Source organism: Pollicipes pollicipes, unplaced genomic scaffold (assembly GCF_011947565.3).
Source record: "Pollicipes pollicipes isolate AB1234 unplaced genomic scaffold, Ppol_2.1 Scaffold_5724;HRSCAF=6776_pilon_pilon_pilon, whole genome shotgun sequence".
In the NCBI taxonomy this organism is placed as follows: domain Eukaryota; kingdom Metazoa; phylum Arthropoda; class Thecostraca; order Pollicipedomorpha; family Pollicipedidae; genus Pollicipes; species Pollicipes pollicipes.
Window position 1 is genome coordinate 29699105 of NW_023596746.1, and position 71095 is coordinate 29770199.

At 57.4% G+C, this 71095-nt stretch overlaps 2 protein-coding genes across 3 annotated transcripts in view; one reads left to right on the top strand and one right to left on the bottom strand.

Moving 5' to 3' along the window:
• LOC119103383 (semaphorin-1A) overlaps positions 1-50 on the top strand; it is a 39955-nt gene extending 39905 nt beyond the window's left edge. Inside the window, exon 15 of the mRNA XM_037226903.1 lies at positions 1-50. This exon is cut by the window's left edge and continues 1254 nt beyond it. The gene's annotated coding sequence lies outside the window, so the exon portion shown is untranslated.
• A 3637-nt stretch (positions 51-3687) lies between these two features.
• On the bottom strand, positions 3688-39319 carry LOC119103323 (semaphorin-1A). Of its 2 annotated transcripts, XM_037226814.1 has the most exons (17): positions 39253-39319; positions 31226-31378; positions 17182-17278; positions 15606-15720; positions 14552-14662; positions 14154-14244; positions 12564-12674; positions 8562-8650; positions 7882-8023; positions 7424-7626; positions 7007-7235; positions 6401-6769; positions 6087-6128; positions 5795-5908; positions 5422-5523; positions 4715-4949; positions 3688-4535 (listed from the first exon to the last, which is right to left on the bottom strand). In XM_037226814.1, exons 2-17 carry the CDS (start codon positions 31332-31334, stop codon positions 4376-4378), a joined length of 2319 nt encoding a protein of 772 aa, XP_037082709.1. In that variant the 5' UTR covers positions 31335-31378; positions 39253-39319; the 3' UTR covers positions 3688-4375. The 2 variants fall into 2 exon arrangements, with proteins under 2 accessions (XP_037082709.1, XP_037082710.1); XM_037226815.1 differs by lacking the exons at positions 5422-5523; positions 5795-5908.
• Between the last annotated feature and the right edge of the window lie 31776 nt (positions 39320-71095).

Below are 71095 nucleotides of genomic sequence, written 5' to 3' on the forward strand. Positions count from 1 at the left end.
TACGGATTGCTGCCGAAGTGCGGCTCAGAAACTTTCCGATTCGGCACCTTTTGGTTTTTTCTTCGGTTCTTTCGTTTCCTCGGTTTTCTGGTACCTGCCAGCGGTTGGCGTCCAGTTTCTGATTTCACGCGCCGTGTGACGTCACCGTTACTGGCGGAAGCGGTGCGGACGTCTGCTGAAACCAACTCGGCCCCTGACGCTGTCACCCCGTCAGTGAACCGACTCGGCCCCTGGCGCTGTGACCCCGTCAGTCAACTGACTCGGCCCCTGGCGCTGTGACCCCGTCAGTCAACCGACTCGGCCCCTGGCGCTGTGACCCCGTCAGTCAACCGATGCTGACGACCCATCGTGGCGGCTCCACTGAGAAGGCGTCAGCGCATAGCTGGCATAGAACGATTTGTGCCTGAAGCTCGTCTTGGCTGCGCCACAGCTGTCAAGTTGGGTCAGTACGCCACAACTGTTAAGTTGAGGTCAAGTCACTGGCACGACTACTTGGGAGCAGCTGCTTTCAAGATAATGGATCTCCAGCATTTCAGAGCATTAATTTTTGCTCCCGTTTTCAACCTTCAACCGTCCCCGGGTCTCAGAGAGTGATATTTGGGGAGTGGGGAGTGGAGGGGGGGGGGGGGGCGGGGGCGATCGATCCAGGCCATCGGTGCTCAGTCAGGAAAGCGATTGTTCACCGATGGTCCGCGTGAGGCAAGCTGCCCGATTCAGGTTAGTTGTGAACTAATCTGAATCCGGCGACCCAGCCGTGTGTTATTGATGGAAACCATGTGCTACACTGTAGCACGAGGTTTCCGCATTTATAGATTGGGATGCAGTTAACACATTCGTTCTCAAATGGTTATGAATAACCCCGTCCCAAGGTTTGTGTGAAAGGATGTTCCACATTGGTATAGGGTTTCGAACTGAAAGTCATTTCGAAGGTCATGCGGTGCAGTTCACAGTCATGCCCTTCGTATGACCTGAAAACCTTCGAATTTCTGAGCTTCACGCTCGCGAAGGTGTGCAGAATGTTTTGTGCAGAATGTTATTTCAAGCCCATTCAGGCATGCACGACGCCATGGCAACGCCATTCAGATTTTGCCACCCCAGGGGCCATGCGGCGTTCAAGGTCAAGAATAACATTATCGTTGAGCCGTTTAAGACTGGTGTCTGTGAACACGATCTTCAAACATCGTGGACGTCAGTTGGCTCTCAGCCAATAATGAGTATTCCGTACAAGTCTCGGTCACGATTTGGTTAGTTTGGTTACTTGGATTAGAGCCCTTTTAAACAGTATTGATCATGCAGGGTCATGGGATGAGGGTGGATGGATAACGGTGGGATAGGACTGCATGCGCCTGGGGGCAATCGCCGAGCTTAGCCCGCGCAAGGACCTTCTGCGGGGTATGCTCTGGGCGCCCGGTCGGGGTCCCTCTCCAGGGTGCCTCTGGGCCCACTTGTAGCTGACGCATGCAGCCTGCCTGCCCCGGACAAGCGGGGCGTAGCGGCCGCGGGCGTTGGGGTGGGGGGTGGGGCTGAATGGGGCTCGTGAAGTACCTGCTTCCGGAGCTCTTTCAAAATAAATTCGTGCCGTTCAAAAATTGGGCTGGGGTATGTTTTTTTTTACAATGGCGAGGCTGTCCTCTGCGCAGATTAAAGGTTACCGCATCACGGAAGTACCGATTCTTCCTCTGCTCCTCCAGCTCCACCACCATGTTCCAGCTCCACTTCACGGTGCTGTATAGGCTGGTTCGTTCTTATCATTGATCTAAAACTCCTTGCGGATGAAAGATATGTCACCCGGACAGCCTTTTGAACGCACGAATTTACGCTCCAGGATGCTTCTTTCAGATGCGTCATCATATTCGTCCGCCTAGTTGATCGCTGCCGAGTGTAAGGCCGGGGATCGGGCGGGCCGACGCGGCGCGGCCTTTGGGACTGCAGCGCCGGGTGTGGGGATTTGTGTTGCTCAGATTTGATAGTGCTTATGCTGAAATCTAACTGGCATAATTTTTTCTCACGTAACAATTCTGAATGGATGTTGCATATTTCCAGACAAATGCGGGTTGGCTATGTAACCACAAATTTTTTACCTGTTTGGGTGTTCTTCGCTACCAGGGAGCCCTTTGCCAATCCTCTCCCCCCCCCCCCTCACCCGCTGCCAAAGCTCTGGGTGAGCCCCTGGAGCATTTACCTAAAGTGTAATACTTCATTGTCAAATGCCAGCTCTGTCCTTCTGTCCGAGCTCTGTCTGTCCTTCTGTCCAACTGTCCAGCTCCGAGAAGAGACCCAAACCCCCAAACCCGGACAGTAACCTCGTTGCTTGGTGCGTTATCGAGGAACGTCGAGCCCCCTTCGCACCTCCTCCCGCTCCTCTCGCGTAACTACGCCCCTGTACTTGGTTACTTTCCACTTTGAGAGCCAGCGATTACATTGCGCTTGCTGGACCAATCGGACCTGCTGTTGACTTCGCGCCTGCGCATTGTCCACAATTCACTCGTAGCGTGGCGGGCAGTAGTTTAAGATTGTTTACCCCACGCCCGTGGTGTATTTTCAGGTGGTCATGCTTACTTAAACCAGTGTTTCAAAATAAGCAAGGTGGCAATTTCGCACGGCTAATTAGACAGCACCCTAACATCATAACAACGTTCCATGACGCATTGAAACAATGGCGCATTGAGCAGCACATTTACTTAATAAATTGGTGTCCTGAGAAATCTTTTCCACTTAAAATACACCAGCAGATAGAAGCGACCTCATTTCATATCTGATGTCTTCTTCAATATCTGCGAATGTGGAACATCCCCCTCAAGACGGACATGTTTTTTATATCAACACCTCTCATACAATCGTGCTCGAAAAGAAAAAAATAATGTACCATTTTCCCTGCCGACCACCCCGTGTGGGCAACCTATTTAGTCGTTTGCTCAAACTGGTGAAAATGTCCGGGCACGCGCGTTTCCGTGCGCATCATCTTGAAATCGTCAGCTTCTTCCCATCTCCAGCTCCTGCAGCACCATTCGTCGCTCCGCAGGAACACTGCGCGTCCATCCTTCCCATTTATCCGACATTTTCAATAACCTATGTACACACATCAATGCCTCACGAACATGACAGAGCGCCACTCTTTGATCCCAATCGAGCTCGAGGTTCACTCGAATGTGGTGAGCGCCGCTTCAGCAAGGCACAGGTTGGCTCCAGCCGTCGGCCGCCACGCGCGGAGACCAGCTCTCGGACGAGCGGGCGCGGCCTAATATCGGCACCGGCCGTCGGTGGTGCTGGCGACGCCAGCGCCATCTGAGCGCGACCTTACCACTCACCACGGGTCAGGTCACTCAGGTCAAAATGTCACCCAGTCAAAACGTCAAGTGGTCAAGTCGAAATAGGTGTGGTGGGACGATAAAACCAATAAATAGTCAATTTCGCGTAAAAGTCTGGTCGCGTACGGTTGAGTATCCAATCCATGCGCAGCAAGGTATCACTCTGGGAACGAGGGCGTATTGGACAATGCATGCATAATACAACACATCGCGGAGCACTTAAGCAACAGTCGTATTGATTATTTGGACTTCCAACGCTGGGAATGCATTCATAAACAACAGACCGGTCGCATGAGATGACAACTGGTGACGAAGGACGGGGCGAGAGAGGACAGGTGCAACGTTTCAAGACAAACTGAGAACATATATCGTAGGGCACACCGCCGGACAATGACTGGTACGGGTGGGATTACGTGGATCATGATGGAGATTCGAGATGGGTGTGATGATCATGATGGGGGACGTGATGAGCCATGATGGGGGACGTGATGAGTATGGGTGAAACGCAATTAAGCGCGTCAGATGGCACCTCAACGCACTATCGCACTATCGCACACTATTGGCACTTGGCACTCTCGACAAGCAATCCAAACACGCACACATATCCATATAAAGATCTTCCCAACGGGCAGCAACAGCGCTTCAACAATTAACAAAATCTGTTGCGTACGCATTTGTACAGGGCACAGTTCCAGCCTCCTGCGCGCAACACATCACAAACGAGCACCAGCTGGCCAGCAGTCGTCCAGCGCAGCGAACAAGTGGCAGCGGGCAGGCCGCACGGCAGGGTGGTTTGGCCGCCAGCCGCACTGGCTCCACTGGCCAGTGCTCCTTCCCAGGTGATGCCGGCTCCGGGCGTGATCTGTAGGACATGCCGGCAAACCTCGAATGCTCTGGGGCGATGCCCATGTGGTCTCGGTGCCTCGCTGTACGCCTTCTCGCTGGTCACGGCAGAGGAAGCTCGGGTGGCGACTATCACGCACGGCCCGCGTGCGGCGATCGACCGCACTGCAGCTTTTGTCGTCCGCCACTAGGGCCGCGGCACTCGTTCTCGTCCGCGCCGCGCACTACAAGTACATTTTGCGCACTTTTTGCAACGGCTTATTGTCTGCCGCCGAATTGGCGTTCTTGCCGTTGCTGTTTTTCGTTTGGTTCACGACCAAGTTTATTTGTTTGCCATTGTTCACGAGAAACGCCGGCTCAGAGTTCAGGAAGTTCTGGTCGCACCTGGAACGCCAGAAAGAGTCCGTTGTAACAACTGTCACCAAACGATATCACCACAACCTCGCGCATCCAGGGTACATCACCTCAAATCCGCTTAGAGTTCCTGTATGTTTTGAACGCTAATGACTTGGCCCGTTTCGTTCCGTGGGCTGCCTGGCGCCCGCGGGCAGTGCGTGTCTTACCTGTTGTCTGGCTTCACCGGCGGCGCCGTTTCCATCTGGTTCATCTTCGACTGGTGGTCCAGGTGGGGCGTCTCGTAGTAGGCCTCGCTGCGCGTGCGCGAGTAGCGCCGCGAGATGAGCCAGCCGGCCAGGAAGCCGATCACCACGGCCAGAAGGCACGTGGTCACCACGGCTACGGCTAGCGTCTCGGCCGTGTACATGCCGCCCGTCGCCGCCGCCGTCGAGTACTGCGACTCTGCGAACAAGTACAAGGACGTTAGGTGACGCCAGCGGGCTGCCGACGGGTTGGGAGGCGGCGGTGGAAGGCGGCGGGGAGCAAGACTCAGGCGATGTCGGAGGCACCTGCGGCCGAACGTCCGGAATCACCTGTATCACGTGCAGCTTGTCGGCGGTGAAGACCGCTAGACGGGGAGTCGCGCGCTCCTGCATACCACAGCAATCGCGAGACTCAAGGTCTCGCCGGTCAGCCTTCCTCATGCCATCAGCGCCAGGCACTTCGCACTTGCAGTTAAACCATTGCCAGACATTTCGGACCATGTATTGAGTGCACAAACCGGACGAAGGCCAGTGTTCGAACTGCAAGGCAAACACGACACGAGCCGGTCGAAGGAGCCTGCAGACCAGCGACATCCAGACCATGCAGTGCTCATAACCGCCCAGGGAGACGGCAGTCCGCGGAGCTGGGCTGGGGTCTTGACCTGGCTTACCTAGGGACTGACCCGCGTGGTGTGGCTTGGTCTGCTCCACGATGTCAAGAACCTTTTGACCGCGCTCGCCGGCACTATACCGGACTCTGTCAACTGTCTTCTCTGCAATAAGACGAGTTTGCGCCCTTTAGATTACAGCCTGCCAACTTCGTGTGGCGAATTTAGAAAACCTTGACTTCCATGCGTTACTTTCCTCACTTCTGCTTAGCATTCCTTTTTTGACCAAACCGGATGCCCGTCAGCGTCTTTACACATAGTACCAGACAATTGTCATTTACCACATCAAAAAGACAAGATCGTGAGTGAGTCCATAACCGAAAAGAGCCGGCTGTGCCGGGCGGCAGTGGAGGTCCTGGACATCGCCAGCACTGACCTAGTGTGTGCGCCGCGCGCGGCGTGTTGGGGGTGCGAGTCGCCGCGCCGGCCGGGTCGGCCCCACAGTCACAGGGCGCCGATGCTGTCGTGGTGGCCGCCGTGGTGCGGGGCGCTACAAACAAGCAGACAGAGGATGCAGGGACCGCCGTGCAGTGCCGCAGGCAACACGCAGGCGCGCAGCACAGGCCGCGTGCTGGCCGGTGCACACACAAAGGCAGTGCGGTGAACAAAAAACATGTACAGCAAATACAAAACTTGTGCGTAGCTGTGAGAATCGCTGTCATACTTACTGGTTGCTTCCTGGTAGAGAATCTTCGGCTCTCGATCTCCAACTGTGGACAAAGAAGAACACGTTATGGTCTAACTGCGCCACCAAACAATCCACACACGCAAGTCTGCAATGCCTACAGGGAAAACTATATTCCACGCGATGGAAATCAAATATACTAAAATTTACGCGAAAGGCAGCCCACGACTCAAAAATCGTACCTAATCTCAAACGAGCAAAACCCCACGGCTAAAAATACTGATCCGTTCACGGACTAACGACACGATAACGACACGATACTTGCGCGGTGCAATAGCCAACGGACGTGACGCTCACCGGGCGGGCAGTGCGGGTGCGCGCCGTGGCTGACGTTCTGCACCACGGCGATGCCCTCGGGCCAGGAGGGCGAGTCGATCGGGGCGCAGCGCTGGCCGGCCGCCTCCCAGCCGCAGTACGGGTCCTGCAGGCGCACGCAGTCGGCGCAGCGCACCGCCTTGTCGCCGCACCGGTACAGCGGCAGCGCGCGCACCTCACTGTCCGTCACGGCCACCAGCCGGGCCGGGCCGGCCGGCTGGCGCGACACCAGCAGGTTGGTGATGGCCGCGCCGCTCGGGAACACCTCCAGCTCCTCCACCAGCACCGGCTCGGCGCGTACCGACGCCGAGCCAGACGCCGCGTTCACCGCCTTCAGCACGCGACCGTCGTCTGTCGGTCGAGGGCGGGCATTTAGCGATACCGGTATGCGAGTTGTACCGAGTGGGTGAGACTCACGAAGGCCAACAGTGTCACGTCTCACGTAAGGCAGAGGGACAAATGCACGTAAAAAAGGACAGCTGGCAGCGTAGTGCGCGGGAATACAAACACTTCCGACATGAACCGTGCACGCAGACACACCTCTGGGCACCGCAGCGCACCGCCCGCCGCGCCTGCGCACTGCCGTACCGGTTCCGATGAAGAGCACGTCGTAGAGCGTGCCGTCGGCGGCGGCCACTTGCGGGTCGACGGCGATCTTGGTGAACCGGTGCCGCAGACTGGTGCTAACCAGCAGGGGCCGGCCGTGCAGCGCAGGCACGGCGGCGTCCATCAGCGGGTGCGACTGGATGAAGTTCAGGTGCACGTCGGACAGGCGGCGCGAGTCGTTGACGCAGAGGCCGGGCCGCGGCTGTGGCACCTGTGGCGACGCGCGGGACGTCAGGCAGGGTCACACGACGGGTCAGCCGGCACCGTCACGCGCATTATGGTTACCTGGTAAGCCGTCGACGTCATCGAACGCATCAATGGACAGAATGTCTGTCTTGGTCCGGACACTGTTGTTTGAAAATCGTCTAGCATAATGAACCACCGTCTCACGAGCGTTACCTGAGAACTCTTGAGGGGCAGCCAATTGGAGTTCATGTTCTGCTGATGCTTGAACGCGCCGTCGAAGGTATCGACAATGTCGGCCATGCGGAAGGCGCAGATGGCCGAGCCGGGGATGCTGTTGGAGGGGGTGGTGAAGACGGCGTAGAGGATCTCCTCCGGCCGGCCGCCGTAAACGCCGCTCTGTACCGTCGATATCGACTCTGCGAACGAGGCAGCGCGGTCAGAGAGCGGCCCCCAGCACAGGCTGGGAGCGGCGGATGAGCGTCAGTATCGCCGACCGCATCAGCGTGCCCGCCGGAGCTCAACACTCGGCACTGATCCTACCCAGCTGCTGCTGACCGCAGGCGACGGAGCGGCAGGACGACACGCGCCGCACGGCACCAGGCCGGCCCTTCCCGCGGAGGAGTGCCTCGACAGCGCTGACGCTTCGAAGAGTGGCCGGCATAGGTACTCACGGATTTCGTCGAAGTAGAACGGGTATTCTCCAGGGATGGAGCAGTTCAGTCTGGACTTGAGGAACGACGTCCACTTGTTCTTGTACTTGTACGAGCCGCCTCTGTCCTTCTTACAGACGCGAGCCACACGGGAGTACGCCCTCTGCGAAATGATAAAATTGCACGCGGTCAGTAACGAAAGGACCATGCACTCGAGACGCGCTATGGCCGTAAGCCGTAGACCATTGTGAGAACATGGGGCTGAGTGTATCATCTCAAGGCCAAAAAATCAGCAGCACCGTTCGAGTTGGTTCGATACCATCGAGCAACCAGCTGAGACCATGACAGCAAGCTGGCTTCTTTTCCTCCGGTTAGATAAGCCGAATCGCGCCTATCGAACCAGTCAAGCGAGTAGTTGTCACCCGGTGCAAGTGGAGTCAACGCAGTGCCGGTCCCGCAGATTGTCTCTCCACTCCACACCATAAAAGTATCACGACGTACGAAAGCCGCCGTATACAGCACACACAAAACAAAACACAAACACAAGGCCTTGTGAAGCGACTCTCACATACGACGTTTCGACTTCGGCCCTCCTCGAGCAGTGCTGACCTCGCATTGCGAGCCGCACAGTTGTCCGTCCGCTCCCGTGACACGCAACAACCACGGCGCCCCGGCACCCCCGCGCCCCAGCGCCCCCTCACCTTGCCGCAGTTGATGTACTCAACAGCCGTCTCCCGGAAGAAGAAGTACACGTGATCGCCGTGCTCCATGGAGCCCACGAAACTCGGCGCTGCAGAGCACATGGACAGACACATCAGGCGGGCAGCGTGTGGAGACCGGCAGTCACGTGTTCACAGCGGTACACGATCAGTACAGCAGTACACAATCAGATGTGCTTCTGTCATTGGTATACATGCGCAATTGAAGGCCTGCTAGCATATGCAGTGCTAGGCTGGGACAGGTCTCTGGACAGTCAAGATCGATGGGAGCCTAGGTCTGCACACTGAAATTCGCGGTAGCATCGTTTGCAGGCGCGGCGAGACCCTCCCGCCCGGCCCACCACAAACGAGTTTAGTTAAACCAGGCGGCTCGAACACTCCAAGCACTTCCGACACATCGCAACCTCTGGCCATTGTGAGCGGTCTCGGCACCGGTCCGGCAGACATGTCCGGCCCGGTCCGGCAGACATGTCCGGCAGACATGTCCGGCCCGGTCCGGCCCGGTCCGACCAGGTTGGGCGGTGCCACCTGGGACTGGACCGGGCCTGTCCGCTAGCCAGCGTCGGTCGGCATCCCCCCGACCGTCCCGACCCCTTCCACCGGCCGGCCACAGGACCCGGGGACGACCCGTGCGCCGCAGGAGAGACGGTCGCCGAACAGGGCGCTGTGCCGGCCCGGCAGTGCAGCGCAGCGGCGCCTCCGCCCCGGACGGCCGGACGAGGGCCGGAGCCGGCTCGACGCCGCCGCGCCGCTCCAGGCCGCGTCCGCCCCGTCAGCACACCACAAATAGCCAACTATCGAGCGGCCAAGCGGCGACATCATAAATCGCCGCCGGCCGTTACCAATAAGCCCGGCGACAGCTGAATACAGCGGAGCGGTGCACAGAAGGCCTGCCGCCGACGTCATCCGTCATCGGCGGCAAATGGCGCGGGACGCGCCGTGGCGCCGGGTCGCGCACCGTCCCGGTCAGCTGCGGCGGGCCCGGCGCTGCGGCCGCGTCACACATGGGGAGGCGGCACCGCCTCCGGGCCGCGGTTCAGGCCGACCAGCCCCTGCCGCTGTTTACTCCCAGGCCGAATATAGCGCCAGCCAGGAGCTGCCGCCATTTACACGGCGGGTCAACACTAACACGAACGATGGCGTTGTTGGCGGCCGGTAACGGCGCGTTAACATCACGCTAATGGAATACCGCCAGGCGCTTTGAATCACATACACCGATTTGAAGTGAAGACGGAGTGAAAATGATTTCCACCGTGTATAGTCAGCCGGAACCCCAGCAGAAAGAACGCTGCCGTGAGCAGATGAGGAGAGAGGCTAGTCTTTCCAGCACGACGCAGCTGTAGGCCGTCGATCGCTGTCAACGCAGCTGCAAAACGTGCCGGACACGTCTACCTGGGCACTATGCTGAGACTGACGGCCGGGCCACGCATCGGGCAGCCCGCTGGGCGGCGGCGGAAGCGTGAGGACGGCCGAACCAGAGGGTCGGGGTTATGTCCGACCGACGACGAAGCCATTCATTTGCCTCCGGGCTGCACACTTTTCGTTTCACTGAGCCCGAACCCTTTGCTGGACACAGCCAACAATGTTAATGGTGTTCCTCCAATATAATCGACCTCTTCGCGTCGGGCACGAATTTCGATTAATCACAAAAAGTCAAAAGTCGCGTTATATGAAATGAAGGTTTACCTGACTGACCTCTCCAATGTGAGAGGGCGTGTTTTAATCAAGCGCCGGCACTCGCAGCCGATTGTGGTCGGAGCCAGACAATCAAGTGTCCGTCATGAATCACCCGGAGCCGAGATCGGGACCGGAGTGGCGGCCACCGGACGCCTCCGTCAGCTCCAGGCGGCCACAGCAGCGTCCAACATCGATCACACACCCCACGTCAACCACAGATGTGAGCCCGCGCCCCGCACGGCTACGGAACACCGGCCGTGTCGGCGCCTCCTGACGGGAGCGGGCGGCCGTGCTTCGTCGGCGCGTCACGGCCGTCACGGGACCGCCGCGGGGTCTTTAAAGGCGGCCGCTGGACGCCAGCCAGACACGTCGGCAGCCGGAGTCGACCCGGCAAACTGGGCTCACGTGTCGGGCTGGGGGGGGAGGGTGGGGGGGGGGAGGGCGCCTGCCGTCACGTGCAGGGGGCACACTTTGCCGTCGGCGCGTGAGAGCTTCAGGCGCCCGCCGGAGACACGTACCGCCGGCACGCCGCGGGAGGCGCCAAGGAGACGAGCCTCGAAGCCGAGGTCAGAGGTCGGGAGGTTGGAGCACCGAGTCCCCTGTGGCCGATGGCCGACGCGGTGTGCGTGGACGGTCTGTGTCATCTCCCCACCTGTGTGCCGCTCTGCGTTCCACACCCAATACTACTTCCCTGCGACAAGCGCCGTCAAGCTCCTGTCCTACTACGCTCCTATTACATGGAGGGACATCAGCGTTCCAGCCCTTCCGCGTGGCAAGTTCGGTCAGCCACCTCTCTCGTACATGATCAGCCAGTCTGGGCGGTTGTCCCCATGGCTGTGGCCTATCACGACCCCTCGCCAGCCCGTGCTGCAGCCAACGGCCCACACACCGTGGGTGGAGGTCCTCGCACGTTTCGAGCGCCCGTCTGAGACAATACGCTCTCAGCTTGGCGACGCGTCGCCGGACAGCTTTTTAGGTGGAACGGCTTAGGACGAAGTGTTGGCTTATTGCAGGCACCATGTTATGAATGAGCTATTTCGTCGCAATTATAATGACGAAGATGAAGGTCAGGAATTCAAATATTTACAAGCGTTCAAAATAGGACTTATTTTGCCGAATGCACAGCTGGCATGTTTTCGTTAGTGAACGACCAAAACAAGTCTTCCGCCAGAAATCATCTTAAAGCACACCTGTCTTTTCTAGCCACATAGCCAAGTTGTACTCAGGGCGCCCCTAATCTGTTACCGTGCCTGTTTTGTCCGTCTGGTACAAGCTCCAATCCCCAACCTGACGACCCACAAATGCGCACCAAAGACCAGTTCTGACCGGTCAGCCGTGTCCCATCTTACCACGGGTGTGAGCCCCTGGCCAGCCCGGCGCTCTCCGCACCCTGTGCGTCCCCGTCAGAGGCTCGAGAGTCCCGTTACGGTGCCTGATGTCGCAGTCGGCCTCCCCGCCGCCTGACGTCTCAGGGTCGCCTCCAGCGACGCAACATCGCCGCCACAATGGAAGCGTCCGGCGGCGGCGGCGGCGCGAGGCTCAATTGGCCGGAGGGGGGGGGGGGCGGAGGAGGGAGGGTGACTGCCCTGTCTGCAGCCGGTCCGCGAGGGCGCGTGGCGCCGGCGCGCCTGGCGGCTCCGCCGGGTGGCGCGACGTGACCGCGGCGGGGGGCTGGCGAGTGGCCCCGCCCCGTCGCGTCGACGCCGGCGCCGGCGCGGTGTCCCAGCGACGCTCGACGATCATGAGGCGTGACAGAACCTCGCATCCGTAGAGGAACGCGCGGCCGCGGCCCCGCCGAGACGCCGTACGGAAGCCGGCCAAGTTTAACAAGCACTCGGCCACGGGTGCGCCGGGCCGATACACATCTCGCCCTCCGCTGCCGCGGACCCGGCACCGCCTGGTACGGGAATCGCGGCTCTCACATGCAGATCCTGCCCGCTTACAGCCGCATTAAAGCCGCAAAAGGCGCTCCGAGGCGAGCAGCGGACTACAACGATCCCAATCCTCACAGAGCCGGACGAAGTCTTCGGGAAGGAATGCGCTGCTCTGTCTGAGTAATGTTTTGCTCGTGACAGCGTGAAGTCCCAACGAGTATTTGACAAATGCGAGGACAATTCCATTCTAAACCCGCAAAGCCATGCCATCGCACGAATGCGTCGGTCACTGAGCCTCGGTCGACGTCAAGGTGTTCTACCGACCAGCACCGTTCGGCGTTTCTAAATCCTACGTGCTTGCGTCCACACGGGCCTCGCTCCTCGACTCCCCGTTCCCTCCCTCGCCCCTCGGTCGGCCCGGCGGGGCACTCACCGTTCAGCTGTTTGAGCTCGAACTTGTCGGTACGCAGCGGCCGCTGGTCCCGGTAGATGAGGGGGTCGGAGCTGGCGAAGTCGGCCACCGTGCCGGCGTACGTCTGCCCACCTGCGGCGCCAGTCAGCCCGTCAACGCCGGCACCAGTCAGCGCCAGCGCCCCATCAGCGTCAGCACCGTTAACCATCATCACCATCGGTATCCGTGTGATCGGAATGAGCTTCGGCGCCACCCAGCCTCCCCGGCACACCAATCGCTGGCACATCGGCTCAAACAACGCGGGCACATCGGTGGTTGGTGAGTGCTCGCGACCGCGCGCACCCAAACAGAGCACACGCAGCACACGCAGCACGCGCAGCATAAACACCCAAACGCTCCCGGGGCACGCACAGGCCGGCGAGCCGTCACCCCGTCGCCTGCCGTCCATTACGACCCGTTGCCGGCCGACAAAAACGGGCCGCGCCGGCCGCCGCGTCTGCGGGGAATCGCAGCGCGTGCCGACTGCGATCGCCGGCGCCGGGGGAGGGCGTTGACCGACCGGGCCGGGCCGGGCCGCAAGGGGCCGACTCCGGCCGCCGCCGTCTCGGCGCACCGCCAGCCGGCTCGGCGTCGGCACGCCGGGACTGTCGTTATCTTTGAGCCCCCTGGCCGGATCTGGCGCCTCGCCCTGGACCCGGGACAGTCCCGTGAACTACGACACATATGCAATGATCTCCGGTCGCCGATCAGTTCAAAATGGCCGAACTAGCGACACGTGGACAAAAGCAAGACGGCGGAAATGACTCCGGTTCTCGAAACGACACCGGCGCGGCGCGGCAAACAACGCCGGTTTAAAACAGCCCGCCAGCGCGCGGCACACAAGCCACGGTAAAAACGGCGCCCCGCGTCGCGAGCAAACAGCCGCCCTGGATTTGTTCCCCGCCAACAGTCGGCCACGCTCACACACGGTGTACCGAGTCACGCGAGCGGCTCCTCCGTCCAGGAAGCCGCGTCACACGGTCGGCCGTCACGACCGCGGTCGGCCGCCGCCGCTGCCGCCGCCGGGCGCAGGCGCAGCCGCTCCGAGCGCAGCCGAGGCCGCCATCGGCCGGCGCTCTCACGTCCAGCCAGCGACGGGCGCCGGTCCGACCGAACACCGTCCATAACCGCCAGCCGCGGACCGGTGCGTGCCGCCCGCCGCTCAGCGGGCAGGGGACAGCCGCGCGCGCACGTGACCGCCGCGAGGACGCCAGCCCTTTGGCGGGGCGGCATTTCCGCGCCGAGGCCAGGCGTGACGCGCGTCCGCGGCGAGCAGGCTCGGCGCCGGGGGATGGCCGCCGGTGGCCTCGGCCGGTTGGTACACCGGTCGCGCGGGCAGGATTGCCGCCGCCGGAGGTGGCGGTGGCTCGGACCGGACTGCACAAGGACGCGGGGCACGGGCTTCTGCTTCTCTTCCCCTCCTCACAGCCGCGACCGACAGCCGTCCGTCGAGCGCCCCCGCTGCCGACGCGATGCGGCCCGCCTGACCGCGCCGGTCGCCCTCGCCGCCGACCGCCCGTGCGCCCCAGACGCGGCAGACGGCGGCGTCCCGCCGCGCGCGGCACCACTCACCGACGAACGTGACCGTGCTGTTGTGGTTGGGGTCGTACGGGCACAGGCCGCGGCCGTCCCGCTCGCCGCCCTGAGGCACGTAGCCCAGGTCCTGCAACACGCGACACCGGCCGCGTCAGTGCCCACACGCACTAACGACGCCAGCCCGGTAATCAATCAACCACGTCGGAAGCCAGAACGTAAGCAGTGGTTTGTTGATGGTGTTTTAACGACACGCCTCCGGAAGCGGGGCGCACAAAATTGAATACCTTTGACAAATGTCTGAAACCCGGCCTCAAATGACACCCACTTGCTCATGGGAAAAGGGAAGCGATCAAAACCATCAGACGCAGTTTCTTTTAAATCGTTTGAACAATCAAACATCATCGCCACAACCTGCGCCGGCCGAGCGCACGTACCGGCTTCTTCTTGTAGCTGCGGCACTTGGGTTTGTAGGAGTTGGTGCCGCACACAAACAGCTCATCGTCGCCTCTCTTGGCCAGCACTCGGATGTAGTTGTGGCACGCCTCCTGTCGGAGCGCCAAGGACACGCGTGGTGACATCTCCTCAACAACAGCGGCCCGGGGGGCGACGCGGCTGGAATAAGTGGCCCGTCCGTGGCCGCAGAGCTGGCCGGCCGGCGCGGCCGCGCCACTTAAGAGCCGCCGCGTCACGAGCACCGCGTGTGGAGCGGCGCCACCGGAACGACCACCCAGCAGAACCGGCGGACGCGCTTCGCCATGTTCACGCGCTGCGGGGGGGGGACGCCGGGGGCGGGGGGGGGGGGGGGTCGCACGTGGCCGTGAGCCGCGGGAGAGAGATTTGGGAGAACACAGGGATGTCCGCGCAGACGAAGGCGCGAGTCAGCGTCAGCGTTTCTGGCGACGCCAGTAACGGTGACTTTTTCTCGCTTGACATTCAGCGCGCCGCCGGCTCAGAGTGCCCGCGACCCAGGGGACATTCCTCGATCGCTCCCAGCCCGGACACAGCCTTGCTGACGCGCGGGCCCGCCGCCAGCACATCCACGTCCGTCAAGTTAGCACGGCACTTTAGACGTGCCGCGTGGTCCCGCCTTGGAAACGAGCCGACCCGGCAGCATACTGCAAGAAATCGGACGAGGCCGAGCCGGAAATCCCATATCCTCTAGCGGGGATGTGCGCATGAAGGAACAGACCGACACAAGCGGCGCGGTACAGCGCGAACGGGCCCAGACTGCGCTGGAAGGACGGACGGCGCTGACGGGGCGGGGCCTCAACGCCAGCGCCAGACAGCACAGGCACAGCACAAGCACAGGCACAGCACAGCTGCAAGACGCAAAACACTGACAAGGGCCAGTCGAGAGAGAACCGCAAGCGTGCCGCCCAGCTACTGCACACGCGCTGCGTGGCGGCCAGACGCGGTCCACGGCTCGTGGACGCGCTCACGGCGTTCGGCTGCGACAAACGACGTTGCGGGCGTGGTGCACGTGCTCACCTCGTCGAGGCCCTTCATGATGCACAGCTGGACGTCCTGCTGCTCAGAGTGCCACTCGAGCCGCTCCTCTCGGCGCTCCGTGAAGTCAGACAGGCTGATGTTGAACACGATGTTCCTGGAACGCACGTCATGTGTCAGTGGGCGCCACGGAGTCGTGTTGAACACGATGATCCTGGAGCACGTCACGCGTCAAAACCGGCCGCCCTCCGGGAGCTGCCGCTGCTATGGCGGCCTGTCAGAAACGCTGACGGCCTTTCCAGCGCCGGCGGTGGCATCGCGTGCCGTACCGATGCCTAGCGAGACGCTTAGTCTACCCTCTCCGAACACCGCAGCAAACTCCAGGGATGCTGTAAGTCAAGCGTGCTGAGTAAAAATATACCAGAGAAGGTGATGCGGGTCGTTAGTTATCACAAAGGTCAAGAACAAGTACAGTGTGGCTACAACACACACCCTGTCTCACTCCCAGTTCGTTGCTGGGCACGTTCCCGTCGGCACGCGTGCTGGTGGTGCCAGCCGCGCGACGCCGCCGTCCCCCTAGCCTGCCAGCACTGGGCGACGGTTGGCGCGGCCTCCGTGCCGACCGTCCGACGGCATCCGTCACCGCACCGCCGCTTGCCGCAGACCTCGCCCGTGGGGACGGCGATCAACGCCACCCACGGCAGCGGCGAGGGCCACACGGGAAACCGGCTGGCGGTGCAACAGAAGCGGCCGGTCGCCCCGGCGATGCGCCCGGCAAATGCGACACGTGACTCAGACTGTGAAATGGTGAACCAGACGCGACCCACCGCACAACGCCGTGCCCGGCCCGGAAAACGGGCCGCCCGCGGCCGCCAAAAAGCGGCCGGCGCTTTCGCATCGGCGTGCGGGGCCGCCCCTGCAGGCGGCAGGCGCGTGGGCGCGTCTGTCGGCTGGACTTTCATTATCGCTATCCGTCGATTCCCCGCGGTGCCGCCGCCTGACGAATCGCGTCGTTACCGACAGGCAATCCGCGACCAGTCCCGTCATTCCCGACGTCGTTACGGCCGCGCGCGGAAACCCGACGACGACCGGCACTGCCGACGGCAGGGGTGACCGTCATTTGTTTCGCCCGCCCACTGCAGCAGGCCGAGTAAGAGTTGACGGCGGTGTAGACCACTGGGAAATTGGCAATCGTCGACGCTGGGGTTTTGGAATCGGCGCATCGTCCGACAAACTCAGAACACGTCAGTTCGCGGTGCAGTAGAAAGACATAGCTCATCTTGACCCAGTCTGAACATTGCAGCATCCCGCGCCGGGGCCATAGGGACGCGTTTGCACGGATGAAGCCATAGACCAGCTGTCTGGGGAGGAGCTGACGCGCACCCTTCGCTCCAGCCGCCCGTCCGGTGCGGCACGCGGAGAGGACGGACGGACACTTCCTCGATTGTCCATCTGCGACACCACAGCGGCCACTGCGGGACCGCCCTCAGGCCCGGGCAGAGTCGGGACGATCCGTCTCACCGAGCCAAGCGCCGACCGACAAAAGCCGTAGCGCATCTGCATACCAGCCCCTATTCCCCGGACGAGTAATCCGACGTCAGCGATACACGCGACTCACCTGGCGCCAATGAGGAGCGAGTCGCCGTCCTTCTCCAGCAGCCTGAAGTGGTCCTTGTGGGAGAGATTGCCAGAAAACTTGAGCATGCTTCCCTCATCTGCAATCAGAAGATTCCCGGGTTACTTCACGGACCTGTGCAGCTGCACGGACCGTCTGCAGCGGCCCCATGCAGCCCATTAATACGCCTAATGAGCTGTGCTACGAATCCTCGCGTGCGCTTAATTTCACCACACATTTTCGTCGAACAAATCTATGTCTGGTAGCTCCACTTAATCCAACAATCCGTCATGCATGCAGACATAGATTAACAGACATGACCATAGCGGGCACGATAACAACGTAGTCAGTCGTTTTTCCATCTGCCCTACCGAGAATTGGCCCGAAAAGCACGCCATTACACAAAACATTGTCGAACAACAAATCAGACGACAGATACACGAAGTCACGAAAGCAAGACAGCGTCACGATCTCAAGTAAGGTTGCCGGGCAGAGCCGGACCCATTCAGCGGGCCTCCCGGGCTGACACATCAGTCACTCGGGGGGCATCCCAGCTCAGTGCGGCGCCGCAGCGACGCCGGCCGGCCCGGGAGACGGACGTCTGCGGCGGATGTCAGCGTCCGCCCACCGCGCGGCCAGTGTGGATAGCGCGTGAGGCGACGAGCGGAGTGCCCGCCCACAGTTCCGAGTGCACCGCTTCCGTCCACCGCGCCCCGCCCGCCGCCGCCCACCGTTTCGCGTGCGCACCGCGGCTGACAGAGCCATCAGGCGCCCCGTCTCCACCCAGCGCGCGGCGCCCACACCCCAGCCGGCCGGCACCGCCTCCCGTCGGCGGCGCTGCTGACCCGGCCGCGCCTCCGCCGGACACCTGGTCCGCTCCGCGTCACAACACCAGTCCGGCGTACAACGGGAGGAGGAGAAACGGCCGGCGGCGGCCCGCCGCTAGACGGCCGCGTCATCCCGCGCCCGCCGCCCGGCCGGCGCGCCGGCAGACTCCCGGCGACGGCGGGTCCAATTTCCGCGCATCACGCCGGCGCGCGGACACCGCCCGCCGCCCAGAGCGCCGCTGACCGATCGCCGGCAGTGGCTGTCGCGCCCGCGGAAATCAGCCGTCGCGATCGTCCCCGTGGAGGGCGGCGCGACGGCGACAACGGCCGTCGGCACAGCGGCCGCCGGTGATTAGTTCCTCCGGGAGGCTCGTCTCCAGGGTATGCGCACCACGCATGCGATGAGCTCGGGGAGGTAAACAGCCATTACAACTGTGGATGCGGCCCGCCGTGATGAAAGCGTGTAATGTATCTCTCCGGCTCACGAGAGCAGAAAAAGAGGGTCACCACATACGAGGCCCTCGGACGGCGCCCACGTCACGGCCGCCGTCCGCTGCCGGCCTCCGCGTAGCCGACATGCGCCACATCCGCGCCACCTTTCACGTCCTGCACCGCTTGCATAAGGCAGCAGCGATGCCGAGGCAGGCATTTCCAGTCGGGCGCTTCCCCGTACTCGGCCAAGGCGCCTTTCCCCGGCCGAAGGTCCCTCCGGCCGCGCCGCGGCTTCGCTGAAGCGGCAGCCAGAACCGGTTTGCAGCGGCGGCAGCGGCGGCAGCGGCGGCAGCCGGCGGGACAGCGGCACCGCGCCGCTGCCGCTGCGTCACAGCGGCCGTCGCAGCCGCCACGCTGTGTGTCTGACGCGAGGGGCGCCCTGCAGTCTGTCCGCCTGTCGGCGGGCGGACGTCTCTGGCTGACACACCGAGACGTCTCGGGCGGTCACGGCTCGGGGGCACGCTTACGGGGGAGGGGCGGAGGCAGGGGCCGCCCGCAGCAGGTCAGGGGTCACGGGATCACGACGGCCGCCGTGCTGACCCAGACCGACTCCTGGGTATGCAAATGGGGCTTCACATGGCGCGTGAGGCGGATCTGGGGTCACGACCGCCCGGATCTCGACTGCTGCGCGAGCAACGGCAGGAGGTAACTCGATGTCAGACGTGTTGGGTTTGGCGTCTCAGACACACACCAGCCTCTGCGGCAGCGCCGGCCACCAGTGGCATCGCTGACGGGCATCACATTCTCGGCGGCCAGCACCGCTCCACCCGAACCCCGTCCAGTCACGGCATGTCCCGGCCTCTGGAGCGCGGCCCATTGGCCCCGTACCGCCCCCGGGTGAGTCATGGCTGGGTCAACCACACGGACCGGTGCGACACGGGACAGGCGCGGCCAGGACGGGATAATGCCGCGCAGTCCAGGCACTGCGCAACAGTGCAGCGCAAACTGGCCGGCGTCAATGCAGCTGGCGTGCATAATACGAGGTTCCCATCGTCCTCATGCATTTTAACTGACAGTAGCCGTGCCGTGACGGCCTGATGCATAAGGCATGCTTTGCAGGCAGGAAACCAGATATCTACCACTTACCCAAGCGGCATGCGTTGACATTTTTGTTGTCGGGGATAGCCCCGCTCCACACTCTGCATCCGAGGATCTATGCCAATACCCCCTCCCCGCCACCACGACATGATTCACGCGAAGCCTGTCCAGGTGAGCTACTAAGCCGCTCCAGCCCGCTGCCCCGCAGGACAGCACGGCGTCACCGGCCGCCGCCGCGGGTCGAGGTCAGCTAATCCGCTCCAGCCCGCCGCCCCGCAGGACAGCGCGCCGTCACCGGTCGCCGCCGCGGGTCGAGGTCAGCTAATCCGCTCCAGCCCGCCGCCCCGCAGGACAGCGCGCCGTCACCGGTCGCCGCCGCGGGTCGAGGTCACCAGCGGCCGGCTCGAGCCCGGACGGCCGCGTCTCGCCGGACACGGCATGATGGCCGCCGGACTGCAGCGGTGTGTGGCCTGACGCCGGACAATGGCGCCAGCCGGCACAGACTGTCGGCCCGGCGGCGTCATTACGCGGCCGGCAGCGACGGTCGGCGCGCCGTAACAGCCTTTTTGCCGGGCCTGTTTGCACGGGGTTCCCAGCGAGCGTGTACTGGCGACGGCCGGAAGTGGGCGGACAGGCGCCGGGCACGCCCTGCGCGGGGCGGGGCGGGGCGGGGCGGGGCCGGGCCCGCAGGTCAGGACGGCAGCGGCGCCCGACGCCGGGTCCGGCTCCGACGACCAGCAGCCGGCGGCGCTCGGCAATGAAGACGCATGGCGTCAGGCCAGCAGTCGTCGGCCGGACAGGTAACTGTGCCGCGGCCACCGTCCAGCCGCGGCTCTAAATCACCCCGGCGTGACAGGTCCAGCTGTACCGCAGTATGGGTGCGGCACGAGCCGCCGCCGGCCGTCAACGGGCCGCGGCCGACCGCAGACCGCCGGCCGGCCGGTCCATGCGACCGCCCCGGCGGCCAGCGCACCGGTCACCGCGCACAGTCGGGTCACGGGCAGCGGCCACCTGCAGGCCGCGGTGGGTCACGTGACGTCATCAGACCGAGCCCGGTTGCGCAGAAGCCACGGCGGCGGCGGCGGCGGAACGGCCGCCGGTGACCGACCTCTCCGAAGCGAAGCGTCCAGGAAGAGAAGAGGAAGAGAAGTGCCGAGGAGCTGAGCGCGAGCCATCGGCCGCCGCGCGAAGTCTGGCTCGACCTCGCCCAACGCGGAGAATGAGGAGCCAAAAGAGCGATGACCGCCAGGGTCACGCCGGGAGGCCGGTCGTGTCGACAGGCCTTGCCCTCTTGTTATCGTCCGGCGGGAGACACAACAAGCCCGCGGCCGGCCCGCTCATCCATCTCAATCGCGAGGCCCAGAGACAATACACCAAACGCCGGCAGAGACAAACAGGCGGGCAAAAACGCGCGGCGGGACGCCACGGCATACTGCTGACGGGCCTGAACCCTGGACAGGGCTGCGCAGGACAGGACGGGCCGGGGAGGGGCTGCGCAGGGCAGGACGGGCCGGGGGAGGGGCTCCGCAGGACAGGACGGGCGGGCACGTGGACGGGACACCACCGGGGTGGACGGGGCTCGCCGACTCGCCGGCTGGCCCTGGTCGCACTCGCGATCCCGTGCGTTCATGGCGGGGCCTGCCTCCACGTCCGCTCGCGAGCGAGTCCGCTGCCCCGACAAAGCCTCGGTGAACTCAGACACAGCCAGCGCGGCTCGCCCGCTCTCAGACCCGTCAGCCGACGCAGTCCGGTGACGTCGAGGGGGCAGCTGTTGTCGGTGAGGACGCCGCGTGACGTTACAATGGGCCGTGTTGGGCAGTGAGGGGGGGGGGGACAAACAGGAGGCTGGGAGAGCGGGCCGAGCCATGCCGACGTCGCCTCCGGAATGCCCGGCTCGAGAGCTGTGTGTCAGCAGTGAGACTGGGGACGGCGTGTGGGGACGCGCCCCCGGCACGCGCTCGCCGGAGACATCCCAGGAATGGTGGGCGGCGCGCAAACAGGAACCGGTCGCCGACGCTCCCCGCCGAACGTCTCCCCGGCAGGAAGCGAGGGCGCGAAACGCATCAGGCACCCGCCGGCGCGTCTCTTGGGAAATCTCAGAGCGTTTCGCCGAAATCGATAAACTGGCCCCAGCCGTCCAACACGGGCGATGTTCGGATAGTTCTGTTTAAATCGTACAAATGCCGGCTCCGATTTAGAGTAGATGCAGCTCCTTGTAATATGTTTTTACGCGCCTTCGCAAATCTACGGGCCGACGAACAGGGTTATTTGGGCAACAGTGGGCTGTGGTGGACACCGCCCGAGAGCTATGGCTGAGGCTGTGTGTGAGGCTGACCGGCGCCGCTCTCTGCGGGACCGTTCAACGCTGCCGCCGGCCTCCGATCGGCCCTAATGAGACGTCATTACGACACGGGCCGGGCATAGTTCGGGGCTGGGCCGGCCGGCCGGCGGCCGGTACGGCCCGCCCGACCTCAGGCCGGCGATCGGCCGGCGCCGGCTCAGGTCAGCCGCGGTACGTCAGGTGCGGCCTCAGGTCAGCTGCAGCGGACTCGGGTGTAGCCTGAGGTCAGCTGCAGGAGATTCGAGTGTGGCCCGAAGTTATCTTCAGCCACCCCTGGCGAAGTCTGGGATAAGTGTTCCGAACCAGCCTCCTCTCACCCGCGGCCCTGCTCGCGCGTCGGACAATCTGCTTCGCTCACACACAATCGCCATCACAGCGAATGTCCGCAGGCAGGTCGCACATCCCAAAGAGCAACGGGCTACTGTCCAGACAACGAACGCAACAGATGTGGTGTCACTGCCGGCCAGCACGCAGAACATTGAGCCATTTGAGATTAAAAAGGCGTCAATAGGTCCGACGGTCGGCCAAACAGTCCCGTCACTGCAGCAAACAAGCATCAATCCCCACGGCTCCATGAGCGGCGACGGCTCATTAGGCGGCACTTGTACACCCTCAGAGTTCACAGGGGTCTTGTTAATGCAGAATAGACTGGAGCCACCGCCGGTTCCGATAAACAAGCCATGCGCAAAACCAGGCGCCTCTAAGCTAATACCTAGCAAAATGCTTACACCAAAGAACTTTGTCAACATTACAGCAGCCAGGCCATTTCAAGTTCAGACTAGCTGACGAATGACCGGGGATATTTGGCTCAGAACGACCGCGAGAAGCGCGAGAAGCGCGCGACCGACGGTTTTTCTGTCCAGCCACGTTATTGCCTATTATCGGGCGTCAAAACACCACAGCAGCGCTAACCAGCCCCGGCCGCCGCCACGATTTACGGCGCCAATTTCGTGCGAGAAAAAATAGCCCCTCCGCCCCCTGCGGCAAGTAAAACATGTCCCCGCCGCCCTCAGCTTGACGGCAGGGTGAGGCTCGCCGGGTGCCTCAGCGGCAACAACAGTGGTCCTTCATTCCATATATGCCGGCTACCATGACTCACCAGGCGGCGGAGAGGGGGGGGGGATAAAGACCACGTGCCCCCCCCCCGTCCCCTCCCACGGGCAATTCACCGTGACGGGTACAACAAGGCAGCTGTCGGAGCGAGAGCCTGCAGCTGGACCCTGTCGCGGCCCGGTTGGGCCTCGTGGCTGACACGGTACACGGCTCCGAATGTCGCTGCTGCGGTGGACAGGACCGATAACACTAGACGGTTTGATCGCGCTGCAACGGATGCCCATACGATGAGCTCCCGCTTTGAAATGGCGTGTCATTCGCTGTCACTTGTAGACCCGCATCAACAGAGCCACGTGGTCCTTTAATCTTCAGATCAGTTGGAGCGGACCATCTGCACCGCCGTGTCGGCCCAGTTTTCCGCTTGACAGGGGCATGAGGACAGAGAGCCGACTGGAGACAGACGGCGCTTTTTACCAGACGCCGGACTGCGACGAGCGAATTGGTGGGGAAAGAATAGAACAGACGGGGTCGAACGCTCTCGCCCCGAGTCAGGGGAAATACACCACAGGCTAGCGAACAGGAGCCCGTGACCACCCGCTCCCCACTCCTCAACGCGTCACCCCCCTTTCCCCATAACCCCCTCGAGCGCCTGTCGAGCAGTCAACACAGCAGTGGGCCACATGTCACGCACATGTTTACCAGTCTCTAACCGCCCCCCTCCACATGGCATGGACGGGTCCTACCAACCGCCAAAACCCCGCCCCTCCGTACCCCCCTAGCGGCGGGGGTCGCCCACTTTCCCCAAACGCGGGAAAGGACGCGCGCCTTTCCCCGGGCGCAGGCGTCGCGTCCAGCGCGCCTGTCCGGGCTGTCTCGCCCGGGGCGGGCAGCGACCGAAAAAGCGGCGAGCGCGGGGCGTCGGCCCGGGCCCACCTGCCCGGCAGCGGGGCGGGGCGGGTCCGATACAGCGGTCACGCCAGGCGCTGCCGGCCTGCACGACCTGCACCTCCTGGGGCTGACTCAGCGGCAGGGCGGCCGGATGGCTCGCACCGCACGCCAGTCAGCAGCCAGCCGCACGGACTCTGTGTGGGCAGCGCCCTGGGCGGCAGCGGCGGCGGCACGGGCGTGATGCGCAGGTGATCTGGACCGCGGCTGGAGCCGGCGGCCGAGCCACGCCGCAGAGGCAGGCCAGGCCCGACCTTCAGATGGTGCTGCTGAGTGAGCGAGAGGCTGCCGGTCCGCTGGCGGGTCGAGACGGCGTCCGTCTACGCTCCCAATCGTGTGCACGGTCACGGAGAGCGGCGCCGCGTCGGCGGAGTGGGCAGGCGCGCGCGGCACAGCATCCACACCGAGGAGCCGCTGCCACCTGGGCCACAGTGACACACAAATTCGTCCCGAAAGCCCAACCTAATCGGACAAAGGCGACCGAGCGCAACCCGCCGCTGCTGCCGCCTGACAACAGCGGCTATCAGATCCCGCTGCGCACGACAGCGCTACACGACCTGTCTTTCCGCCGCTGCCGGCCACTCCTGCCCGCTGCACGCCCGCCGCAGCCAGCGCCGACCGCTGACCTTGGGCGCGCGCCGGGTCAGCGGCGGTCACGGCCGGGCCCGCGGCGCCGCCCGGGGCAGCCTCGGCGGCCGGCACGCCCCGGCCACCGCAGGCCCGGCCGCGCCGCGCCGCGCCGCGCCGGGTCAAGGCGCAGGCCGACCCCGGCGCGGGGGCGCGGGAGACTCCCAGCGCGCTGTGTTCCAGCTGGCCGCGTCGCGAGGGAAGCGGCCGCGTGGGGACCTCCGTCCTGCTCGGCGGACGGATGCAGAGCGAGTGCAAATGCGGTCCTGTCACGACAATGCTGAGAATTACCCAGGGCGAGATCAAGAGGCGACTCCTGGGCACGATGACTGCACTGGCAGTACATAGACCTGGCCGAGCTCAGCTGCACGGCGCGGTCGCTGCACCTCTGCGCCGGCTGCCGCGGTCCAGCCGCCGCGGCGGCCCGGCCAGGCGTCAGCGGGGCGGATCACAGCGGCACCTCCGCCGACCTGCGCCGTCTGCAGCGGCGGCCGCCGGCCAGACGGCAGAGACCACCTGGCGCTGATGGCGGACCGCTGCCCCTGCATCGGCACACGTGATGAGCGGCGCCGGCGGGGGTCTGCACGGCACGGTCTGCACGGGCGGAGCTGCGGCCGGCCGTTCACCCGGGCCCGGGACGGCTCAGCCACAGGCGTCACGGGCTCGAGCCGCGCTGGGCGCGATCTGAGCATGAAGGCACGAACACCGCTCGCTTGGCCAACACCGAGGCTTCTATGCTGCCAGACTTGGCGCGGCACGTCACGTACACGACCCAGCAACGTCTCCCTCGACGACGGGGAACACAGGTCAACAGTGTGTTTTAGGCCCAGCACCCGGCAACGTCCGAGCCCACAGCGCGCCGGTCCGTCAGCGTGCCGGCAGCGCGGCGCAGGCCAAGCTGTCGTCCAGATAGCATCTCTGGCAGCGCTCGGCGTCGCGGCGCAACACCGTCGGACGGTAAGCGGCCTAGGACGGACGCACGCCCACATCAGCCCGCCGTGCTTCTGCGCGCCACCGAACCCGCACGCACGCACGCACACACACGCATGCAGCGAGACTCGTGGCGGCGACGTCCGGCGGCCGGCCGCGGCACATGGCGAGCATCGGCGCGATGCAATCTCGTCGGCACGACGGCACCACGGCCGTACATCATCCTGATGTCGCGCGCTGATACGCCACTGACTTGCAAAAAAACGTCAGCAAGTGCCCGAAGCCCACGGGAAGCGTGACATTCATATGGTAATCAGGCGCCGACGTCCAAAGCGGGACCTCGCGGGAGGTCTTAACCAGTCGACTGAAGACATTCAGACCGGCCAGTCACCTTCAGTCCGTGAATAGCCTGCCGTTCGTCCGGAAACGGCACCCGTGAACTCTTGGCCCGCGCCACGGAGGCGTGAGATCAACAGCGTCCCGACGGCGGACTAGACAATGATCGCAGCGAGCAGGCATGACGCCCGTGGCTGACGACACTCTACCCGGCATCGCTCTTCGCGGAAGATGCCGCGCTGTTCCGAGCCTCGTCGCGCCGGGGTTTTAGTGCGGTCGGCCGGCGGCGGAGCTGGGCCTCAGTCCGGTTCCCAGCCGTCGCCGAGCCTGCAGGGGCTCTGCCTGTGGCATCGAAGGGCGGGTTTCCCGTGGAGCGAGGTTCGGTGTTCGTGGCTAAGGCATGCTGCACCTGCAGCATTATCCCGCCGCTTTAGCGCTCATCTCTCACCTTAATCCCACAGCTGCAATGAAATGGTCTGAACAGACCAAAGGCGCTATGGCCCACTCCAACAACGGAAAATACTATCATCTGGGAACCTGGCACCCTGGGAAGTCCGGGTGACGCGTGCGACCTGTGGAGTCCGGCAAGTGGCGTCACGCGCCGGTTCGCGCGGCTCCAGTGACGCCGCTGCCTGTCTGACCCCCCTCCCCCCTCCCACCCCGCTCACCGCTCCCGGCTCCCAGTGTACCACCTCTCGCCAGATCTCAGGGCTGGCACGGGGCCGGCGGCGGGACGTCGGCGTGTGTGGCGTCGGTGAGCAACCCTCCCCGCTCGGGCGGAGGCGGCCCTCTGTCAGCGCGACGGCGAACACGGTCGGGGGCCGCCGCAGCCCCGTCGGTGGCGCCAGCCGTAGTTTGTTCGGGAGGCGTTCCCTCCTTTTACGGCGCCATCAAATTTGCCTGAGCGGCGGCGGACACGCCAGCGGTGCAGACCGCGCAGCGCCCGGCGCTCGGCGCCGCAGCCATCGGCACCTCAGCCGCGATTAAAATTCTCCAGCTTGGCAAATCGCGTGCTTGATAACGCGCCGCACTCCTGGGCTGCGACCCCCGCATGCCGCGGTGTACTCAGCAGCCAACTGTGGGCCTGGCGCTGCCCAGCCGCGACAAAGGCGACGACGCCACGTCTCGTTTGCGTCAGACGCGCCCCATCGCCATGGCGACGGTCGGGATCCTGTTCACGGTTCGTGTCTCCGGGCGTCAGCATTGTAGTGAGGAGTGTAATAATGCACATAGTGTACGGCGCGAGTATCTGAGAGGCAGGTTGAGCATCTGAGATCCGACCACGGCCGGGGCGGCTCCTGCACGTGCTTGGCTCGCCGGAGCGCCGTGGTTGCTCTGAGCTCCGGCCGCGCCGCACCGACGCCGGCTGCACTGGACGGGAAGCTGGGGACGCGCTGTCGGTCTGATGCTCTGGTGAGCAGCGTTTCCCTCGGGTACGGACGATAACCGCTCATCCCAGCCGCTCTGTCGATGGTCGTGTTTGCTGTTTCCGCAGCGATTCGGTTATGACTGTGAGCGACTCCACCTCCGCGGACCTCCTGCCGGCGGCTTCGCTGATGGAGCCCCGCCGGGACCAGCTGCAGAGGCGTCCGCGCAGTTCCAGCCCAAGCGCCGTGCGGCCGCCGGCGCCGCCGCGGCGGCGCCGAGCCTGCCTCGACGGGCTCGGCTCGGCCCGGCCCGGTCATGACCCGCTGCAGACCGGCCGCCGCCGGTGCTCGGGGTCAGCCGGGCGGTGCGGCGGTTCCGAGCGGCATCCGAGCCGGCCAGCCCCGCCTCGCCGCCTGCCGGGCGGGCCGGCCGCAGCCCAGTGCGTCATCACGCCGCGCCCGAGGGAAGCTGCAGACGAATGCGATGGCCACAGAGGACCACAAAAAGACGCGGCGTACCGCAGCAAAAACGGGACACTGCCGCGGCCCCCGCCGGGGGCGCACAAAGCCGGCCCGTTATTGCGGCCGGCGGCAGCCGACGGCGTCGCCGGGAGACCCCGGTTAGCAGCGGGGCTCAGTGCCGGAGAGCGGGCGTCGTCGCAACAACTGATGCCGCCAGCGGGAGCTCACAGAGCGGGAGAAACCGGCGGAGCGGCCGGCGCAGCGCGTAGTCGCGGCCCCCGGCCCGCCGAACAACGCGCGCATCATATCCAACGGGCGTCATCAGCGCGAAACAACGGGGCGGGCCGTGCAGCGTCATCGTCCCAAATCAGCCGCACTCCTTCATCGCCGGCCGGTGTCCCCCCGCCCGCTCCTCCGCACAGGATCGGGGACGCAAAAACCGGCACGCGGCGGCCCCGGTGAGCCGGCCTACAGCTGCCGCCGCCCGTTCGGTGAGGCGCCGCGCGCATGCATGGCTCGCGGTCCGCTCGCGTCTGACTGGACCGGTTGCCCCGCTGACCGACGGCGCTTCTGGCCTGGGGGAAGGGGAGGAGGGCCGCCAGCTGCAGCCCCGTGTCGGCGGCACCCCGCGCCGGTTTGTCGCCGGCGCCCGTCCGTCCAAATTTAGCGGCGCTGATCCACGTGCCGTCGCCGCTGCAGGACCGCCGGCGAGCCGGTGCGCCGCGGGATGCTGCAGCACGCGGACTTCCTAGGAGCCAGGGCGGTCGGCAGGGACGGGCCGCCGCGCCCGACCGGTGCAGCCGGGGACGCCGGGTCTGTCTGCGCCCCCGGAGCGCGATCGAGCCGCCCCACGCGGCCCCACAGACGGCCGACCACCTGTCCCGGTTGGCCGTAACCGAACACGATATCGCGGCATCGACGCCGTCTGCAGCGGCGAAGCCCATCGGTTTTCCGGCCGATAACGGACGGCTGTTTCCATACAATCCGCGCCTGGTGGACACGCCGTCCAGTCGGCTTTTCCTCCTGGGCTCTTAAAACCGAGCCCGGTGGGCCGGCGGCCGGTTCGGGCGCGCCAAATGCGGCCGTACCGAGGCCGCCCGGTGCCGAGTGGGCCGGAATCTGGCCCGGCGATGGGCGGGCGCAGCGGTGCGGGGGAGGGGGGGGGGGGCAGCTCCGCCGGGACACCGCACCTCATCGGGTCCGGCTCGGGTAGCCCGCACACCGCACGGCAGGTGCGCAGAGCACCGCGCCTGATCTCGACAACGGGCAAGGGTGTCAGTTTCAAACGTGCGTCAATATTAATGTATGCAAATGGGTTGCAAGATTTTCGTACGCCGGACAAATAACCGCAGATTAAAGTCAGCTGCACTACAGCGCGGCAATCCCGCCGGCGGCCTCAGGTGTTGTGAACTCAGGGACAGATGCATGCCACATCACCAGGGCCGAGGTTTTATGGATTCGGATGCCTCCGAACAGAGCGCCGGACAGGGGGGTGGGGGCGGGGGCGGGGGCCCTTCCCACGTGATCGGGAACGTTACGACAATGCACCGGAGAGCTCGATCATGCTGAAGCGTGACAGCCGGACCGCGCCGAACCTCGACGGAATTCTGTAAATCTGCTCCGAGCGGTCGGCCGCGGTCACCGCCTCCGTCCCTCGCTGCGCGTCGCCAGGGGTCGGCACACAGGCCGCGGCGGCGGACAATGCCTCGCGGGGGACGGGCAGGGGGAGCGGGACGTCTGGATTAAAATGCCACGCCACTCACACGCCCGGATGGAATCCGGTGCGAGTTCCCACGGATTACGTTGACCGCGAGCGGCGCCCGTCGATGCGGTCCGCGCGACAAATGAGACCATCCGCCCCGGCCGCTCCGGAGCCGCCGCCGCAAGGTCCGCCGCAGCGGCCGCAGCACTGCCGCGGCGGTGGGCCGGCGGGCCCGCTCGACGCCGCTCCCCGCGATGCATTCGTCCGGACGTTATTGGTTTGACGCGCTACCATTCTGCCTAAGTTAGCTTCAGTCTGCCCTCTCATAATGGCAGAATAGAAATGAGATTTTCCTTCCAACAAGCTGCGGAATATTTATCGCAGCAGCCTGAAAGTCGAATTTCAGAACATGCAATTTCCCTGAACGGGCGCTCTGGTTTTAGATTCATAACAGAGTCGTACCAGACGGCACGATTCAAACGAATACGGTCGAGGAGGAAATTCAGCCGGGCTGATGTACGGTGAAAAACACGGCGATTCCCGCGCCGGCAATCATGCCAGTGCTTCTACGACCCCATACGACGCGCCGCACGCGAGCGGCGGCCGCGACAAACCGGTCCCGCCGCCTCCACCTCTCCCGGACGCATACGCCCGGCCCGGCCATCGCCCCCAGCGTGAGGAGCGTGAGGGTCAGCCCGGCCGGCCGCCCGCCGCCCCGGTGGCTCGCATCCAGCGGAGGTACGCCGCCGGGGCCGCGATGGCGGGTCCGATACGACGGCACGGGCGACCGGTATCGCCGGCCGGCCTGAGTCAACAGGCCGGCGCACAAAAACAGACCGGCCGCGCGCCGCCCCTGGGACGCCGGCCGGTGCCCGGCGCTGGCAGAGCCGGTGGCCCGCGCCTGCCGTCGGTTGGGACCGGACTGATCGCGGCGCCGCCGGCAGAGACGCCAACCCGTCGGCGAAACGCCTCCAGACGCAGTGGCGTTTCCCGCCTTCTGGCACGCAACCATCTTCGATTGTTATTGCGGCTCTTGGGCGGCCCGACTGCATATTCATCGCTCATGCAGGACCCTCACCACAACGAGGACACGATCATGGTCTGGACGTCTCTGGGCAGCCCCGGCCTTCAGGACACCGTAGCAGGCATATCTGCAGTTGCGGTCTCGCCAGCAGGCCGTGAAGCCGACGGGAGCCGCCAGCATCGCCGGCGATGTGACGCCACAGCCCAGGGTGGCCAATCACTGCCGAGGACGTGGGCGCGAGGGCTTCCGGCTCGCCCTCGGTGAGTGTCAGCGACAGTCCACGCTCCCAGGCGGCGGCTGGGGCGGCCACCGCTCGCGCTTGGCTGCGCCGCTGACTGCCCGGTGACACGGACGGGGGTGACATTGTCTGGACCGTGCTGCGCTGACGCCAGGTGCTCAGGCTGCGATTAGCACGCCAACTGTAAGGTCGCGGACTCATAGGAGCGCCACAGATGACGACGATGCCGCCAGTGGTGCGTTGTTTAAAGGAAAACACGAAATGAGGTTTCAGGCGTCAACAGGTAAAGAGATCGACGTATCCTTGCACGTCAGAATTAATGCGTAACAACAGAAACCAGTTAGATCGGTTGCAACATCAAAAGCAGAATAGCCTTCAGCTGGCCAACACGGCGCACGATCAGGGCACCTTGAGGAACAGCACTGGAAGTTGGGAGGAGATGAGCGCGGTAGGGCACCTTGAGGAACGGCACTGGAAGTTGGGAGGAGACGAGCGCGGTAGTTACCTCAATCCTCATGCTTCGTTCTACGTACGCATCGATGAGGGGGGGGGGGGCAGTTGTGGGATCCGTTTGTAATGCCAGCGAGTAGTTGATACCTTACCCGATTCACCAGCAGTTCGCGTAGCCAAATGACGCGAGGGAAGCGTCACATGCAGGCACTCACCGAGTGGGATGTATCTCCGAGGCGTCAGATCTTCCTGCCAAAAGGCCCCCGCCACGGACAGGCAGGCCACTACGAGAACGGCGGTCAGCGCAGTCAGCGACACAGCCATGGTGAGAGGTCACTCGTGACGTCACGCAGCTACCAAGACATGCCCTGAAAACGGAACACAGGCACATGAGAGCAGATCGCCCAGTGAAGTGTGAACTGAGTGACACATTCACTCGCGAACAACAAATGCAATACGGGCTGATGCAGCTCATGTAGCGGCTCGGTACCCAACATCCCCGCTTCGGCGCAACACTCGCAGTTCTAAGTCAATGCATGGGAACAAAGCAGCACGCTCCCCGCAGAGCACACACGCAAAGCGGGCAAGTGGCCTCTTCCCAGCCCCGGATGCAACAGCCCAATCGCGCAGCGCAACCCGCAGCACATCCGCCGGTTCGGCGAGGCCGCGGCCCCGGCCGGCTGGGCGTGCAGGAGCGGCCGGGCCCCCGCTCTCCGGCAACGCGCTCCATTGTCCCGACAGGCCCGCGCTAACTCGATTATCTCGGCCGGCGGCGGCGGCGGGCGGCGCGCCAGCGCGCTCGGCTGGGCCGGGTCGCGGTCCAGGCGCACACCCGCCGCACGCCGCAGGTGCCCACGTCCGTCTCCAGCGCGCCTGCAAGTGCAACCGTCACACCCGCCGGCCGAGTAATGGGCCTGGCTGTGCGCTGGCGCGGCGGCGGCGGCGGCGGCGAACCGCCGGCGTGCCGCCTGCGCCCCCGGGGTCTGGCCGATAAACCGCACGCCTGTCGCCCATTAGGCGCCGGCTGGGGTCGGTGCGCTCTGCCGGCCGGTCCGAGGACGCGAGGCGACTCCGCTCCTCGGTTGTGTGGGGGGCAGGGGGAGGAGGATGGAGCCCGGATCATCGGCGGGCCGGGCGGACCGTGCCCAGCCGCTGAGGCCGGAGAAGACGGGCGACTCCCTGGGGGCCTGCTGGTCGGCTGAAACGGCACGGCAGCGGGAGACGTGGAGCTGACGAACGGCACGCCGACGGCTGAGCTTGGCAAAGTGGGGAGGGGGGCGGGGCGGGGGAGGCAGTAGTCAAACAATGAGAGTGCTGGTGACTGACCAGAACAATGCCCTGCTGGCGGACGTGGCAGCAGACATTTAATAATAAGTCAAGGAACGACTTCAGGCCACTGCACGAAATTTGTGCAGCCTTCAAACGAGTTGGTGCCGAACAGCCACAACTCCTAGCGCCATTATAGCCGATAGCCGCGCCTCCTCGCATCAAAATGGCTGGCTGATGCATCTCATAACCAGGCCGTCAGACACAAACACACGGACGCAGCCGACCGCCCTCCAAGACCCGTGCGCGCACCTGGCACTGGGTTTTTAGGCGGGCTGGCCGTGGCGAAAGGAGGGAGGGTGAGGGTCGAATCGGAGATGGCCGGTGATTTTATGCCCTCCCTCCTCCGTAATCGCGCGGACGGGCCAGAAAAAACAAGCGCCCGCACCAGGGGGGAGGGGGGGGGGGGCGGCAGGGGCCGAGGCAGAACCTGCCGGCCACCGCCGCCAGGCCGTCCGCCGGCCAGCAGCCGCCAGATCCCGCGCATGAGCGCTGATGACCGTAGCACGACGCCGAGACCCGCTGCCGCAGGCTCGGTCGCGTCCACATTGACCTGCTGGCCCTTCCTGGCCTGTGCGACCTCTGGCAACGATGGAGCGGGCGCCAGAGGTGGGCGCCGGGTCGGGTCCGGGCAGGGGCCGGACCGGGACCGGTCCCGCCGGCAGGCGACGCCGGCGTCCCCTGCCGGCGCCGCACGGGGTCGGCGCCGGCCATCGCCGGACCAGCGCCGACCGGGGTGACACCGCGGCCGCGCTCTCCGGCCGCGCGTACCGCAGCAAGGCGCCACATGGCGCCTCGGGTCAGGCGCGTCACGGCGCCGGCCCCGGCACGCCCGGCCCAGATGCGGCAGCCGTGGACCCCGGACCCAGGACTCAGGCGTACCCAGGCAACTCAGCCGTAGAGCCTGGACTCCGGACCCAGGACCCAGTATTCAGGTGTACCCAGGTGTATCCAGGTGACCCAGTCGTGGAGCCTGGACCCTGGACCCCGGACCCTGGACCCAGGCGTAAGCCGAGCGCAGCTCTTCCTTTCCCATAGGACGGCCTGTGGTAAACCTTTGAACCTCGTCCACTGGTCGGCGCGGGCTGGCTGGCGCCGGTGAACGAGCGCGTGATGTGTGCGGCGGTGAGCGCACGTCGCTGAAGAGGCCAACCTCTGGGCGGGAAACCCAGGGGACCGACGTGAGCCGAGCTGACGGCGCCGGGGACTACAAGGACGCAATCCTTTAGAGATGTCTTTACGCTGCTGGGTGCCAGGGAGGGAGCACCTGGCATTGAAAACGTCTGTTCCCCTCGGACGACATCTCGGGAGGGCAGCTGGTGGGCAGCAGCGGAGAGGGGGGGGGGAAGCGGAAGGTCAGAGCCACAGCAGACCGGACAGGGATCGGGCGATTATGGCGCGCTGGGTTGGGAGGAAGCGGTTGGAGGAACCTCTACCGGACACTGGCAGCAAGCCGTGGGTGTGGTCCTTTGTTCTGCCCTGTGTACATCTGACCCTCGACCCCTACAGCGTCCCTCGACATCGCAAACATACAGCCATGAGCCGAGGCCCGCGCACCAGAAAGGTGAGAGCAGCAAGTGGTAGACAGATGGTGGGGTTTCGAACGAATACAAATAATTACGGTGAGGATTCTTTTCGTACCTACTGTCCTTTTTTGGGAAAATCGAACACCATCGATTTCTTTATTGTTTTCATTTGTGTACGGAGTACCCATTGCTGTATACACATATATGCTGCTCGAGCTCTTTCATCTCAAGTACACAAAACTTAACAGTCAAACCGCTGAGAGTATCGTGGGGGGGGGGGGCAGTCGTCCTGTCCAGAATCCATTAACAACGGCGATCTGAGGCTGTCTTTCTCTGGAAAAATCCTCGCCATCTCAGATGGCCTATCACGATACCGGGGTCGCCGCCTTTTGGCTTCTCGGAAAGGGTCCCGGCGGAGACGCCGCTGAATGCAGAGCGAGCCGCTCCCATCGGCTCGACGGGCCCCGGAAACACATCTCCGGCATGCTAAACACTCGCTACAGGGTCAACACGACGGCCGCAACAGCAGAGCGGCGGGCAACGTCGCCACGCGCCGCTGTCAGCCGCTCTGACGCCGGGTCCGATGAAGCTCTCCCATGAGAGGCCTCGCATGCGACGACACACTGCAGCCAGGCCTGGACGCGTCAGGGTGGCAGGGGGTTCCCCATTACTGGTCTGCCCACGTCGCCGCCAAGACGCGGCCGACAGGGACTGGCGGCCGCGTCCTGGCCGCTGCGTCCAGGCGGGTGATCGGTGCACGTAAACGCGGATCGTTCCGGACTGGATACAGGCGGGGCCATCCCCTGACTAGGGCTGCAACAGACTGGACTGCAGTCGGGCCATCTCCTGACCAGACTGCCCAGACTGGAATATGGCGTGCTATCCCCTGACCAGCCTGAAAATGACGGTGTAAATGGAAACCACCGCTCCTAGCCCCGCCTCGACGGGCGTTCGCTCTCGCTCTGCGGCTGCGGTCACAGGATCAGCTTCAGCTGACTTCGACTCTGCGCTAAATCGCCGACAGGTCCTCTCCAGCGGCCGGGCCCGCCGCCGGTGACCCGCACCGCCCATTGTTGGCTTGAAGCCGACGGCTGCGCCCCTGTGCAGGACAGCGCGCCGCAGCCTTCCGCTGGCTGTCGCTGCCGGCCGCTCCCCGGCGGCGGGTCACATAATTCATCCTTCACTCGAGCCGTCGGTCGGACAAGCCGCCCCCGAAATTTATGAGCGATCGCGCATTTCGTAACGCCCGTGAGGCGCCTGAGTCAACCCGACTGGCGTCGATGATCAGTGACAGGGGCATTTCCGGGGCACGGACGGCGACGGGCGTGGGATGACCCCCGGCGGACAGCGCACAGGTCGCCGCTGAGTCACGGCAGGGGTCAGGCCAGTGACCCGACGCCGCGCCCCCGGTCCTCATCGTGAGAACGGACGACGCGGCACAAGCCGTGATTATCGCTCACTATAAATAACAAGCGGAAAGCGGGAAATGGGATCCCGCGTCGCATACGAACAGCGGTAAGGACTTGGCTTCGAGCACGGCATGCATCAAGAAGGCCCACGCGGACAGCACCAAAGCTGTGCATCCCTTCATGCATCCAAAGAATTAAACAGAAGAGATAACCATCTACCATCCTGGCGCTCCTCAGAAATTCCGCAGCCACAGTTACGTTGATGGGAAGGTGGCCCTCCGGACGTAAACGGCCGGCAAATGTTCATCTGGGAGCCTGGCTGTAGCGCCGCCAGGGTTCACGTTGCCTAGCCATTACACGTAATCGTAGTCTACAGCAGCCAGCTAATTAAAGACCGTAAAGAGACGCCGGCGGTCGCTTCAGTTCGTCCAGCGTGGACGCCGGCTGCAGAACGGGTCAATAGAGGCGTTGATTGCACGTCGAGGTAGGCCACATTGAGCCCTGTCGACAGTCCCTGTTTGCGGTCATTGTTTGAGCATCAGTCGGTCCATGTTGACGGTCAACATAGTCCACAGCGGTTGACGACGCGCCCCATTCAGCTGCCGCATCCCCGCCTCGCGGCTCGGCCGGCCCGTTACCGCCCGTCTGCGTCACGTGCTAGCAAAAGCAACGGGCTCGCAGTTCACACAGCTTTCCGCGCCGCCACGCAGCCGGGTGACGGCGCAGCGGACGCCCATGAGAAGCGGGTCAGGGCGGCCACTGCGGACCGGCCGGAGCCGGCCCGGTCCCGGCCAGCAGGGCCCGGACCGGGTCGCAGATCGCGTCACCCGCCAGGTCATCATCACCAGGCTGAAGAGCTCGACCCGGCACGGCAGCGGCCGGAGCCGTACGCGCGGTCACCGGCCGTGCCAGGCTCGGCAACACCCGAAGTGGCCGCCGTCAACACCGCGCGCGAGCTGACGCCAGGGCCGCGACCGATGCGCGGCAGCGTCACCATCTCGACGACTGACGTGACGGAGGCGAGGAGTGATGTGACAGGTGCGTGGTGTGATGTGACGGACGTGACGGAGGCGAGGAGTGATGTGACGGGTGTGATTGTGACGGACGTGACGGAGGCGAGGAGTGATGTGACGGGTGTGTGGTGTGATGTGACGGACGTGACGGAGGCGAGGAGTGATGTGCCGGGTGTGATGTGACGGACGTGACGGAGGCGAGGAGTGATGTGACGGGTGTGATGTGACGGGTGGTGGTGTTGTGACGGACGTGACGGAGGCGAGGAGTGATGTGACGGGTGTGATGTGACGGGTGTGTGGTGTGATGTGACGGACGTGACGGAGGCGAGGAGTATGTGACGGGTGTGTGGTGTGATGTGACGGACGTGACGGAGGCGAGGAGCGATGTGACGGGTGTGTGGTGTATGTGACGACGTGACGGAGGCGAGGAGTGATGTGACGGGGTGGATGTGACGGACGTGCGGAGGGCGAGTGATGATGTGACGGGTGGTGTGGTGTGATGTGACGGACGTGACGGAGGCGAGGGTGATGTGACGGGTGTGATGTGACGGACGTGACGGAGGCGAGGAGTGATGTGACGGAGTGATGTGACGGGTGTGTGGTGTGATGTGACGGACGTGACGGAGGCGAGGAGTGAGGGTGACGGGTGTGTGGTGTGATGTGACGGACGTGACGGGAGATCGCGCGAGGATGCCTCGACGGCCGCCGCCTGGTCAGTAACCACACGAGGCCAATCCGAGAACGAGAAAGAGCCAGCCGCTGGCACTGTATCGAGTACGGCTGAGGCCGCCGCCGCCGGCCGCCACCTGCACTCCCGTCGCCGAGACAACCAGACACCGCCCCGCGCCGGTGATTCCCCGCCCCGTCACTACGGGCGGCCGGAGGGGGTCGGCGAAGGGGGCAGATGGTGTCTCGCGATGGCGGGTGACCTCGCTGTTGTGTCCCGGCGAAGGGTGGCCGTGGTCGGGTGCGGCGCCGGGACGGTGGGGAGACGGCGCCGGCCTGGCCGCCTCTGAACGCTGCTATCAGTGCGGGAGCCGAAGCCGGACGACGGTGCCACGACGGAACCATTGTCACTGGCGGGACAGCAGACGCAATCTGGAGGCGAAAGTCTAGTAACACTTTGCTTGCGACATAAAAACTGCCTACTGACTATCAAAGGCAGCATGGACGCTAGGTGCGAGCTGAAAGTGAAGACGCAATATAACCCAGGTGACAATTGTACACGGGTGTCACACAAATTGTTCTCAGTCTGCTATTGGAATTTTGAGGGCGCGTCAACGACGATGGCTATTTGTGCTTAACTTTTGCCCAATCGTGGTGCTGAGCATTCTGTTTATTCCCGCTAGGATAGTAGGCGGGAAACAACGGACAGAGTCACAAAGCACTCCTCGGAGCCTCCACGCAACGAACGTCGCCAATGTACCTGCCGTGAGCACACAAACCATCCGCGTCCTTGTCTCGGCTGCTGTCGTGTCTCGACATCGGACAGTCCACAGTCTCTCTCCCCATGTCTTCACCAGCGACCGGCCCACCCCGCCTATCGACCCCGGCTGTCTGAGAGAGGCGCCGCGTGTCCGGTGGGACGAGGTTCGCGACGTCCCGTGGGAGGACACGAGGCCTATCGAGGCATCGCCAGCCCGCAACGACGCCCGCGTGGGGGGAGTGAAGGGGGGGGGGGACCCGCGACACGACCCCCCTCGACGAGCCGCGACGGCCCGGCCAGAGAGGTCTGGTGCGGGGCGCGGCCCGTGCAGGTCCGCTTCCACCACGGTCCCCCGCCGTCGGTGACGCGCTGCTGCTCGCCAGCTGTGGCCACCAACTGCTCCCGGCCCACATACTGCCGAGCGTGCGGCCGGAAATGAACGGACCATATACAGCACAGCTGCGTTTGGCGCTGCCTCAAGACCGTGCAGCCAGTATAATGTGCAGGGCCGTACGGTTTTGAACACTGGGCAGCTTCCGGGAAAATGTGATCGGTGAAAGGCACGCATAAGCGGATTGAAAGCTTTAACGCAAAGAGCCGGCGCCCCAGAAAAGCTCTCCGGCGCAGCGCAGGCCCTCGGGGCAGCTTTGGAGCGGCCGCAGAATCACCGCAAACTTAATCAAGTTAATCACCCCATCAGGCCCGGTAATTGTCCCGTCCTTGAGACTGCAGGCTGCAGGCTTCACGTGATGTGCGTAGGTGTGCGTGCTGCGGTCGGGTAAGTAAGTGATGTCGTGCCGCCTGCTAGTGCACGGACCTGCACCAGGGGACGCGATTAACGCAGTGGGTGATGGAGGAGGAGACAGGTCCGAGTGGGTGCCGGAGGAGGGGACTGGTCGGAGTGGATGCCGGAGGAGGGGACAGGTCGGAGTGGGTGCCGGAGGAGGGGACAGGTCGGAGTGGGTGCCGGAGGAGGGGACAGGTCGGAGTGGGTGCCGGAGGAGGGGACAGGTCGGAGTAGGTGCCGGAGGAGGGGGCAGGTCGGAGTGGGTGCCGGAGGAGGGGACTGGTCGGAGTGGGTGACGGTGGAGGGGACAGGTCGGAGTGGGTGCCGGAGGAGGGGACAGGTCGGAGTGGGCGCCGGAGGAGGGGACTGGTTTCAGCTACGACATCTTAGTCGCCACAACCTATAAGCTCGTCAGACTGTTCCAAACCGAGCACTCGCTTCGGCATTACGTCCAAACAGGCTCGAAATGCGGCGCACGTTGTCGTGACAGCGTTCAAACAACGGCTGGTAGCTGCCACATTCACGGATCACAAAGGCGACGAAAACTTTGTACTGATATGATGTACAGGTCACAGCCAGGCAAATGTTAAAACTTAACCTGTCGAGCTCCTTAATATGTCAAGACCATCCACAGCCCAGCAGCCCGTTGAGAACTGTGTCCAATGTCGGTGCTCCGGACCCGCCGCGCTGCTCCGACCGCGGCCATCCCCAGTCGAGCCCAACGGCTCTCGCACGGAGTCCATATCAAGACTTACCTCTCCAAACAATTCCGAGAGCAGCGGCCTCCTTCGCTATCGCGCCGGGAAGGCCAGCGTTTGCGCACACAATTCTGCTGCGCGCAACACCTGCGCACCACACACCAGCGCGATACGCTGACAGCGAGCAGTCCTATCGCACGTGCGAGGGCCCAGACAGCTCACCGAGCGCCACGAAACTACCGGGGCGGCGTCGGGCCGCCGGCCGGCCGGCCGCCCGTACGCCGGTTGTAACCGCTGATTGGCTAGTGGGGGGTCCGACCACGTGACCACGACGGCGTCTGGCCCCGGGCGTTGTTGGGCCCGCCTGTCCGGCTGGGCCTGGCGCGGCCTGCGCACAGGTGAAAAGGGTGGGCAAAGGAGGGGTGTTGGGGGAGGGGGAGCCGCTGTCGACGAGTGCGTGCCTAGCGCGCGGCCGGAGCGCGTGAACGTGCGCTGGCCTGTGAACAAGCTGAGCGCATGCAGCCCGGCCTAGAGGGCTGGGCAGGAGGTAGTGATGTGGCGGCAGCTTGGGACTATTGCACCCTATGTGAAACAAAAAGGCCAGGCGCGCGGCACGGGCCCGCCACGAAGGTCAGAGGAACTTGGCATCGGTGCCAATTGGGGTAACATCACATGTTTGAAAAGCTGACGTTTCGAGTTCAGTATAAATGTCGTGTGTCGGCTAGGTATGCGTGCTCAAAGGTCACTGATTGATCCACACACGAGGAACGGACTCAGATTATGGTGAGTGATGACTAAAGTAAATCACTCAAGAGCCCTTTAGTGGCAAATGACTAAGCGCAGCTGTGCCCTTCGTGCGCATGGACACGCACAGTGCCGGCGATGGCCGTTCCCGTCCGATGGGTCTTAAAATCTTAACTGGGACGAGCATCCCGCGTCCCAATTGGCCCCGATCCTCACTTGCGATTAAATTGCCTGAGCAATGGGGCTAACCGCCCTTCCTTGACACGTCTTCCGAACTCAACGGTCGCGGCGGGCTGTTGGCGGACGTTACTGGGCTGTTCTCAGCACGGAGCCTGTACTTACCGCATTCATCGGCGCGCCTTCCAGTCAGTTCACTGCGTAAGGTGCGAGCGACCGGCACCGAGGTGGATGGGGCGAGGCAGCTCCAGGCCACGACCAGGCGCGATACACGGCTGCGTGCGCTAATGCAGCGTCAAGTGGCGGCCCTGTGAATCGTTACTATCTACTGCCTTGAACACCTGGCAGGTCAGATCGAGCGCGCCGCTAACGCGTATGAAGTCGTGAGCTGTGGCGCCTGTTATCAAGGCGCCATTCTGCGCAGCACCCCGATTTGAGCTGCTCTCAGCGCGACGTGCTTTCACTGCAGGAACGCGCACGCTTATAACGGGCTAGAGCCCGAGGTGATTTGATCGCGTGGAGAGCGTTTGTGAAACAAGCTGTGTCATTGGAATGTCTACTGGTGTGATATCTGTCCACTAGGCGGGAAAGATTTTGCAGGGCCGCCGGTTTAGCGGGGCGGATGCGGGGTGAAGGGCAGTGGGAGCCATTCTCTGCCCCGCCCTGGGACTTGCGTGCGGACCCCAGCGGTGGAAAGCGCTGTCTGGAAAAATTTGTCTGAGCCACAAGACAGATTTTGCGAGAGATTTAGTGAGCTGGCCGCAAACAAATGACGACAACAGTGCATGCAATCTAATTGTGTTCATATCATGGCATTTAAACAAAAATTCAGTGTTAAGAAGACGCATTGATCTTACTCCTTTACGAGCAGAAGATTGAAGTTCCAATGACCAGGTGCCAATGACCAAATTTTTCAGTCCAAACAAATCACAAAAGTCAGAAATATTGCCTCTTGCATGCCTTGTCGGCGGCCGTGAGCCTGTGGAAAAACACGCTACCATGACTTTGCCGACGTGTGTAATATACATATATATATATATATATATATATATATTATATATATATATATATTATATATATATATATATATATATATATATATTGGGAAAGCAGGCGATGCCTTTCTCATATTGAATTAACCACATATCGTTCTTCGGTGGGTTTAATCCCGTTCTGCGGCCCTTCCTCAAAATTCCAGTTGAGGGCAGCAAATTTAGCAGCGGTGGAGCTCCGCCGCACCTTGTAGAGAGCCCCCATCCTATTGAAAGATCCTGAATGTTAATTATCTCCACCTTGGCGGAATATCAAGCCCGCTTCTAGCTTCCTGGAAGGCGTCCTCCCCCCCCCCCCCCCCTCTCTTTCCGTGCTATCGCGGCGTTTCTTCTGAGTCCGTGGCGTCGTTGGTCTGTACAAACCGTGAAACAAGACAGCGCTGTCTCTTTCTACGCATCATCGCCGGTATTGCTCTGGTCGTAAGCTTCACCTAAGCCCCCCCCCCCCCCCCGGCCGAAACGAGCACACAATCCCGTCCCGCCCGCCGGCGTCCATCCTCGGCCGTCTCTGCCGCTTTAACTGTCCGCCTCCTTTGACAGCGCGGTGGGCGGACGGGCTCGTGTCTGCCCGGCCGTGCTCGGCTGATCCGGCGGCGGGGCGGAGCGGCAGGCGCGGGTCACGTGAGTCAGCCCCCCCCCCCCCCCTCCGGGACAGGTGAGGAGGCGGACCGGCCGTCTGACTCACCTGCGGAGCGGCGCCTGGTCAGGCAGGCGGCCCGCAGCAGGCAGCTCGGCCCAGCGACTGGGCGAGGCGGCCATAGCCCTGCACGAGCCGCCCTGGCAGCCCGTGCAGGGCTCGTGGGATCGCCGGTCAGACTCGTCACTGTCGCTAGGTTTACATGGACGGAGCCACGCCTTAAACGTGCCGAGTAAAAAAAGATAGTCCAATCCGCCTAAAAGCTTCTGGAGTCAGGGACTCAAGGCCCTACCTACATCGGTGGTGTTTACGCCAATGTGCTTGTGTAAGGGGGGGGGGGGTGAGGCTGGGAGCCTTGTGCTTATGTTTGCATTGTGTCTGTCGCAGTTGACTGGACTTTTTGGGCCGTAACAATGGTGATTAAGGTGCTTAGAGCAGTGGAAATATTGCGAGAGCCATATGATTGCTTACGAATGCAGCCTGCGTCGGTTAGCGCTTCTACCGATGCTTCTATTTCAACATGAAAAGTAAGCGTTGTTAAGCTGTGCTATGGCGCCCAAAGTTCACCTTGGTCTCGCGCCCAGTATAATCATCAGTAAGATTTCGATGACTCTGAAACAGCTGTCTTCCTTTGAAAAGTGAGTATTACCGTCTCCTGATTTCATTGGAACATGTTACCGCAGACAACAGCGTTTGATATCGCTTTCTGTTCGTCAAGTTTCTTCTTTTACCTCAGCATTTTAATGTTGAAGCAAAAGCCTCTACAAGTCGCCCATCCCTGAAACCTCAAAACCACGCGCAATTTAATTGCCTGCCCGGCCCACGACAGGCTGACATCGTTACATATTTCAAACGCACCCACCCTCTCCGTGCATAAGAAGTGCATGCGCCGCTAAAAAGCATCAAACAACTGTCTGCCTCAAGTGAGATACCACATCTTTCCATTTGCAAACCCCTTCAGGGGATCAGGAGCTGGGTGATGTCTAGTCGCATCTCTCACAGAGAGCTGGCTGCCAGCACAAAACCCGGTGCGCGAGCCAGCGGCACGACGGCGCGTCGATTGTTCTCGAGGCCGGACAGCGTTTGGCTGTTTGGGCTCGGTCATTTGGGCTCGGTCATGTGCATGGGGATAGGAAGTGCGTTCGGGATGACGCTCATGACCTCTGTCTGACCTTGGCGGGCTTGTTACAGACTTGGACCAGGTCTGTGGTTTGGTAAATTTTAATGACATTTAGGAATCACCTTACCTGCTATTGGTTGTGCTTCGTGGCACGATAGTGCGCGATGTTGAGCACCAATAGATAAGAAGACAATGCAATCACCAGATCAAATGGGGAAAAGCCGTGTATCACAGGACTGAGAATTTTACTATTGCATCGTTATGAGTCATCGTTTCTCATGAAAAACAACCTGTTCGCTGGCATCTGCGAGCCGGTTAATAATTAACAAAATCGCAAGAAGGGATGCTTATGTGATGTGTAAACTGGTTTATTGTCTTTTTTCGTTCGGCATCTGTGCGTTTTATTTGCCCAAGTCATGGTTTTCCACCCACGCCATCCTCCACATTATCTCGTCTATTATGTAGACCAAGTTTTCTTTCGAGGACGATATGTGTTGCTCGTTTGCAGTCACGGGCGGCGCAGCAGGGGAATCGGGGAGGGGGGCTGAGGAGCCGGTTACCCCCTGCCGGCAGGCAGGGAGCGAGCGTATGCTTACCTTCCCCCAAAACAAAAATGGGGAGGTGCTTTTTCCACAACTAAAGGCATTGTACCTATACGTAGAGCATTAAAGCTCAGATAGAGGAGGACCTATAACTGAACTTAGTTATAAAACGGGCTCAAAAAATCTTCTGCTAAATCAAGAGACCCATTTGCTGTGTCCTGAGTTTATTGAATAAGGTAGACAGTGCTCTAAATCAGGATGTCCAATTTTGCATTAAGGAGCCCCTTTGCTGGCTCGGAAAGCCTTGTTTGGCTTGATTTGGAGCCCTATCTGGAATCCTTAGAGTCCTGCTCTGGTTTAAACTGCCCTCTTATGCATGTGGATGTTCTTTCCTGAAACAGGAGGCCCTTTACACCAGCGAGACTGCTAGATAGTGAGGGAGCCACTTTTATTTTGATCGTCGACGCTTATTTACCTGGATATGATGTACGTAGCAGTTTGATGGGAGAGCACACGCCCTCGATGTCCCTTCTCCTTGCCTATGACCCTGCGCAGAAGGCCCCCTGTAAAGAGGTTCAATTTTGTTCAGGAGGTTCCCTGGAAAATATTGCCCCCCTCCCCAACTCAAAACCCATGGCGCCGCCCCTACTTACGCCTCCCTCAAGATGAATTTTTTTGAAAGACGTTTTAACTGGGTTTACGTTTTCACCACAGACACTGTGTCTTAGTCGGCGTTGTTAAATTATTCTTGTTGGCTCGTGATGTTGGGGACGTGTACTCTATTTGAGAGAGAGAGAGAGAGAGAGAGAGAGAGAGAGAGAGAGAGAGAGAGAGAAGAGAGAGAGAGAGAGAGAGAGAGAGAGAGAAGATAGAGAGAGAGAGAGAGAGAGAAGAGAGGAGAGAGAGAGAGGAGAGAGAGAGAGAGAGAGAGAGAGAGAAAGAGAGAGAGAGAAGAGAGAGAGAGAGAGATAGAGAGAGAGAGAGAGAGAGAGAGAGAGAGAGTAGGAGAGAGAGAGAGCGAGAAGAGGAGAGAGAGAGAGAGAGAGGAGAGAGAGAGGAGAGAAGAGAGAGAAGAGAGAGGAGAGAGAGAAGAGAGAGAGAGAGAGAGGAGAGAGGAGAGAAGAGAGAGAGGAGAGAAGAGGAGAGAGAGAGAGGAGAGAGAGAGAGAGAGAGAAGAGAGAGAGAGAGAGAGAAAGAGAGAGAGAGAGGAGAGAGAGAGAGAGAGATAGAGAGAGGAGAGGAGAGAGAGAGAGAGAGATAGAGGAGAGAGAGAGAGGAGAGAGAGAGAGGAAGAAGAGAGAAGAGAATGAGAGAGAGAGAGAGAGAAGGAGAGAGAGAGAGAGAGAGAGAGAGGGAGAGAGAGAGAGAGAGAGAGATCGGGTTCATGCGTACCATTGTGTGCACTTAGCGGCATTCTTTCACTTACCACAATGCATTCTGTAAACGAACATCACATGAAGAATAGCAATATTCTGGCAAGCACATGTTGTTCGCAGTAAATTTGGAATCACTGATTGACGAATATCGCCACTTTACCTCGGCCTAGATTGACAATGATAACCAAAACAGCGTAAAAGTGCTTCGGTTTTCACGCGGTAGATGTAGATCTTCGGTGGTCGGTTCATCGGCCCATGGTAACCAGTATTTGGTGTCATAATCCCCCATACACCTTCGGGGTACCCGGCCATTATGCACCGGACATGTGGACTGTGGGTGTGTCACATCAGTTGCGAGTGCTACGGCAAAACTCCTACTGATAGACGTGCTATAGCATCAGTTATACGCGATATTACTTGTACTGCAAAAACATATGCAGTCTTTACTTATATACGATATTGCTTCTACTGCAGACTCAAGCATAACATGGGTGTCACCTGACAAAACTTATGCTGCAAAGCTCATACCTGTCACTATCTATACAGCAAAGACTTATCCAGTCGTCGCTTATACGCGACATTACTCCTACTACAAAAACTCATAAACAGCATGGATACCACATGACAAAACTTATACTGCAAAAATATAAACCAGCCATTACTTCAACAGCAAAGACTTAACCACACGCCTATGCCGTAGCACTAATGTCGCGTCTAATTTGACTGCCTGTGAGATCTCAAATACTAACAGAGCACCAAATATAAACAGATACACCAAATTTACAGGGTTGGTTAATCTTTATATGATCTCGCTTGTGTTAAAATTTCCGGTGGCTTTATCATGACCTTGAGGCAAACTAACGTCAAACAAGGTCAAACTTTAGATTGGTGTCAAATTCTCCCCAGATTTTCTCATGCAACCGCCTTGAATCCAGATACCTGCTGTAAACAAAAACAAAAAACACTTGTTTTCATTTAAGGTGGGTAGCATTTCTCGCCTTTTAAAGGTCAGGGGGACCAAAACACCACGAGATTGCTTTTTTCTCATCTGAATAACCTTAAAGGATTACGCTAAGCCCCTACACCGGATAAAAGCGCCGATCAGAGATTGCCGAAAGCAGTCAGAAGAACAGGATTCGGGTAGGTCAGCAAGCTACTCTGACCCTTAAGATGGCCATGAACCACGTCTGTTGCAGTCCCTGTTATTAATAAATTCGGAATGAGCACCAAAACCTACCTCGTAAAGCAGGGTCGCCAGTAAAAAAGCAGGTTAGTCTTTACCTCCGTTTAACCTCCATATCTGACCTTAGGTCAGTGACATTTGTTGTAATTCTTAATTCAACTGTCCTATTGCGTAAGAGGCTTTGCTAGAGATGTATGGTTTAGTACAACACATCACCGTCGCCTGAGATCGAACGATTCCGTACAAATGGCCCTCGCTGGCAGCCACGGCCTGACTGACCCGTCATAGATCAGCTACTTTACAAGGTACGTCTGTTATTTTGCCAACAGATCCACTATTAAATTGTCTACAGCCATGCAGGGTGTGGTGCGGGCACGCCGCGCAGTTCGCAAATTATTTTGGAGAAAGTTCGGGTTCAAACTGATACCTACCCGAACGCGTGTTAAAGCGCATGTGCAAGAGCCTGCCGGCGGCCGCAGTTTCTGAAAACACGGGCCCGTGCCTGGAGGGCGCCACATTTGAATCATAGGCCCCAAAATGCCAAAAAGGTCCACCCAGGACTGGAATGGTGTGAAGAATTTGGCTCGTCTCTTATCAGCATTTCGAGACGGCACATGGTAAAGGGGACGCAATATGGTCGCATTCGTTCACGACGCTCCTGCATTGGCTGGTGCCGACAGGTCTTCATAGATTCCTGCAATTTCTCTTACATAACTAAACGATGTCGTCTGTCGGTGCAACGTCCGTGACCGACGTCTGTGACGAACATTGCATCGACAGATGACAACTTATGATTAATATAATAGAGATTGCCGAAATCCGTGAAGATCTTTCGGCATCGGTCAATGAACGAGCAACGTGAACGAATCCGTCCATGCCTTATCGACGGTCGATTTATCGCAGACATGTCACAGAACAATTCGTGACGCTTGCATAATCCCTTATCTACGGCTGCATGAGCTGCCCACATAGCTGTCGTCGACAGATGGAGTCGAGTTTCCGCGGGATGGATGACCTGCCCCTGCTGCTGAGCCCGTGCAATCGATCCGGCCGGCCTCCGTTCGGCGGCCGTCTGACCTCCCGGCCCGCTGCCCGACGGCGTTCCAGCCCCGCCCGCGCATCGCCAAAGGACAGCGGACTTTGGGGAAGTTGGGCTCAGATCTATCAGTGCTAGGGGGAGGGCTGAGGGGCTTCCAGACCAAAGCACAGCTCTCGAATAAAGCAGGCAGGTCGCGATCTGCTTCCGGTTTCCAATGTTGACTGGTCATAAAAGATTCGCCCAGATATGTGGCAATGTTTCTTCTTGTGTTGTAGGCTACACCTATTTAAGCGCTAAAATACGCTTCTGCATTAGGCTCTAGATCAAAAGTAACACATCCAAAGTCTATACGCCGTTGCTTTGCCTTTGGTGGCCAAGGATCGCTGGCCTGCGCAGTCCGTAGACACCAGCATAGTTTGCCAAGGAAACAAATATCAAATTAAGGTGGACACATACGTGCACGCCTCTGGGAGATGAGAAAGCGACGCCAAAGGCTACGTCGGTAAAAAGCAATGGTGCAGTGTTCTCAGTAACCTTCGATCAATAAGCACCAGCGCTAGGATCCGTTATATAAACCGAACGATACATCGCTGTCTCCGGGAGGCAAGAGCAGCATCGTTCGATGGACCTTATCTCCGCTTGAGTACCAGCCTATTCGGCTCGACTGTGCTGAAGGCGGCCAGATTGATACCGTGGAGGAAATATGGGTTCCCTGCAGCACATGGTTACGGACATCATGAGCAGGCTGCTCCGTTATTAAACATACCTGAGTTGGACAATGAACAAGCGGGGAATGTAGCTACCGCACTCTCACTCATCAGCATGATGCTTTATGTAAAGATAAAATGGATCGTTCGTGGTAACGTCGTTACATAACTTCGTGTGGCTTCAAGCACATTGGGTTGATGCTTGCACACCACCAAAGCGTTAGAGAGAGTTAAGTAGTCCCTCCAGAAAAACCACAATTTGTCTTGAGAATGTCTTAATGAGTGTTCAATAACACACGGAGTGAAAAAGATCACGTCACATGTGCTCAGATTATCTTACCTGCCCAGAAATGAAATAGCGTGATAGAGCGAGTTGTGAATATCTTTAAAAAAACAAAGAAGCGTGAAAAGTGTGCACAGAAGCATAAGCCCCATGACTCGCAGCTGATACGGATACTCCCCAATGATCGCCTTTGGTGTCGGCGCCTTTTTGTTGGAAGAGTCTGAACACCTTAGAAGCCTTTCCTGCTTCCCACGAGTCTGAAGTTTTTAAATCTGTATTCTTTGCTTTTTTGTAAACTTTTTGTTTTGCTCGTGACCATGAGCCCTGACTTGGAACGCCGAGTATTCCTACAACGGTCATCCAAGCGGTCTCTTAAAATCTCGTTTATCTCCGTCCCTCGTATTAAGGGGGTCCGTAGTTTCAGTAGTAGAACTCATAAGGTCGGAAAATACGAAACTAAGGCGTTTCTGCTCAGGCCAAGTAATGTATTGCGAGGGTCAATCGCATATCTTTACTGGACTTGACCCCGTTTCAGTCATAAAAGACTACAACGCTTATGGTTCTGCAGTGGTTTTATGCGTCGTAAAATAACGCGAAGGCCGCTAATGAACCGGCGTTTTTTTCTGCAGCCTCCAGACAGACGAAATTCATGTAATCCTGACAGCAATGCTTGGTTACCGAGGACTGCCTGGATCAGCGCAATTAGTCAATGGTTTTGCGTAGGAAGAAGCAAGGGCAGCGGAGACCAAAGCGATCAAATTGCAACGACCTGGTAAGTTGAATGCAGATCTACCCAAGGGACTAAAGATCTAGCCTTCCTCTTGGCTGATTTGAGGTCACGATCACTCACTACCATAGCTACTGAAGGGACTGGAGATCTAGCCTTCCTCTTAGGTGATTCGAGCTCACGATCACTCACTACCGTAGCTACTGGGTGACGAATCTTAGGACCCCCGTCAGCAGTAAGTTGTCAAGTGCATTTGCGAGGAACATTATTTACGTAGATGACAGTAGTCATAACCTCGTTTCTTAGAGAAAAACCAGGAGAATGGAGATATAGTTGTGTCGATATTTCGGTAGCCTGCCTTTATCGAAACAATAGCAGAAGTGTAAAATGTTGCCTGTTGTTGGCTGTTCTACCATTGTTTGGATAAAGGCAGGTTGCCGAAATATCAACGCATCTATATCTCTATTCTCTTGGTTTTTCTCCGAGGAATGAGGCTATCAGAACTGTCCATTCCTGTCAGTAAATAAATATGAATTTTGTACAGCTGCAGGGCCCAACATTGACATAGTTATGTAGCCGTACCTGATCACAATCGATAGACGAATGCGTGCACTGTCACTGGCGCTGGGGTTTCGAACATCACTCATATTTTTACATCTTAATGCTTCAATATCATAACCTGGCGTTGCCCGCTTCAGGCTGGGCGTTATACCACATTTCATGTCATCGACAGTTTGTCGTTCCTAGATATCATCGACGGTGGCAACCCGCCCATTGCATGCTTCAAGCGTGCGCCCACGGCAACCAATCCGCTTGAGGGCCTCGAGCACCTGTGCTCGTCGTTCAGCGCCGGCCCTCTGTTATGCACGTCACACCAGCGCCGCCAGGTCGTGCCGCGACCGACTGGAACCGGTTGCCGCGCCTCCGCATTGACGTGCACATCTCGGGGTATCATCTGCGACGCTGGCATTAATTCTGGCGGCGACTGCGGACGGCCGGCCCGGGGTCTAACTGCGCACGAGAGGACCTCCTCCGCCATTCATGAGGCGGCGCGGCCCCATATGGAGCTCGTGGATCAGACCAGGAGCGAGCGCTCGGCGCTGCGGTGCATCGGTCGCGGTGTCGCGGCTCGAGATTAGGATGGACGCCCGGTGCAGCTGTGAGGCGGGCCATGCCTTGTGGCGTTTCGGTGTTCTCGCCCACGTAACGGTAAACTCAGTCTGTCTTTACGAGATCAGCTGCACATTTTCCCAGATGTCAAACTAACAAGCGTGAGTCAGGCGATAACCATTGGAAAAAGTTGGCGAGCAACACACGGAGTGGCAGCTCACCCAGCTGCGTCATTCAGCCATGGACCGCGACGGGGCACCAGCTCATCTCCGCTGCGGTCGTCTGAGTCGTGACGAGGCCTCCGCAGGGACCACCAGCGGGCCGGTGACCGCGGCCGCCGACCGTGGCGCGGGCCGTCCGGTACCCCGAGCCCAGCCTCCACCATCCCGCAGTCTCGTGACACTGTTGCGTGCACCCATTTTCCGAAAACGTTGAGGTGGGCGATTTCTGAAAAAGTCTTGGTGCCTGAGAGAAAGGTCTGACGTGAGTTGTTCCGGCGCATGTATTGGCTTAAATACCGTGCATGTGATCGATCAGCGAATGGTGAATCGACTGGCGAGATAAGTATGGCGTGCGAGACCAGTATCGTGCTCTGCCGGTCATGTCATCCTTACGTTCACTGATTGCACGTTATGTAAGCTAAGGATGTAACCCCTTGATCCTGCGCGGGTCAGAACCGAGGGAGCCGGGCTACCTTCTGAACATTGACGGATCCTCAGAGTGCCCGCGAAATGGACACTGACAATATTCTAAGGGCGTTACTTTATATGGTTTCGATGGGCCGAGCTCCTCACCTCCCACCCCAATGTTATTCTGTGCCCCCTCAGTGCATATTGACAATGGGGAAATACTTGGTCAAGTGAACGCAAAATGGTCGCCTTAATTTTTGGTATACTAGGTCCAAAAGTTACCATGCGGGCAGAAGGTACCTATACACATCACTTTTAATGTCATGTTAAATTGGCGCCAGACGATCCGTGACAAGCCTTTCCAATGATCCTGCCTGGATTGGGATAAAGAACAACTGATCGCAACATACGACAGATTTCAAAAGTGCACGTTGTTCCAGGTAAAAGCTAATGTATGTCGTCCCAACAGTGACAAGTGTATCTGTAGCATACTTGTGGCTGTAGTGGTTACATAACACTATCAGCGACGGCAGAAGTCATTAGTTGTCTCTTTCTAAGACTTACTAATATGCTTTCTTCTTTGAAACATGTTTTTCTTTACTTTTAGGCGTTTTGCGTAAGACAGCTCCCATTAACTTCAAAGGGAAGTCATTTCTCTGCAGGAAAACAATTCTGAATCTACGAAACATCAATAATGTTTTTTTTTTATTTCAACACTGAGGACACAAATTTCAGCGGTCGAACTCCAGAAAAACTAGGCTTTAGGGGTAGGCAGGTAGGCAGGTCAACCTTTCGGCCGAGCCCCCTTTCTCCAACCGATCTCAGAACGTGCCACCCCCGCAATACGTCCATGGGGACCACCTGAGCTCGCATCGGCCGACGTTTCTAACCCACAGCTTCGAACTTCCGCGGGTGTTTGGACTGCCAGCAGCAAACAGTGGCAATGAATGGTGCTTGTTTAGCTGCAATGTGTGGTCCTTCCACCCACATCTGCACACACACGGCTCCGACCCACGGACTCCCGCGGAGAGTGTTCCGTTTCGGGGCAGGCTCGAGTTGCAATGGGAACCAGCTCGATGCTCGTTTCCATGGTCGCGGCTTATGCCGTCCTGCCATCCAGCATGCAATGGGGCGGAAGGCGGCTGCACGACGCTACACTGTTGCACCAGGCCAGAACGCGGGCTGACGCGGGTGGTCACATGGTGCACTCGCGCATTACGGAACGCGTTGTTAGACCCGCTTCTTGATTGGCTCAGGAATGTGCCACACTTATGGCAAACCCGCTGGCATGCAGCGGTGATGGAACGTCCTGAATGATGCTGCAGGAACGTAAGTGGACAATGGGACTCCATGTCAGCAACGTTCTATCACCACGCCCACACAGGCCTGCCACTTCGCTCGGAAACATTGGGAGTGGTGGGCGAACCAAGGTGGCTGTCATGTTCAACGTCTCCGGACACGCTTCAGCGGACCTGCGACGTGATTCGACAGATACGGCATCAGATGCCGCTGCATCGTCCCGCCGCATACGCTGCAGGCCAGAGCCACGAGCCCGGCCACGCAGGAGCGGCGATCCGCTGTCTGACGGTCGCCGCGGCGTGCCGTTACCGGTCTGCAGCGGGGGCCGACCGGGCCCGGGCCGCGCGGTCCCTCGGTCACCGGCCGGGCACGTGACCGACTCTGCGCCGCCGCCGCAGCCCAATCGCTACCGCATCGGCCCGCGGGTGGGGCGGCGGTGGCGGCTACCGCTCTGAGTAACGGCACCGGGCTGGCCTGCGGGCCCCCAGCTCGCCCGGTGGCGCACTGTGGACGGTCGCGGCCACCAAATACGGAACGAGCGCTCAGGCGAAGAATTGGCGATCGGCACAATAAATCTGCACCGGCGAGCGGGCAGGCTGCAGCCAAAGCCGTTTGGCGGAGCAGAAAACGGGCCATCGTACCGAAATAAGTGTGAATGGGTGCGTGCAACCGGCGCCGCGCGCTCAAGTGCAGACAATTAATCCACTGATTTGGATGCGCTTTTGTCTGCATCGTGTCAGATCTCTGTCACGGAGGCGTTGGGACAGGAAACCAGCTGAATGCTGAGGCGAATGTGCCGTCGCCAAGCTGCGGACCGAGATCATTGTCGTGTGGTCCAGAGCGGCGGCAACAGGTGATCAGGAATCGGTCAGTCGCGCTTGTTTTAGGACCTTTTCTGAAACAGCTCACGGTTCAGCCCAAGCCGAGGAAGAAGCCCAGACCATGAAAGCTCGCCAGGCGTGTAACCTGATTCATTGAACCACCGCAGATCCGAAACAGTATTCCCACAATGCTTTGAGTGCGGTCGCTGAGGTTTTAGCGCCGATGGCGATGATGATGCGTGGTGAAGGCGCACAGCTTGGTTGTCTTCTCGCTCGCCCCGCGTCTCTGAAGGTGGCTGGTATGGAGAGAAAGTCGATGAAACATGAAGACTGGCGGTGAAACCTGAAGACTGGCGGTGAAACCTGAGGACTGGCAATGAAACATGAAGACTGGTGGTGGAACATAAAGACTGGCGATGAAACATGAAGCCTGGTGGTGAAACATAAAGACTGGCGATGAAACATGAAGACTGGCGATGAAACATAAAGACTAGCGATGAAACATGAAGACTGGTGATGACGACTTCACGTGAACTATCAAAAGTCGAGTGGATGATTCGTTACAGATAATATGTAGTCTTCGCAAATTTTCTTGGAGCTCAAAAAGTGGAAAACGAATAAGCAATACCCAATTCAACAAATGATTGCTTTCATTGTCGCAACCAGAATTCACTTCGTGATATTTATTACGGCTGTGATATCCGCACAAAAAGTGTGATGACAATAATGAAATAGTTCCATCCTTTCACTTCTTCCATAAATTTGTTCAATACCTCACCGCGCCCCGGCCCTCGCACGCACATTAACCCAAAATTGTCTTCCTCTACGTGTGTGTCAGCGCTGGCGACTGTGGCAGAGCCGTGCGTTTCGGCGGAAGTCTCATATTATGCTCTGATAGATTTTGGTCGGTCCACGCATGCGTTTTTCCGTCTCAGTGTAGCCCAGCAGAGATGCAGCGGGGGCGGGCGGGAGGTGTACGTTTGGTCTGCAGAAGAGTTGGGTTCGCGTCTTGTAGAATCATTGCTAGAGTTTGTCTCCTGTGCTAAAAGTTGAGATGTTGTCATATATTGGCAAGTGTTATAGTTTTGCAGCAATCGAGCCTAAATATCTTGAGGCTCGGGTCTAAAGTAGAAGTTGTATTACCTTTATGTTTTGAGGATGGTGCCTAGTCATTGACAACAAACCTCGCGTAAGGATAGTTACAGGTCTGCCTCACGCCAACTTCGAGAGAAACTTGTAAGAAGTTGCATTCTGAAGCAGTGGGACAGCGGGAGCGTTACATAAAATGCCAATCAGAAAGAAAAATTATACCGTGCCGACAAAATCACTGATCGAATTCACACTACAAGTTCAGAACTTGCCGAGCATATACAAGTGTAGTCCTTCAAAACATTTTGCCTGTAGCATAAACTCCACAGGAAGAACACAGTGAGATACCTTGCTCGGCTGCCGAGTAAACTGTGATGGTCTTTGGGGAGCCGATTCGTTGACCCAGGGTCCCTGAACAGTACTCACGCACATAGTCCGGGAGTGCAGACATCTGTGGAATAACGTGATGAAATGTTCGGTTCAGAATCAACTTGAGTCGAGCATTTGCGGTGATACAGTGGAGTTGGTTCAGTTGATAGCAAGGCAGAAGGTCGTTTTGTGCGACGTGGGAAAGCGAGACCACAACAGATGTTAGCGTTGTTCGTTGCTAAGTAGGTGGTGTCCAAAAGTAAGCTTATGAAGTCATCTAGCGGGCGGAGGTCCCTTTATGTGATATTAGTGGCTAAACTAACGGCTGGCTGTAGACCTGATAAGGGTTAGCTATGTTAGTCGACGCTATGGTTGGATGTTTTGCTGTGTTTACAGTTTGGGCAATTGAGAACAAACTGCCGTAAAATACGCCAATCTCGCAAACGGATATCAGCAGCAATGAACAAGACTGCCAGCAAGCACAGATCTTGTGTCGGAAAAGGTGACAATGGTTGATTTCTGTCTGTTATCTGGTGTAGGTGCATGCCTATGGAAGCATGCTTTTCAGATCCGCTAACGAGTTATGCTGGGTACATTCGCCTCCGGCGTGTCGTTGGTTTCCCGCCTTCACCTGTTATGGTCACTGGGATCTGATACCAATTATTCAAACACCCCCAAAACAGGCGGCATCATCGTTAGAGCACGTATGGGCGGGACAGTCCGGCACAACATACATGCATGCCTTTGTCGACACGACTGGCCATATTCCCTTTCGGCAGAAGGCGTTCCCTTACAGGCTACCATGCTGGGTCGTCGGGATACGGATCCGGTTTTATCCATGCTCTTCGAGTTTTTCGCAACTTGAAAGTTGTGCTTTTCCATGTCGTCAAATGGGAAAGTCGGCCTACAGCCTCGCTTGTAACAAACAGTAAGACACATTTTCAGCGTGCGACGAGCGATAAAACACTAAACGTGAGTGTTCTAACGTGGGTGAAGCTAATAATTAGCGATTGGAGGTGGATGGCTTTATGACCCTATGCTAACAAGTTTTTTTAGTTTACAAACAGGCATGTTGCCCCTTTATCCGCGTTGGATGCGCTCAGTTTGTTCAAGGCTCAGTTACGCGAATGGATTTTCACGTTTTTAGCAAATGATCAAAGTGTTGTGGAAATATTAATACTTTTCTAGGATACCGGTTACAATACATCTATTTCTTCCTCGGCGCCTTTCACCACTCATTCTTTCTTTCAACCCTTCATCAGATCTTTCTCAGTTGAAGCAAATGCAAGCAAAATGGTTTTGGAAAAGGTGACGTTCTTCCTTTCTCGGTCGCTAACCAACACACCTATGTCGAGTCGTCCAGGTCACTGTTTGTGAATCGTGAGCGGTACATTTCCCTACACCATGCAAATAGTTTCACGTCTTTGTCCGTTCCATGGTTTTCCAGATCTGCGATCGATCATTCGAAATGTCCTAAAAGCGATACACACACACACACACACACACACACACACACACACACACACACACACACACACACACACACACACACACACACACACACACACACACACACACACACACACACACACACACACACACACACACACACACACACACACACACACACACACACACACACACACACACACACACACACACACACACACACACACGCGCGCGCGCACACGCACACGCACGCGCGCGCGCACACGCACACGCACGCGCACACGCACACGCGCACACGCACACACACACGCACACACACACCGACCCACAGGTGACCATGACGGCCTTTTGTTACCTTCTATATGTGAATTAGCTCTACCCGTGTTCTCGTGCCACTACTCGGCCGGCTGTCGGCATCTGCTTTGGCTTCATTCATCCCGTGGACCTCACTTTTTTGCAAGTTGTAAACTTGATGTTTCATGCGTTATTCGAAGAAAAGGCTGTGTTTTGGTCAGATTGCGATGTTGCAGGAAAATTACGCCCATTCGACGGGCTTGTAAGTAGATTCAAACAAATATATGCAACAAGCTTTTAGAGGACATTTCTTACGTACCGAGATCGAAGGTACATATAAGAGAATCATAAAGAAATAAGGTGCATGCCAAGAAATCCCGTAATTGGTACAAGTGGAAAGACAGAAAATAAAGGATATATATATATATATATATATATATATATATATATATATATATATATATACAAGGTATTTAGATATCAGTTATTTAAATATTTTTATAAGTTATTTGATACAAGTTATTTGAACATGCATGCATATTCATATTTACATACAAATATTTACTATTATATATTCACATACATGCAAGTACAAATTTTGAGATAAATGCTGACGAGTTTTCACAAGCTGAGCATGATTAGCATCTCAGACGACCCATGAAAGATTTACCATTTCGTGTTCTCAAGCCCGTGGAAGCTGCCATCAGTGGTTGCAAAAATGTTTGCTTCCAGAAACCGTGGAGCCCGGGCCCCTGAACCTGGAAATGCTATCATGGTTCAAGTAATGCTCGCTCGGTCTGAGCCTTGCAGGTAAAAACTATCGTACTAAGCCAGTTCGGCGCCTGTTGTTGTGTGGGACGAGCCAGGCGATAACGGATGTGGGAGTTGTCGGTCGTTATCACGTAGATAAGAGCACAAAGTTAACTAATGAATCCAAGAACCCTCTGCAACTGATACCGTTGGTGTCAGCAAAGCGCTGAAAGTCTGCCTCAAAAGTGAATCGGGGATGTCCAGTGATGTAGGAATCGCATGATAATTCTCAGTTAGCATTTTTAAACTAAAATGGCCAGCTATAACTCTGATTACGTGTAGGGGTGCCGAACGATGACAGTGATGAAGTTGCAATAACTTACGGCCTCGGCAATTGTGAACAAAGCATTGTGAGGTGCTGAAATGTTGGAGTGGATATTGGTTAAAGAAACACGGCTAAGCACGTGCGTGGCTTGCATGATTAATTCTTGCGTGGTTTAGACCCCAGCTAGATTTGGACCACACATCATTAAGACTTGCCCCAGGTTGGTTTCGGAAAGGAAGGCATTGCTTGCCTTCCGGTCTGTTACTGTTACACTCATGCATTGGACAGCTTTGAGAACCCGCCGTAAGTTTTGCTGGCAGACTCGCTCGCACTGCGCGGTTTGTTTTACATCTTCGTCTGTTCTGATTTCTAGGGTCCGACATTAAACCTCAGGAACGTCCCAAAAGGGGTGGACCTCAGAAATCTTCGTCTGTTCTGATTTCTAGGGTCCGACATTAAACCTCAGGAACGTCCCAAAAGGGGTGGACCTATCGTCCGCCCGTAACCACGTGACCGCCTGCATACACATCGACATACACTTTTACAGTGTGTTTGTCCGTCGTTTCGTCTGTCTGAATTTGTCAGTCCCTGTTCCTTCCCTACGACGCCTGGTCAGCAAGATTTGCACCTGGTTTCGACCTGTGTTTATTAACGTGTCTGCAATTTGAGAATTGCTTTGTTCCGTGATAATCAAATGAGGACGGAGAAATCAGGATTGTAATGGTACAGAAAAATACGACCGATGAAATAGAAGCGGGCATATACGTAGCGGTTTCAATAGCATATAATTTTATGGATTGCGTTTTTGTTACTGGAAGCTCTTTCAACCCGCGATAAATGGCTGCAAAGGCAGTACACTTTCAGAAGACGTGATGCTCGGGCCGGGCCTCTAAATCTGCAAATTCTCGTTTATTACGAACAAGATTAACTCGGCCTGCACCATCGCTGCAACTAATATTTAGGGATTGACAGGACTAACGAAAGCATCGTAGAAGCTATCCATTAGTATTACTGCAGTCTAAGATAGTGTCATACAACGAAAGTCAGTGAGGTGATACTACCTTGAAACAACCTGTTATATTTTCTCTATTATTTTGACATTGTTAAAGTCTATATGTCTGGCATTGTTTGTATTCGTGAGCTCCTTTCTCTTGATGGAGATATGGGCCGGCTCTGCAGGTTTCAAAAGCGTAGAAACAAACCAGCAGGGGTGGCACCACGGATTTTGAGTCCGAGACAGCTTTTTCAGAGGGCCCCTAAACGAAATGGGGCCTCCTCACTTGGAGGCTTCATGGGCATTGTCGTGTTCGAGGGGGAGGGGCACTGAGGGCACGTGCTCCCTCATTCAATTGTTACATGCTCTAGTAAGTAAATGCCGGCAATGAAAAATTAAGAATGGAGCGGTTCTAATTATTCATAAAGGGGTCTCGCTATCCTGAAAACAAAAGGGTTGTTCCAGTTTCTGCTCAAGAAAAGGGCCTCCTGATGCGAAGACGGACCCCCAATCCGGAGCCGAATGCTTCCGAGTTGTGAAGGAAGCCTCTAAATCTAGCTAAAGGGCCTCGTTTTCTCAAAACGGGAATTTCTGTTCCGGAAACGGGGCTTCCTGTTCCAGAAATGAAGCCCCCTGAACAAAAAGGTTGCCTTCCTTCCCAGAACAGGGGATTCTTTGTTCGTAACGAGGGCCTGTCGAGCCAGCAAAGTAGCCCCCTTAACGTAGCACTGGGTCTTCTAAACATCTGTATGGCCTACCTTTTTATAAATATGGTCTTATTGCTCGAAAAGCAAGCCTCTTGAATTAGAAAGGGATCTTCTGAACCCGATTTATTACTTTCTAGCTCAGCAATGGCCCGAATTATTCTTTCTCTAGCCCGATGTATTGCTTTCTTGCTCCTTCATCTCAGTTTGGGTAACTTACCGATAGCTACAATGTCTTTAGCTTGGAAAAAGGGACCTCCAAAAATTTGTGGGGCGACAAATACATACTCAGCTCCCCCCTGCTGCACCGCCCCGTAAATCACCGCAAGTCAGCAGCTCGTCAGCGGGTCATTGATCACCAGCTGGTCAGCATGCGTGCCTGGAGCGGGAAGGTGTGGTCATGCTCTGCCACGCTCTTGTACGGAATGCATGGCACTGTCACGCTTGCGTGGGCGAGGATTTCCATTAGTCTCATTGGTTTTTCTGCCGATGATAGATGTGGGCTGTTAAGCGTGCGATTGTTCTTGATCCAGACAAATCCGTGAGAAGCATGCGTTCGCGATAATCTTATCATGTAGCATATTGTAAAAATATATGATTTCCGCTTGAATCTCACTCTGCAGACCTGCGCTGCTAACTGGCTGAAAGTCCTGGAAGCACCATGCTGCCCAGCACGTTTTTCATTACGAAAGACATAATGGCAAAATGCAATAAAAATGGTACCCTGCCGTCATCGTCTGGCGGCAGCAGCGTGCGACATTACTTGATGTGTAAACGTCACTTGTGGGTTGTCAACATTCAGCAGTTATCCACGCTCCGCACAACACAACACGTTACAGCATCCAACAATCACCAACTACAACACGTTTATCTTGACATGAGCATTTGGCGATACGCTTACATTTTGCAGGTGCGGGTGAAGTTTGTGGTTTTGGACACCATAAAGCGAAAAGAAAAGGTAGCCTTGTGGCAAAAGGGACTAAATTCTTTCATTTTATTTATCACTACGTGCCCAACCGTTATCGTATCACATCTGCCAATTAAATTGTTAAAAACCGCACTTTCGCCAAATTGCAAACTAAGTCGGAAACGTAACCAAAACGTTGCAAGTGGCTTCGCTCAAGCTGTTATGTAAACATGTTCATAATTTAACCTAATTTTGTCGCTAAATGAAACTGCTGGTACGTCCCGGAATGCAATCTTACCATCTGACTCCTCTTTCCTGAAAAATTTGATGAGCGGGAATACATTACGAATGACGAATACGCGAGTATGGGCGCATGATATTGCCTACATGGTATTACGCACATGATACACGAGCATTTTTAACAGACGGGCATGACGGCACTTTTGCTTCCGGTGCCAGATTTCCGATGCAACAGGAGTCAGATGGCAGAGTGCCCTTCCTGGACGTCCTCGTCCACCAGAAAGGTGGTCGTCTGCGCACTTCGGTGTACAGGAAGGGTTTTTATCGGGCTGCGCAAGATTTTTCAGCTTTATTTCGGATTCGTTCAAGCGTCAATGCATATATATATATATATATATATATATATATATATATATATATATATATATATATGCATATATATATAATTTGGAAGAATGTATGTATGTATGTATGTATTTACTTGTTTATTGATACTTTCTTCTTTGGACCACGTTTCCACACATTTACTATCTCCACCTGGCGCGGTAGTGGCCCTCTCTAACCAGTCCTGTGACCGGAAAAATCCGGAAAGCCTCTTTGTGCCGGAATTTCAAAACACTCGGGGTGAAGCAACCGCACTTTGAACGCCTGAAACGCACCTGGAGCTCAGTGCAAAGCACGCGGCAGTGCCAGCAGCGAGAAGATCATACCATCCCGGCTGTCACGCGGTGTGGTGTTGACCACAAATGTGAGTTACAAGGTGGTCGTGACGGCGTCCCATTTTTGTATTTCTCGCTTAGTTCCTAATTTTGCTTTCTTGGATAGCCTGCACAGAATCTCAACCACTAACCACGTCATCGCGAAGTTAGGTGGAGTACCTCTTGACGGCTGGCGCGCGGTCCAGATGTTTCGGATGCCACGGCCTGTATCGTTTTTGAACTTTGTAGGAGACCCTGAAACCTCTTAGACTCTATGTCAAAACGTTAGACTTTATTTCAAAACGCGCAATAATTCACAGATTCTCACGGTCCAAGCTCAACATCTACTACACGCGCATTGCCAGTAATCTGTTCTGGCTGTACAATAATAAAAGAGCCAAGGGCCTTTATGTTGTACCCAACTGAGCTGAAGGCTACCCATTGCTTAATTGCTAGTCGATCTATAATAAAGCATTAAACGCAGCTCAGGCCTTGCAAAGTGCAGCTGGCTACCAGGGAAACCTCATCCTGGTTTCGCATCGCCGGAGATGGCGCCATGTAAACTGCACACATGCCTCTGTGATGCAACACTGCACCGCGGTAGTCGGGCGCGTCCACAGCTGATGAAACGCTCGAGATCAGCGACCTTGCCTCGGCATGTTTACGGTTTGTGCATCGCTGCCTCCCGCCAGCGACACGGGAATGCCTGCGAGCCTGGCGCCACCCGGCGCGATCCCCCTCGGAGGATTTGTCGTGCATGTGTGGCCCCGCGCTGCTTATTTTGTTTCGGTAGGGAGAACTCGAGAATCGCAATGAAGGCCCCGCTCTGCGGCACGCTTTCTTCCAAGACATCATATCCACTGAAATATATTTGGGCCATCTGTGCACGTTTTCTTAAGAACCTTGGAATTGTATGTGCGCTTCATCTAGAAGATTTGGCTTGATAATATTGTCATCAAGATGCATGTGTCTGCGTATCTCAACCGCTCACGAAAATGATGTCGACCTGTGTCAAGCGCCAGTCTTTTCGCTGCATGTATGCGCATCCGTCACATGTATCCGTATCCATATCCGTCCTGTTCGCTGCGCCCGCCCATTCCCATTCACCCGTCTGTCATCCATTATTCCGTTCATCTGTGTGTCATCCGTCATCCCGCCCATCCTTTTGTCATTCATTATCCCGTTCATCTTTCTGTCATCCATTACCCCATCCCGTCCATCCGTATGACATCCGTCATGCTGTTCATCTCAGTGTCAACCGTCATTCCGTCTATCGGCGCACCATTCGTCATCCCTTCTATATGTGTCATCCGTTATTTTTCGTTCATCTGTTTGTCAACCATCCATCCCTCCATGTGTGTGTGTGTGTGTGTGTGTGTGTGTGTGTGTGTGTGTGTGTGTGTGTGTGTGTGTGTGTGTGTGTGTGTGTGTGTGTGTGTGTGTGTGTGTGTGTGTGTGTGTGTGTGTGTGTGTGTGTGTGTGCGTATGTGCCAACCAGCCATGTGCCAACCGTGTTTGTGCATGTGTGCCAACCAGCCAGCCAACCCCGTCCATCTGTGTGTCAGCCGCCATTTCGTCCATCGGTGTGTCAACCATCCTCCTGTTCATCTGCCGTCATCCGTCATCCTGTCCACCTTTGACATCCAAATATGTCCCACACCTTCCGGTGAACACCCGTCCATGGCCCATCCGACTGCCTTCCACCCGACCATGTCGGATCAGCTTGGGTGGTCTTTGTCCTACACGTGGGCCATACCCATACAGCGTCCATCCAAAGTATGTGGCTGTACCATGTCCACTTGCGTCCTATCAAGTCGTGAGAAAGGAAAGCTTGTGCTTTTCCGACCTAAAACATGTCATGACACAGTTGGCTTAAGTCCACCAAAAATATCCTTGCTTACGGGTTGCGACATCTGACTGCTGTTCATTTTTCTCGTTATTTCTCCTTCTTTGCTGTTATCGTTCTTTTTCAGCCATTTGTCATTGACCCCCGAAATACTTAAGTTTGAAAACTTGAGTCCAATCTAAGCGCCAAGTTCTATCACGCTTAAGCCCACAATGATTAAACATCCCATCAAAGACGATCACCAGTGGTACGGTTCAAAGCTGAACCAGCTAGCCAGCGACTGTAGTACAATGGCACGGTGCCATCCTGTGAACATCCATCCTTGCTTTTCCACCACTATTGTGATCTTTAACGCTGAGGCGGGGGTCAGGGTCGGAATAACAAGCATCATTCTGGGCTGGATGGGCTGGACGCTTGTCTCAACGCAGCGCAATCCACGCGTTCTGAAGGACTTCCCCTGGGACGATTTGCTGTGAACTTCAAGCAATAGAACTTCATCCATACCTTGGCAGCCTGTTCACCGTTTATATGCATGTACACCACACCGCGATCGTTTGTCTATATCACAGGGCATCTTGCCAGGGCGACGGGTGTAGTTTCGCAAAATGAGTGGGGCTGAGCAGTGGAAAAATGACAAATGCTGGGAGCGAGGGCTGCTGCCAAGTTGGTGGTCAAGAGCCCTCTCAACTGAAAAGGCAAACTATAGCCTTACATTTTATGTTCTCGAGTCGCTCTCCCTCTCGGCACGACAACAGCCTGGCGCCAGCATAGATCCTGGCGCCAGCTACAAACTGTGCGTTCCAATCCAAAGTCAAATCAGAGATCCAGTAATCTCGGGCCATTAAATAGCACTCAGGCGACGGGCTGGAAGCCCTGCCCGCCCATCAGGCGCGTGCCTATCTTTAGCCAGATCTATGCGCCGCTGTCCCCATTCCGTCGCTCGGCGGTCATCCCCAGCCATTAGAAGGGTAAGGGGGGGGGGGGGGGTGCTGTCCAGTGGGCACCGCACGGGACATCTGAGGTCATCACGCACACCTGGGCCAAACAGTGGTGAGTTTCGTGCAGGGAAGCTGCATCGCATGCCGTTTATAGATCACACTTGTATGCAGTGATCTGAACCACCGAAAAAAGGGCATTCTTAGGGTTTAACGGGCACGCTGTTAACAAGTGTTTGCCGACAGAGAGAGTCGGTTAAGCTATGAATGTCAGGCTCTATGAATGCAAAGTGTGCGCGTTGAAGCAGTTGTGTAATGCGTAGTTCTGCTTTATGAACCTGACCACACCTAGGCTAACCAATACAAGATCCCGGGCCCAGGCGCAAGACCCTGGGACCCAGGCACGGAGCCCCGGACCCCAGGCACAGGACCCCGGACCCTAGGCACAAGACCCCGGGCATGGATCCGTCCCAGTGGCTAGTCGAAGTCAGTGCTGTTCGGCAAGGTACGCTTTAACCGCAGGGCCTATGTTTAAAACGATGCGAGGGTCGTCCACATTTGTAATCACGGTTTGGCTTCCACTATCTTTATGTCTCGTTCCCAAGTTTATCGATTGCACGAAAGACGCTTACCAAAGCTGTTTTGAAGAACTGCTCTTCGACCCCATGACAAGTCAGGTATCCTCAGCCACCTTCGTAACAGCCTCTTCCACGCTTGTATTGTTCCCAGGGACGAAATTTGGTACTAAATCGGAAATGCCTAGAATCTGGGATAAACCGAAGCGACGTTTGCCAACTTGGTGGCATAGGACCAAATAATAAAGTACTGCACGCGTGAAATGACGAATAAGCACTTGATGATGAAACACAACGCTTCCGACGTGGAATTTCTTGACTTCTTGATACAACTGGCGACATTCTATGAGTTTCATTCATGTTTTTCTTAGTTCTGTGCATTTCAGACTTAATGACAAATCAGGTCCTTGTCCTATCATATATGACCGTACCGTAAAAAGGGTAAAAGTACACTATTCAATACATCAAGGTTACACTAATCTACCGCCAACCCACTGGGTCCGCAACCGAATGAACGCGTGCCCGACCCAGCAGCTCCCAGACGACCACAGGAATTCGGCCCCTTTCTTCTGTTGTTTGTTTTCCAACGCCGGCTGCTCCGATCGGTGCCGATAGGATGAGCCGACCCACCACTCTCCACGGACCCCGAGGCGGGAGAGGCGCACCACAATGGGACGGACACGGGACGGGTTCCCTCCACGGTCTCTGAGGGAGAAGGAGCGATCCAGAACACAGACAGACCGTCGTCAGCCCTCGGTATCACAGGGAGCCCGTGAGGCGGCGGTTGCGGGCGTCAGTAACGACGGAACTGTCGCCAATGAGGCGTACGCGCCGAGGATGGGGCTCATATGTATAATACACTGTGTTACGAAGCGCCGTGTGAAAGGTCGCAGGTAGCGAGTAAGGTGAGCTGCAGTTTCGGCTGCCCTAGATCTAGCGCCGTCATCGCGACCGTGTAACTCAAGGGGCGTGTCAGATGGGCCCGTTCTCTCCTCGCACACCGTCGTTTGTCACCTCCGTCCCCTGCTCCATCAGCGGACCGGAAACAACACAAGCTGAGGGCAGCACGCACTTTTACGCGTGATGATCGCTTGCTGGAAGCGAGACGGCGTTTCTGGGATCGGCTTAGCCGAGTTTGGAGGCGGTCCGCTCGCGCGCAGGGACTCTGTTTCTAGTTTTCAGTCGCTGCGTTTGCGTGACGACAATACTTTCCTTCGTAATGAGCACGAGGAAAAGCATAGCACCACAAACGCAAAAAAGACATTAGCAGCTCCCGATTGTAACGTACCACCCACCGTGTATGCGCGCGCGAGCACAGGCACGCACATGCATACAGAACTCCACGTGAGAGGATGGAAAGCGGCAAAATGAAGAGAATTGGTTGAGCCACATAATCCTTATAGTGACCCTTAACTAATTTGTATTGTTGGAAGATCCTCGTGGTTCCATCATTGACCGGGTTACAGCCAACTGTATTCAAATTACTCCGCTAATCCACTGGTTCGTGCTGACCTCACGACCGAACCATTCATTTCAGCTTTGATCGACACGGATATTCCACAGTCTCAGCTGCGCATCTCACCATCTGTTCCAGGGAGGAGCCGATTGCGGCCGGCATGTTGCCCGCACGCGTAGGCTTGTTCGTTATTTGACCTGTGAGCGCCGTGACAAGTGTACACTCAACGTCCCCTCAGCGCTGGTGACAAACACGTCAGCGGCAGCATGCCAGGGATGTTTGGGCATTGTTCGCTCACCTCGCCTTCATATTGCCTGTTCGCAAACAAATGCACCCGGTTTGGAACGGAATGAAAAAAATTTAGCTAGAGCTATGGCGCTATGACTAATGCTTTTGATGGACTGGACTCTATGTCTTGATTAAGGATTAATTCAGGTTAATTAGGTCAGCTGAATGGATCTCAGAAGTTTCAAAAGACAACGGTTTGAATAAAATTCGATTAAGAATTAATCAGCCGGTTTGAGACAGCCGCTTAATGAGCATGGAGAGTGAGTCACGCCACTCGCAGTGCACTTAGCGAGGGGTCATGGGCTGCATCGACCAAGGTCTGACCAGTCGTGGTCTCCTCTGCCAGTGTTGGTCAGCTCGGTATGTGCTCTCTTTCAGACTGGCCAATATATTCGTCAGATGCGCTCAATGCCTTCCACCGACTTAAATGTTACAAAAAAGAAGGAACCACCTGGCTGTTTAGAGCCATTGCATTAGTGAGAGCCATCCATTCCAACGAAGGCTAATATGTTTTCGATCAACGACAAATCGACCAGCGTCGCCGGTTGGTGTCACCACGCAAGTGGGCAGTCGGCTCCCTCGTGAGCCTCGCTGCCGGTGCAGTGGGTACGACCGGGTCCAGAGCGATGGCATCTTCAACACGAGCTGTCGAACTGCAGCCGCGTATTCGGACCACCAGCATCGCCGCCGATACACGGCGATAGGGTGTCGCGTGCCACCTGAGCTGTCAGAACAGTACTCGTTGAAGAACACGGATCTTCCACTTTTGAAGATACGGTTAAGTTGCTGCGATATTTTCTTGGAAGACTCATCGGGCTGGGGTGTATTGCGACTTAATAGAGGCCAAGGATGGTAATAACATGAATCTTGAGTAGTATATGCACGCCCTCTTGCATTTTAACAACCTACTAGTGGCAGACATAATCGGTGATGCTGAAGAAAGATGTAAAGCCACTGATCACGGACCATACAGGCCATTGCGTAACCATGGACCATTAGCCTTCATGTAATGCGGCAAACACGATGGGCTCGCGCGAGGGCCTTGTCTATTGTTAGCCAGCTGGCTGCTACACCCGGCGAACCCCGGCTAATTAATTCATTTCTGCTGCCAAGTGGCGATGTGAGAGTGTTGTATCTGCTTCCATATCCCAAATTGTCCTACTTGTTTTGTAGATATTCGCCTTTGTACATACTCACATTCAATTATTCCAGATGTTTAACGAATTTCCAGATGATGTGGGGATGAATATTTGCGGAAGCGATACAGCTATTGCTAACTCTCAAAAACATTACACTACCGGAAGCTTAACTTCACAGAAACAAACGGAAAACAGCACAATGTAAACTGCAGAGGTCTCACATCGGTTTCAGATTCCCCATTTACGGCCAAAGCCACAAACCAGGGCAACATGTTCCTCTGCATCGCTGCTTGAAGAAGTGACCAGTCAGTAGGGTCACGTGTCCGAGGTGCAGCACTGCAGCCCACCACCTGAATTGGTCATTTCCGGCAGCAAACAGTCGAGTGTTGAGTGGCTGAGGTCATACCCGATGCATAAAGATGGGGAGAAGCGAGATGGGTACTGGATATAAGGCTTAGTGACACTGGCGACATTTTGTTTGCAGCGTTCAAAGATGCGCCATGTGTTGTTACGTCATAGATAATCAACCTTCCAGGAAGTCCTCATTTAATGACGTTTTCAAGCAAGCATTCGTACGTGATATAATAAAACTAGGCTCTAGAGTAGTCGATTCGTGCCGCGAGTAACAATATCTGTTTAACAACGTTGTCAATAGCAAGAACTGTGAGATGCGGGATCCTCAAATTTTCACAGACGGGGTAGAAATGTGAAACAACTCAGCCACTGAAATCTGGGCATTGTGCTCTCAGGGTTCAAGTGACTCTGTGAAAAGCTTAGGGTTCCTGTGAGGCTTGAACGAGTCGCGAGGGACTCTGCCTTGGCTTCCTCTAAGCAAAAGTGCGCGTTGGATTTGAAACCCGGTACACATAGTGCTTGATTTTTGTACGGCTTTGTAGTCTGTTGGTGCCAAAAGGCATTTATTTACGCTGTAAGTGTAGAGCATACACCGCAAAGTGCAACCTGTTTTGTTGGCAAGGGGTATTTACGGTGATGTCGTCGATGTTTTGCATACTGGGGAAGTTTTTATTTTCAGACTGCACTAAAATTAAGCATTGGTGTTGTTTGTAAGGGTGATCTACTGTGTTGCCCAAACTTACCATGAAAGGTAAGTCACACCATACTGAAATACCACAACCATCATCTCAATGGACAACGCTGTCAATTGCCAATCCCAGTCTGAATACCTCCAAAAGCATCAGCTCACAGCTGGCATCATAATGTCCGGCTCATATGTGGCCCCCAAGACAACATCACTGGACTCGTCTGACCGGCATCTGGTCCGCACAGATCGTCCCATCGAACAGCTACAAAATTACCGATCGGTGTTCGCAAATCCCGGTTGGCTTATTTGTGGGCGGTACAACTTTCGCTCTCCTTTGTATCTGAATGATACGCCCTTATTCTGACCGGACGTGCGTCAGCAAGCTGTGATACAATCAGACATCAAACTTCACACAAAACTCATTCGGTCACTGCCACCACAAGTGCCCTTCATCAGCGCCACTGCAGAGACCACCTCTCACACGCTTATAGCATGAATCATCTGCGACATTCCTCCGCGACATTTTGCCATAGACAATGGCACAGGGCCTCATTGCGGGAATCAACAGAGCTTCAGTGATACGCATGATACCTGAATCAGTTCACTTGCTTCGTTGAATTTTCATGTTACTCGACTATATTTCATGGACTGGCTGCGTGCGTCATAGGAAAACAAAACAGTTTTGTCCCATTTTGACGTGCTCAGTTTCCGTCATCATCTGGAATTCATTTGTTTCATTGAAAGTCATGAAGCAGTCCGTCACTTTTTTTCTATTCTGCACGCGACCGGTAATTGCAAGTAAAGAAATGCTTGCTCGACCGCTTCCGCAAAAAAACATTCAAAGCATTTGAGGCACACCCACCATTTTTCCGCACCTGTCGGGATATTAATTTGACACATGGAGTGTGGTTTGCGGCGTTAGGTGCAACGGGCAACCATTACATTCCGCAACGTGCAAAGTTGGCGCAGAACTCAACATTGCAGAGTCAGAACTTGAGATGAGAAATTTCAAATCGGCACCAAACGCATTGATCTGCTGACCTCTTTGGAAATTTGTTTCATACAAGATAAGCAGCTCTTTACTCGAGGACAATGAGTATTTAATTATATATATATATATATATATATATATATATATATATATATATATATATATATATATATATATGCCAACACTTTGCAACGAGACGTTTCAGTTATCTTTGAACCTGTATCAGTCTGGACAATCCGTTCTTTCCGCCTTCTATCGTGACAACAACAATTTCTAAATGTGTTTTGGTTGTGGAACAGCCTCTCCCAGAATGGGTGGCTTTTTTAACGTTGATTTCTCTTACAGATGTGATATTCTGAGCGTTGCAAACCATTTTTGCTATCTGAGCCCTCTATATATCACATTTTTATGTGTGTGTGCGTGTGTCAGCCTGTCACAATTAGGTCACCACGACAACAGTTGAATCTGTCACTGCCACAACAGTCAGAACATCGCTCTAAACACTCAAGGGGAGTATCTACCTGTTAATCCCTGGGATCTTATTGAAGGAGGCAAGCCTGATGGATCAGTTGGGACACGCAAAGACAAAAAAAGTTATGCACGGTCAAGAGAGGGCAGACAGAAATGCAAAAAGCCGCGTGATCGTCGACGTCGGCGTACCAGAGGCATAATTTGGTGAAGGATCTAAAATACACACACACACACACACACACACACACACACACACACACACACACATATATATATATATATATATATATATATATATATATATATATATATATATATATATATATATGTGTGTGGGGGGGGGGGGGGGTGGGTGGGTCTGGGTGTGGGTGTGGATGTGGGTGTGCCTGCGTGTGTGCGTGTTTGCGTGCGTGTGTTGATGGCGAAGAAAAACTACCACCTTCGTGGCATTCTGACGGGGGCAATGTTCTATGTTCACACAGGGAACCGAGTTGTGACATGATCCTTGGAACCTTTACCGGCTTTTATCGCTTCTAGTTGCAGCCAATCTCAGCTTTCTTTCCTACTTTTTGGTTGTGTTGATGTTGTTCATTGAATGGTTATGTTGTGTGCCAATTGGTCAGTTGAATTATTCCAGATCATATCACGGTGCCAACAGGTGTCGTGTGATGTAAGCTTATAGGTGTCGAACTGCCCTATTTGTGTTGTTCATTTGTGGTCGATGAGTCGGTATGGCCAATCCATTTACAAACTAATAACTTCAGTACGCCATGTGAACTAGAAGGGCAGACCAGCCATACGCGTTGGAGTGACCGGACTCAGACCTGGCTAAGGCTTCACACTTGCTGTTGCTCATACCACTGCATGATTCTGCAGCAGCAGAACGCTTTCTTACGTTTGGTGTCAGTTGCGGGGCTGTGCAATCATTGTACCGGTGGTAGAGGGCCATGAAGCTGTAAAAGAAGTCGAGGATTCGAGGTTTTTGAGATAAATCGACAATTTTGGTCATTTTCATCGCAGTTTGTGCGATCTATACGAGTAACAAGTGCTGGCAAAAGTTGGCCTAACGTAGCTGTTCTGCCCAGCATCCTGCGTCAGTAAAATGTTAGAATCTTACCGGTCCGCAACAAAGTTGATATGACTGCTGCCACGCCGCACTGATAACCTGTGACGCCTTTTCGACATGACAAACACTACCTTAATGAGTCTTAGACGAGATTGACCAGGCCTTTAGATCATCACTTGAATTTCTTTGTTGATGATATGACATAGATCGCCACCTACAGGGCGGGCGATGACCCCCCCCCCCCCCCCCGCCCAGAGCCCCTCCTTTGGCTACGTCACTGAGCAAAAGAAGTGTCTTTTCGGTCAGCGGCCCCTGAAAGTCCACTACAATATCCCAACATTCCTCTGGTTGCTCGACCAGCTTCATGTTCGACGACAGCTGAGGTCAGGAAGTCCCCCTCGGAGTCAATCCCGATGATTACCACAATGGATCGCGCTTGTAACTTGACAAAAAAGTGGACACAAGCTATCGTGACGACATCGTGTACTCGTGAGTTGCTGAGATTACGAATATGAAGAAATGTGCCTTTTCCTGATTTCGAACATTGTCGCGACAGGTATCTATGGTTTTTCACCAACCTTTAGGTAAACCTCTTTAACAATTTACACAAATCCTTCAGGATTGGTGGCTAGATATTTCAGACAGACCCAGCCCTGAAATCTCTCAGAAAATGGTTTAACCACTAGCAGCCGATGCATGTCTGGACTTTGCCCAATAAGCTTAACTTTAAGGCAGGTGGGCTGGAAAGAACTGCAATTAAAGCTTGCGTGACATATCTTGTAAGCGTGGACGGGGGATTAAGGGGTAAAGAAGCAGCCGCCTGACA

What these genes read in the sequence shown, in the direction of transcription:
- LOC119103323 (XM_037226814.1), bottom strand. Translation starts at nt 31,334, where the DNA reads ATGGCTGTGTCGCTGACTGCGCTGACCGCCGTTCTCGTAGTGGCCTGC. An exon ending in CGTGCTCTTCATCGGAACCG is followed by an intron (nt 6,770 to 7,006) that starts GTACGGCAGTGC and finishes CTCGACCGACAG; the next exon opens with ACGACGGTCGCGTGCTGAAG. An exon ending in GCGCGCGGCGCACACACTAG is followed by an intron (nt 5,524 to 5,794) that starts GTCAGTGCTGGC and finishes GTCTTATTGCAG; the next exon opens with AGAAGACAGTTGACAGAGTC.